The 72,089-nt window shown below is 46.1% G+C and overlaps 1 long non-coding RNA gene and 1 other non-coding gene across 2 annotated transcripts; one reads left to right on the top strand and one right to left on the bottom strand.

The window, feature by feature from the left end:
* Positions 1-30,013: 30,013 nt before the first annotated feature.
* On the bottom strand, positions 30,014-51,128 carry LOC119931341. Its single transcript, XR_005452127.1, has 3 exons — positions 51,079-51,128; positions 40,758-40,884; positions 30,014-30,089 (listed from the first exon to the last, which is right to left on the bottom strand). It is a non-coding gene; the product is annotated as an uncharacterized LOC119931341 (long non-coding RNA).
* Positions 35,766-35,903, top strand: LOC119931901. Its single transcript, XR_005452203.1, has one exon. It is a non-coding gene; the product is annotated as a small nucleolar RNA SNORA7 (small nucleolar RNA).
* Positions 51,129-72,089: the final 20,961 nt, after the last annotated feature.

The following is a 72,089-nucleotide window of genomic DNA, read 5'->3' as shown; positions in this document are numbered from 1 at the left end:
AACAGACACATTTCCTGCCCACAATGGGCTCAGAGTCTAGAGACGGAGACAGACAATAATATGAATAAATAAAATTGCAGATATGTACATAAATGCTGGGAGACTTGTGGGGGTGGACAGATGGTGGAAGATGAATAAAGGGAGAAAATCAAGGTGATGAAGAAGAGAGTGGGAAATGGATCTTCCCTGCCACCACTGAATCCAAGCCAAGTCATGGTTCCTGTTGCCGGCCCCATGTCTACTTCCTCAGTCATAAAGAGATGCAAGGAGCAGTGAAGAAGACTAATGTTAAACCCATCCAGCCAGACTCTCTGCTGTCAAGCCCCCGGGCACCCCAGGAGCTAGGAGCAGCTGAGAGTAAGTCTTTGGGTCTCTATTTGGTGCTTCCGGGCATGAGCGGCCTTGATCTGTTCAGCATCTGAACGTGGAGGTGGATTTCTGCCAGGGGATAAAAGCCTGCCACGTGCTCTGTTTGACAGCCAAGGGGGAACTTATTTTGGTTTCTTTGCAAAAATTTCCCTGATTCTGTTGCAAGTGTGATCCTTTCTGGTACATTTGTGTTAAACACTCTTGTCGAGTGCAGAGAGTTTTTGTCGGTGGGGTGTCACACGTTGGTGCAGATAAAGAATTTTCTGACAGTTTTTTTTTTTAGCACATATGTGTGAAATCTGAATAGTGTGTGGATACCACATGGTTGAAAGCAACGAGACGGTTATAGCTAAATTGCAGGAGAGTAGTTTCAAGGATTGCAAGAAGCATCCCACGAAAGGAAACTTGTCAGAAGAAAGAACATTGGGCTTTTTTTTTCCATGCACCATCCAAGTTCCTCTGCCTTAGAATGGTTTGTATTGTTGCTTATCTCCTAGGGTGGGCCTGGGAAAGTAGGGCCCACGCAGAGGTCTTAGCAAATCACTTCTTCTCCTTGGAGCTCTGTGACAATATTTACCTAGCACCTATACTGCTGGGAGTTCAACATGCAATCATTATCCCTCTTCTCCAACAAATAGTTGGAGGGAGGGGCTGTGGACCAGGGGGAGGTAAAGCGCTAAGTACAGTGCCTGGCACCTAGTAAGCGCTTAACAAATGCCATCATCAGAGGGCGGCTATGAACCCACCCTGGAGGGGGTGTGACAGGAGAGAGGAAAGAGCTCTCAGTCTCTAGTTATTTCTTGGGGCTGCTTCTGCAGAGGCACCTCTGATTCAGTGGGAATCTTCCCTGTCTGCACATGCTCTTGGCTCCTTTCCACATCAGGTGAGTGGGTCTGCCATTCCCTAGAAAATGTTAATAATAATAATAATTGTGGTATTTGTTAAGCACTTACTACATGCCAGGCACTGTACTAAGTGCTGGGGTGGATAGAAGCAAAGCAGGTTGCGCACAATGCCTGTCCCACTGCCTGCCACCGTCTCAATCCCTGTTTTACAGATGAGGTAACTGAGGCCCAGAGAAGTAAAGAGACTTACCCAAGGTCACACAGCAGACATGTGGCTGAGACAGGATTAGAACACTCATCACCGCCTGTCTCCCAGCCCATGCTCTATCCACTACGCCATACTGCTTCTCATAATTGCAGGGGAAGCCATGTCATTTAAGGACATCTTCAGTGCTGTTGGCCACCAGTTCTTCCCTGGCTGAGGCTGCTGTGGTAAATTGCCCTGGGCATGGTGACTGTGACAGGTTTTGGCACCAACCCCAATCCTGCATCACCTCCCCAGGCTCTCCTTCTTTGACCCACCTCAGTGGCAGCGAGTGACTTTCTATCTTGAGGGAGATGGAGGAAACAGAGAAGACAGTTTGAGAGATATGGAGATGGGAGTGGTGGGAGGGGCGAGAAGAGGGCGTACCAGTTATCTCTGCTCACTGCTCTCCCAGCCTTCATTCCACAAGGCCATGTGAGAAGACTTTTCTCCCAGGGAAATGAGGTGAGCAAAGGCCAGAAGTGTCTGAGTTTAGAGAGGCAGCATTGCCTAGTGGCTAGAGCTTGGGCCCGGGAATCAGAAGGACCTGATTTCAGCTCTGCCACTTGGTTGCTGTGTGATCTTGGGCAAGTCACTTCACTTCTCTGTGCCTCAGTTCCCTCATCTGTAAAATGGGGATTAAGACTGTGAGCCCCATGTGGAACATGGACTGTGTCCAGCCCAGTTTCCTTGTATCTTCCCCAGGGCTTAGAAGAGTGACTGTCACATAGTAAACACTTATCAAATACCATTATTATTATCCTAACTCCTTGCTCTGTGCTCTCCCAAGTGATTAGTATGGTTCCTGGCACCCATTAGAAGCACTCAATAAATACCGATGATGATGATGTCTGGTAATGGAGAGTGATATATTACTCTAATAAGGGATTCAAGGTTCCCCAAAATAGATTATTTGGCTTTGGAGGCTTAAAGTGTTAGAGCGACCTAGGGATTAAAGCACTTACCTACCTATCCATAATTTATTTATTTACATTAATGTATGTCTGTCTCCCTCTCTAACTGGGAGCAGGGAATGTGACTACCCACTCTGTTACTTTGTACTCTCCCAAGAGCTTAGTACAGTGCTCTGTCCACCGTAAGTGCTCAATAAATATGATTGATGGACCGATTTGAGAGATACCCTTGAGTGGTGCGTTCAGAAGATGTGATACTTCCATTGAGGGTGCCAGCAGGTGGAATTTCCTTCATTCCAGGTGACAATGGGAAGACTCCAGCATTCTTTGTCTAGGAAAGACACAGATTGAGAATGAAAGGACAGCCCAGACCATCATTTTGCAGGTTCTGAAAACTTTCCACCCATGTGTTCCAGCGCATTTGAGACCTTATTTATCTATTTATTTATTCATATTAATGTCTGTCTCCCCCTCGAGACTGTAAACTCATTGCAGGCAGGGAATGTGTTTATTGTTACATTGATGACTTGACACCTGACCGCATGTTTTGTTTTATTGTCTGTCTCCCCCTTCTAGACTGCGAGCCCGTTGTTGGGTAGGGACCATCTCTATATGTTGCCAACTTGTACTTCCCAAGTGCTTAGTACAGTGCTCTGCACACAGTAAGTGCTCAATACATACAATTGAATGAATGAATGAATTGTACTCTCCTAAGCACTTAGTACAGTGCTGTGCACCCGGTAAATGCTCAATAAATAAAATCGAATGAATGACTGAAAGACCTCATCAAATTCATTCAGTTGTATTTATTGAGCGCTTACTATGTGCAAAGCACTGTACTAAACTCTTAGCACTGTACTAATCAGCTAGCCCTCCCACCTCCTGGCCTCCCTGTTTGGTACAATCCTTTTCTCCCTGCAGCCTTAGCTTTTTACAAGGCTCATAAACTGGCCCTGGAGCCTCCCCTGAGAAGGTCTTCTGTTCACTGGAGTCTCTGTTACTCTCCACTCTGGAGCTTGGGATGCAGGCGGTGACATTTTCTGAGACCATGAATGACCACGATAAACTTGACGATGCCCAGCGTGAACATGACAGCTAATTTTTTTTTCCACTGATCTTAGGCAGGAAGAACCCAGATCAGCATAATGGAATCGTGGCCACTTAGTATTATTGCAGAGCAATGAATGAATTCCCTGGGGCTGGTGCTTTTCTGGTTTTATTCACATTTCTATATTTTAAGTAAGTCAAATGGAGGGAAACCTCCTCCCTTCCCCTGCACCATACTCCTAGAGCAAAGCTGGGGCTCTGGGTTCAGCCTAGTTACTTTCCAGGAGGGTGAGTAACCCAGGGGGTGGCGAGGAGGGCAGGGGTTTGGTCAAATCTTGGCACAAAGAGGATTCTGTAGGCTTTGGGCATTCAGCACGAAGATCCCCCCAGGAACCGGACTCTGCCCGTGTCTGTTTATTGCTGTATTGTATTCTCCCAAGCACTTAGTACAGTAGTCTTCACTCTGTGCCTCAGTTTCCTGATCTGTAAAATAGGGTTTGAGACTGTGAGCCCCACGTGGGACAGGTACTATGTCCAACCTGGTTTGCTTGTATCTGCCCCAGCGCTTAGTACAGTAATCGCTTAAGAAATACCATAATTATTATTATTAGTAATAATCGATTTGACTGACTGATTGTTCAGATGACCCAGCGCCATGGCGATCCATCCAAGTGGGCTAACGGCAGGCCTGACCCGACCGTCCTCTCGGACTCAGTGGTCCTCTCGGACTCAGTGGTGTGTCAGCTGGGGTCGGACTTTATTTCCAGACCCTTGGTCTGGGAGCTGGAAGTCAGGCTGGGCTGAGGTGGGGACGATGTGGAAGTTTAGCCAGTGGAATCCAGCCCCGGAGCCCGCCAGGCGTTTGAAGCTCCTCCACTAGGACTGCTTACTATTCATGGCCCTATTCCTAGCAATTGGTTCTGGAAGTAGAATTGAAAAGACTCTTAGTTACGTTACATTACGCGGTCTAATTTAAAGACCATATATTAGTCTATAGTAAAAAATACATCAGTACACGAGGGAGCCAAATGCAGGCATTTCCGCTCCATTAAGCGAATCCCCTGTCTGAGGCTGGAGACCCGCCAGCAGTGGGGAGAGTTTGATTACTGTGGGGGCAGGAGGGTCTCTCTGGAATTCAGAGAGGGAATGGTCCCTCCTGAGATCTCTTTCTGTCTCCTGGTGGGAGAGGACATTTTCCAAAAGAAAGGTGGGATTTTGTTGGTGAATGGTCTCAAGGTGATAAAGAAGCAAGAAGCAGAGAAGCGGCATGGCTTAGTGGGAAGATCCCGGGCTTGGGAGTCGGAGGTCATGGGTTCTAATCCTGGCTCTGCCACTTATCTGCTGTGTGTCCTTGGACAACCCACTTCACTTAACTGGTCTTCAGTTCCCTCATCTGTAAAATGGGGATTAAGACTGTGAGCCCCACATGGGACAACCTGCTTACCTTGTATCTATCCCAGGGTTTAGAACAGTATGTGGCACATAGAAAGTAGCGTGGCTTAGCGTGACTCAGTGAAAAGAGCATGGGCTTTGGAGTCAGAGGTCATGGGTTCAAATCCCAGCTCTGCCAATTGTCAGCTGTGTGACTTTGGGCAAGTCACCTCACTTCTCTGGGCCTCAGTTCCCTCATCTGTGAAATGGGGGTTAAGACTGTGAACCTCACTTGGTACAACCTGATCACTTTGTAACCTCCCCAGCACTTAGAACAGTGCTTTGCACATAGTAAGCACTTAATAAATGCCATCAATATTATTATTAAGCACTAAACAAATACCGTTATTACTGCTATTATAAATTCTTGCCTCCTGGTCTGGCTTCAGTGTCCTGAACTCTCCTCAGGAGACTCAGAGCCTGCAAACCCAGGCAAAGGCCCAGGTAGTTTCCCAAAATAAACCCAAGTTGGTGGCTTCTCCCTTTTGTGATGAGATATGCCGCAGTCTTGGCCAAGCTGGAGGCTGGAGGAGTTGGACTCGGAGGAGATTCTGGAATTGACCATCCCAGTTTGGAAGGCATTCCTTGTGGGTCCTAATGGGAAGCAGCTGTGGCTGTCATTGGCCGGCTCTGTATCCTCAGTGACCCTGGGATTGGCTCGGTAGTTTGTTGCCGGGGATTGAGATGGAAGGGATTGGCCAGACAGGCAAGTTGGACAACTGGGGAAGCCATCTCCAAGCCCCCAGCCTGCAAACCTGCGTTCTGGTGTTGGAAAGCTCCTAGGGCAGCGGGCAGATCCAGATATTCCTCTCCTCTCTCCCCCTACTAGGTAACATTAAGTGGATGATATAATGGTCTGAAAAGGCTATTGGTCTCCATCAGTTTCTTCTTTTGTCAGTTAATCGTATTTATTCAGCACTTACTTTGTGCAGAGCACTGTACTAAGTGCTCGGGAGAGTACAATGTAATAATGAACAGAGACACAGTAGTCATCGGCCTGTCAACCAATCACTGAGGTGTGCCAGAAGGCCATTCCTCCTCCCAAGCGGCCCAGCAGGATGACAGAACTGTTCCCTTGGCTGAAGAAACTCAAATGCCTAGGGCCAGCAAAAAGTCCCGGCATAAAAGCCGGTCGGTGTTTGCCAGGAATCTTGGGCCGGGCCAGACCAGGTTAAGGCATTGATTCACTGCCCACATGGCACTCAGAAGCACCCAATCAATCAGTCAATCATATTTATTGATCTCTTAAAGTGTGCAGAGCCGTATATGAAGTGATTGGGAGACTACAGTGTAACAGATTTGGTGGACATGTTCTCTGCAATTGTGGTATTCGTTAAGTACCTACTATGTACCAAGCACTATACTAAGTGCTGGGGTAGATACAAGATAATTGGGTTGGACACAGTCCCTGTCCCATGCAGGACTTATAGTCTCAGTAGGAGGGAGAACAGATATCGAATCAGCATCTTGCTAATCAGGAAGCTGAGGCACAGAAAAGTTTAGTGACTTGACCAAGGTCACCCAGCAGGCAAGCAGAGCCCCCATTAGAACCCAGATCCTCTTGTTCCCAGGACTGGACTTTTCTTACTAGACCACACTTGTTCTCACAGGGGCCCATCTGACAGGACCTTTCATATTATGCTCTTTTCCATTTGCCACACCTTGGATGTGGCTGAGGAAGGATGGAGATGGGTTGAGGATGACGCTGGGGAGGGCGGGGTTCTGAAAAGAATATGGGCTGCTCTCTTGTCTGTTCAAGTGGGGTTGGACATAATAATAATTATTATTATTATGGTATTTAAGTGCTTACTATGTGCCAAGCAATGTTCTAAGCGCTGGAGTAGTTGCAAGGTAATCAGGTTGTCCCACGTGGGGCTCACAGTCTTAATCCCCATTTTCAGATGAGCTGAGACACAGAGAAGTTAAGTGGCTTGCCCAAGGTCCCACAGCAGACAAGTGGTGGAGTCAGGATTAGAACACACATCCTCTGACTTCCAAGCCCGCGCTCTTTACACTAAGCCATCCTGCTTTCCAGCATGGGAATGGATAGCCAGGTTGAGGCACTCCATCAATAGAATCCATGGCCAAGGGCAAACTTCTGGATGGATGGGAGTCATTTGAATAGGGATGGCAGCAGAAGGCAGGGAAATGTGTATTTGAGAGACTGTGCTGATCCTTCAATTGTGTTTATTGAGCACTTATTGTGTGCAGAGCACTGTACTGAACACTTGGGAAAGCACAGCACAACAGAGTTCCCTTCCCACAATGAACCTACAGTCTACAGGGTGATACAGGCATTGATATGAAAAATGAAATTATGGATATGTACATAAGGGCTGTGGGACTGAGGGTGGGGTCAATTCAGGGTACAAATCCAAGTATGAGGGTGACGCAGAAGGAATTGGGAGAAGAAGAAATGAGGGCTTAGTTAGGGAAGGCCTCTTGGAGGGGACATGCTTTTAATAAGGCTTTGAAGGTGGGGAGAGTGATGGTCTGCCTGTCGGATATGAAGAGGGCGGGAGTTCCAAGCCGGCCTGCCAGGTGTGCGGGCAGGGTTGTCATAGGAAATGAGATAGGTAAGGTAGAAGGGGGCAAGGTGATTGAGAGATTTATAGCTTTTCCTTCATGGGCTCAGTCTGTAACTTGGAAGTGCCTTTGGTGTGGGAGGCACAGAAAAGTCAGAAGGGGGAAATGAGAGAAACAGTTGAGAGGGGGAGACAGAATGGAGAACGCTGGTAGGGCCTCATTTAAAGATGTGTTTCTCTTATCATCTGCTCCACGGTATGTGAGCAGGAGCCCCAGAGGGCTCAGTCTGCTGTGTTCACTGTCATTTTATTCCAGGTCTGCCAGACCATCTCATCTCCTTTGGATTGAATCCAAGCGAAAAAAGCATTTTTTAGCTTTGGTCATCCATTAACAAGGCATTGGAGCTGAGAAAAGAGAAGGTTTCCTCCTGCATCATTTTCCAGGGGTGATTAAGGCTGTTCCTCAAAATTCCTTTCCACCTGGGGCAGCCTGGGAGTAGCTAGAAGGACATTTATTGGCCAATCCTCCTTCGAGGGACAATTTGATTTCACAACAAGGGAAGCAGAGTGGTCTAGTGGTTGAAGCCTGGGCCTGGGAACGAGAAGACCTGGGTTCTAATCATGGCTCCACCACTTGCCTGCTGTGTGACCCTGGGCAAGTTGCTTAGCTTCCCTGTGGCCTCAGTTTCCTCGGCTGCGACGTGGAGATTCCATATCATTCTCCCTCTTACTTAGACTGGAGCCCCATGTGGGACAGGGATTGTATGTGGCCTGACTAATTTGTATCTACCCCGGCTCTTAGAACAATGACACATAGTAAGCGCTTAAGAAATACCATTAAATACAACACAAGACCAGCCCCTGCATCACTGCCCAAGACAAGGGTGGCCAGAGAGGGGCAGGATTTTGGTGATTCCACCCCACTTAACGGGGGTTTGGTGGTCTCTTCTGGGTGACGGGCTGTCCGTGAATGCTATGATAAGGCATGTGACCATCTCGGCAGCACTTGCGTTCACTCCGACCGGAGGAAGTCTTCCGTAGCTGTTTCCCATCCTCCTTCCCTCCGTCCCAGTTCATTACATGGGGATCTCCAGCCCCTTTCCGGGAGTTCCTACTTTGAGCTGTCAGTTCTACTCTCAGAATGTGCTTCAGGGGTATTGTCACTCTTTCGGTGCCTCAGTTACCTCATCTGTAAAATGGAGATTGAGACTGTGAGCCCCATATGGGACAGGGACTGTGACCAACCTGATTTAGTTGTATCCACCCCAGTGCTCAGTGCAGTGCCTGACACATAGTAAGCACTTCAACAAATACTGTAATTATTATTATTATTCCAGGCTGTCATTGCCCAGTCTCCCCGAGCACGAATCTGTGGTACTTTTCGAGTGAGCGTTCTGACTTTTCCAAACTCTTCCAAAGATAAATGGCAAATCGATGAGTGTGTGCTGTAAATTCTGTGTAGCTAATACATAAAATATTTTTTAAAGTACTGAACAAGAGGGAAGCAGGGAGGAGAAAAGACAGTAATTGATGGATTGCCTTTGATTTTCAGAGAGAGAATAATTGTGTGTGTAACTCACATGAGGCACTTAGTCAGCTGGCATTATGTTCTGAAACTTTCCCATCCATTTTGTCATGAAAATCACTGGTTTCCAGGTATCTGAGAATTGGGGCTGTAAAGCTGTATTTCTTCCTGGGAATTGGATGGGCAGGGAGTGGTCTCCATTTTGCCCAGGACATAAATCGGTCTCAGATATGCCTCTCTTGGATGGAGTTTTGAGGTGTGAAAGCCTGATGAAATGGGCCTTTGGAGAATGTTCCGCTCCAGGCTAGAGACCAGTTGGGCTCCTGAGAGCTCAGAGGTGAGTGATGGCCCTGAGGGCCCACGGTAGGGTAGAAATTCTGTCCTTCTTTGAATTCCTCATGTATTTCTTCCAGAAGTGATTGGTTGGTGCTAGCCCTGCTCCCAAGTGTAGCGCAAAATGACCCCCCAAAATGAGGGCTGGCACTGGCCAGAGGAAGAGGAGAGAGCAGGCCAGAGTGGAGGGGTCCTGCTGCTTCCTCTTCTGGAGAAACCGGAGGCTCTGAGCTACTACTACTATCGAAAAATACTTCATGGACACTGCATTGTATTCAAGCAGGTGTGTCAGAGACAAGTTTGTTTCTACTAGCACTTCTACCGGTGCTGGGGAGAGTATAGTACAACAATAAACAGACACATTCTCTGCCCACAATGATCTTACAGTCTGGAGGTTAGTTTTTTTTTAACACAAATCTTCATGGAGCAGGGACTCCCCTGGCCAACGAATAATGTCCTTGCAGTCATTACTACCCAAAAAACCCAGATGTCAACGCAATCCGTTGAACTGAAAGACTGTGTTTCACGTGCAGTTTCCTTTTCTAGTCAAGTCCAACTCAAACTCTATAGAACTTCCTAATATACCTTTGGTACTACATCCAAATGTGATCAGAGAGCACAATACATGATAAAGACTTTGACAGGCAGCAGTAGTTCTCAGCAGGCAATTTCCTGGCCCTGTTTTATTTTCCAGGTGACCAAATACTACTAATAAGTAAAGGGAGGAACAGCTTCATCCTGCCTCGAGTTGATATGCTAATCTCCCTGATAGGACAGGTAAAATGGACAAAGGGAAGAGGATATGTGAGTGCTTGCCTTGAGTGTGCTGGTATTAGAAAATCAAGCGGGCCTGAAGTAAAAATAGCTCAAAGGGGAGGTTCAGAAGCAGAAGGGGGCAAATGTAAAACCCTGTCCACTGTGCTTCCACACTACCTAACCTTTCCAAGGTGACCTTTCCAATGGCGACCTTTCCAAGGATCAGGCGAGCCCTGAGTTTCCCTTAGTCGGTAACCAGCTTGCATAGTTGGTTTCCAGGCAGATTGACTCCCTCTGGCCCATTAGGGATGAGTCAAACATTCAGTCCCTGCTCCCAGTTAAAGTCAGGCTCGAACAGTGGAGGCGGAGCCGGGGAAATGGGGGTGGGAGGAGGAGCTGCCGTGCAGGCGGGGTTAGAACAGGGGCTGAGGCAACCGCCCGTGGGTGCCACCTCAAAAGGCATGAAGGCATGGCCTTGAACTATGGCCCAAGTTTAAAAGTTGACACGGCATCAGAAGTGGTATCTTTCTGGACAGGGACCAAGGAGGAGAACTCAGTGTCCCTAAAGCTAGGTGGGGGTGGCTCCCCTCTAGGCTGTAAGCTTGTTGTGGGCAGAGAATGTGTCTGTTTATTGTTATATTGTACTTTCCCAAGCGCTTAGTACAGTGCTCTGCACAAAGTAAATGCTCAGTAAATATGATTGACTGACTGGACTGGCCTCTTCTTGGAAAATTTGGTTTGGGGGGAAGGGAATGGGGCTCAGAGGAACTTCAGTAGATTGTGACAGTGTTCCTTCTACTATCATTGACTTCTGCTCCATCCATGCACGACATAACGTAACAGTCCTGCAGAATGGGAGGTTGGAGGGCAAAATTTCCTCACCTCAGGATAGCCGGATGTCTGAAATCAGCCCTGAGGGTGATGGGAAAGCAGTTAGAGTAGCAGAACAGAGTAGTGGGACCTTGGCCCACTCCCAGGAAGGTCAGACTTTTGTTCCAATGTATACTTTCTCCTCTCCATCCTGAACATTCGGCAGCCAAGAGAGGCCCCATGCTGTTTTGGATCCCACCAGTAAGGCATTAATAGCTTATGAATGACTGTCATTTTACCAATCCATCCCACACCCCACTGAGAAGCCTGGGCATAGGTGGAAGTTTGCCATCTAATGAATATTTAAATGAAATTTAAGAATGGAGTGTCCCCCAGAGGCCCAATTTAGTGTCTAAGAGTTAAAGTGAACAAAATGCCAGATTCTCCAGCCGGGAGGGGGGTGGCTAGAGAGTTATGGCCCCCGCTGGGCCGAAGAGTTTAGCAAGGGAAGATCTGATGCTTAATTTTCTCCAACAAATGTATTTTCCCGGCCATCTCTGGGATTGAATTCTCTCTCATTACATGCTGTCTGAAATGGGCCTGCACTTGCTGAATAGGCTCCGGGGAAGGGGAAGCCATCAGTGCTTTGCTTTCTTGGCAGGCTTTCTTGGCAGGAGGTAGAGGGTGGGCCACACTGTAATTAGAATAATAATTGTGGAGTTCAAGTGCTTACTATATGCCAAACACTGTGCTGAGCACTGGGATAGATACAGTCAATCAATTTTATTTATTGAGTGCATACTGTGTGCAAAGCACTATGTTGCCGACTTGTACTTCCCAAGCACTTAGTACACTGCTCTGCACCCAGTAAGCGCTCAATAAATACGATTGATTGAATGAATGAATGAATTCAGCTGCTTGGAAGAGTACAGAATAACAATATAACAGCCCTCCCTACAACGAACTTTGCTAAGCGGTGGGATAGATAGAAGATAATAAGAATGGGTACAGGCCCTGCTCCACATGGGGTCACAGTCTGAAAGGGTTGTGGGGAGAGCAGGTATCTTATCCTCACTTTACATTAGAGGAAAGTGAGGCACAGAGAAATTAAATGACTTGCCTGAGGTTACCCAGCAGGCAGGTGGTGGAGCCAGGATTAGAACTCTTTTCCTCTGACTTCTGGGCCCGTGGCCTGATCCACTAGGCCAGGGAAGATTTGTGGCCTGGTCCGGGGGGACCTGTAGATTTGGGCCTATCCCCAGCCCCAGGTCGGACTGAGACTGACCTAACTTCCTGAGGAAGCGGGACTGGGACTCCTTCGGGTCTCCCCAGGGCACTGGCCCAAGGGCTAGTGTGTCTGCACCTGCGTATTTGTCTGTGAGGCTCTCCACGCTGGGGCCACGGGTCTCTCCCCAAAGAAGAAAAGGGCTGCTGCCCACACAGACTTGGAGCTAGACTCTCAGGAAACTGTGATCAAGGAAAGGGCAATTTGTAACCCGCTCTCTGGGCAATCCAAGGCCCCAGTTGGCTTCCCTGCCTGCTGAGCTCCCGGGTCCCTGTTTCTTCTCTCCCCTCTTCCCCAGGGTCCCTCATCACAACCCTCCTTCAAGGTCACAAAGCAATTCTCACAAAGTCAATGCCACCAGACTCTTGTCATCAGCAATTTCCTGTTTGAACAGCAGCCTCACCGCCCTTTTGGACTTAATAAAGAAGCAGTGTGGCCTAAAGGAATGAGCACGGGCTTGGGAGTCAGAGGACATGGATTCTAATCTCGGCTCTGACACTTGTCTGCTGTGTGACCTTGGGTAAGTCACTTAACTTCTCTTCGCCTCAGTTAGATCATCTGTAAGATGGGGATTAAGACTGTGAGCCCCACATGGGACAGCCTGATTACCTTGTATATATCCCAGTGTTTAGAACAGTGCTTGGCACATAGTAAGTGCTTAACAAATACCATCATAATCATTAATAATTACTACTACTACTACTACTACTAATAATGGTATTTGTTAAGCACTTACTATATGCAAAGCACTGTTCTAAGCATTGGGGAGGTTACAACCTGATGGTTGTCCCACGGGGGGTTCACAGCCTTGATCCCATTTTACAGATGAGGGAACTGAGGCACAGAGAAGTTAAGTGACTTGCCCAAAATCACACAGCTAACAGTTGGTGGAGCTGGGATTTGAACCCATGACCTCTGACTCCAAAGCCCGGGCTCTTTCCATTGAGCCATGCTGCTTCTCAATTCAAGAATCACTGTGGAATTTAGGAAGTGCTTACTATGTACCTATTATTACTAAGCACTTATTATGTGCCAAGCACTCTACTAAACGTTGGGGTAGATATTAGAGAGGGAGCATGGCCTAGTGATTAGAGCATGGGCCTAGGAGTCAGAAGTCTCACCTCCGCCATTTGTCAGCTGTGTGACCTTGGGCAAATCACTTCACGTCTCTGTTCCTCAGTTACCTCATCTATAAAATGGGGATAAAGAGTGTGAGCCCCTTGTGGGACAGGGGAAGTATCCAGCCTGATTAACTTGTATCTACCATAGTGTTTGGGAAATAGTAAGCACTTAGCAAGTACCACAATTATTATTATTATCAGTATTATGCAGGTTAGACACACTCCTTGTCCCCCCATGGGGCTCCCAGCCTAAGATCTACTTATGTGAATCTGAGTGCCCCATCACTGGATCTGATTGCTGCTTAGTTCAGCAGCCTGAATATTGTAGGGATAACAAAGGTTGGCACTTTGGTATACTGGATACAATAAGGAGGGGAAAAGAGGCCTCCTATTTGGGCAGAACCAGTTCCAGAAATACTTCAGTTAATTATGGTGTTTTATTAAGCACTTAATGCCTGCCAAACATTGGGGAAGATTCAAGGCCACTAGATCAGACACAGTCCCTGCCACACAAGGATCACAATCTTACAGGTAGGAAGAATAGGATCCATTTTACAGATGAGGAAATTGAGATGCAGATGATGTGATTTAATCAGGATCACACTGCAGGCCAATGTCAGGGCTGAGTTTAGAACCTGGGTCTCCTGATGCTTGTGTCTCAATCCTATCACCTTCTCCGAGGTTGGACGATTTGATCATGGGATCTATTTTTACAGGAGTACACAGCTGAAAACTGGTTGGATCTCCCACCACTAACTCTATATCAAACAAGCACATGCAGACAGGTCATGTCACCCCAAAGTGAAATCAAGATGTGGGTAAGTGTGAATTAAAATGGAAAATACAACCTTTACTACTAATACAGAGATTTCTTAGCCTTTCCCAACTCCCTGCTAGCTAACGTATCATTGATAAAGTGTAGAAAGAGGCCATCAAAATTTTGTGGGCCAATAAAAATTTTTATAGGGCTGATTGATTTTTTTTATTTTTTTTTGGAAACTAAACATAGTTCTAGTCTTGGTTTTCTCTTTTTTTACCTGTGGGTGTATAAAACGATTTAGTATTTGACGATAAAGGGAAAACGAAACTGGAGAACGAGTATTCTAAAAACATCTACCCCCCCAGATGGCACATCTTTTCTCTCACATCTTATTGTTCTGTCCCTTGGTATTATTACATTTAAGAAATACAGACATTTAGGGGAATGAACAGAGACAAGAGAAAGCAATTCTGTGGAAGACTGCCTCTATCCAGGGAAGACTCATTGAGGATTTCAATTTGTAGATCATATGTATTTCCTGGATTGCTGGCATATTTAGAGTAATCAACCCTCCACAATAATGAACTTGACATGTTCAAATCGAGAGATACCCTCCAAAGAGAGGCAGAGGGAAAGACCAGAAGAAATCACTTATTAGTTTCTGAATAGAGATCTGTGATTCAGGATTTCTGCTGCTTGTCATGTGGAGCTGGGCATGAGATGCCACCTGGGGTGGGTTTGGACCAAGCTGGCTAAAGCTATGGGGCACGGTCTTCTCCCAGGAGACCTGCAGCTTTTGATCCTCTGCTGGACACCAACGTCCTGTACCATATTTTGTCACTTTGGGTCCCAAAGTAAGGTAAAGAAATAGCAAAGTACTTCTAGGATAATTGCAGAACTTTTGGGGAAGAAAGCTGCAGCAGTGGACGGGGGAAGGCATGGCTCATGATTCAGTATCTGTACCTTGTTCCCAATAGAGGCATATAATTATTATCATGGCGTTTAGTACCCTGTACTAAATCCTGGAGTAGAGACAGTATAATCAGGTCAGACACAGTCCCTGTCCCTTATGGGGCTCGCAGCCTAAGGGGGAAGGGGAGACAAGGTCTTGAATCCCCATTTTAAAGATGAGGAAACTGAGTCACAGAGAAGTTAAGTGACTTGCCCAAGGTCACACAGCAGCAGGCAAATGACCAAGCACATTGCTGCCTGGCCCAGCTATAATCTTCAAACTTGAAAAGACAGACATATGGCTTCAGCAGTGGCACAGGCTGCTGCCAGCCAGGGGAGAGATGACATCTCACATTTAACTGATTGCTAAATCCTCTCTGTTCTTCCAACATGTTTCCTGGAGCTGTTTCTTCCTTCCTACCTCAATGGCTGCCACCTGGTTAACCCTGGTTCAAGCTCTCGGGGGTCATGTTTGACTACTCTTATCGACCTCCCTTCTGGTCTCCTTGCCTTCAGTTTCCATTACACGTCACTGCCCAGATCCTCATCCTAATAGGTTGCTCAAACCATGCCTCTCCTTCCTCAAAATTCTCCAGTGACTCTCCTTTTCCTCTCTGCACCAAGCAGAAACTCCTTACCATTGCCTTCAAGGCGCTCCAACAACCTTTCCATTGACACATTTATTCTCTTCAGTCCCAGATTTCAACCATCTAACTGTATCTCTCTCTCTCTTTCTCCTCTTCCTCTTCAAGCAACACCTTGCTTATGCTCCTCACTTCAAATCTGCCAGGTAGTAGCATTTAACTGCTTACTATGTGCAGAGCACTGTACTGAACACTGAGAGTACATAGGTAGGAATTAGACTTGAACTCTGACTCCCAAAGAGCTCGCAGTCCAGGGGCTTACAGGCCACAGCATTCCTGATTTCAAAGTCCTCTTAAAATCCTACCTTTTCCGATTAATTTCCCGTTGTCAGCTGCCATTAGGATTTATGCCTATCCTCATCACTTATCCCTCTACATGAAGATTCAGTGATTAAGTTAGTTCACCTTGGCATATCTACATTGCTGCCTGTTTATCCTTATATTTTCTCCTGCCCCTACTTTTTATAAATAGTACTTTTGGTCTTTGAGGGCAGGGAGAATGTCTCTTCATACTGTGGCACTCTCCCAAGCATTTACTACAGTGGCAGGTTCTCAGTAAATGCTACTGATTGCCCCTTAAAGCAACCTAGTGTCTTAAAGTTTCATGGGTCAATTGTTTGCTTTCTTCTCACAACAATGGGAAAGTCTGGGGGAATTCCCAGTCTGGAGCCCTTGCTACTGGGAAAGAGCATGGGCTTGAGAGTCAAGTGACAAGGGTTCTTATCCTAGCTTCTCCACATGCCTGCTGTGTGACCTTAGGCAAGTAACTAAGTTTCTCTATGCCTTGGATTTTTTCATCTGTAAAATGGAGATTCAAAACTCGTTCACTCAACCCTTCAGACAGTGAGCCCCATGTGGACAGGGACTGTGTCTGACTTGAATAATTTGTATCTACCCAAACCCTTAGAACAATGCTTGTCACATATCAAATCCCGGCTCTGCCAGTTGTCAGCTGTGTGATTTTGGGCAGGTCACTTAACTTCTCTGTGCCTCAGTTCCTCATCTGTAAAATGAGGACTATGACTGTGAGCCCCCTGTGGGACAACCTGATCACCTTGTAACCTCCCGAGCGCTTAGAACAGTGCTTTGCACATAGTAAGCGCTTAATAAATGCCATTATTATTATTATTATTAAGTGCTTAATGTATTGTTGTTGCTATTATTATTGTTATTGTTATCGTGGCCTGTCTTTGCCCAGACTTCTGACACGCTAAGGCTCAGTGAAGCATATAGGTTCTAGGTATTGATTGTATTGGGCTGGCATGATTAATGGAACCAAGACAGATTTGAAAAAGGCTCTGGGAAAAAAGTTGAAATTCTCTCCAGAGCTTCCCTCTCCCTCTCCGTTTTCCCCTTCCCCTGCTCTCTGACCTGATTATCTTGAATATTCCCCAGTGCTAAGTACTTAGTTCCTCCCCTCCCCTTCACCCCGACTAACTTCCTTTGCTCTACCCCCCAACCCACAGCACTTGTGTATTTATGTACATATTTATAATTCTATTTATATTAATGATGTGTATATATCTATAATTCTATTTCTATTGATGCTACTGATGCCTGTTTGTTTTGATGCCTGTCTCCCCCCTTCTAGACTGTGAGCCTTTTGTGGGCAGGGATTGTCTCTCTATACTGCTGAACTGAACTGTCCAAGCATTTAGTACAGTGCTCTGCACACAGTAAGCACTCAATAAATAAGATTGAATGAATGAATGAATAGTACAGTGCTTGGCACATAGTAAGTGCTTAGGTTCCACATACTATTATTATTGCCTCGCTGGCCGAAATGCCTCATCTCTTCCCTCCTGCCGCAGACCTCAAAACCTCTTCCCCTGAATTGCACTTTTCTGGCAGGATTGCCACTTACTGGACTCCCTCCATGTTTGCTCATTTAGCCAAGTCTTTCTAAAAAACAAAATGTTGAGAACAAAAGAAAAAATAGCTTCTGTGCTTGTTACTTCATCTGCAAAATGGGGATTCAGTTCCTCCATCACCTGTTCATCCTCCTACTTAGGCTGGAAGCCCAGAGTGGGACAGGGACATTGTCTGATCCACAAATATTGTACCTACCTCAGAGTTTAGTTTCAGTGTTGGCACACATCTCCCTCAGAACACCTCCATCTTCAATCATTCTGGTAGTGTACCCATAGAGTTTTTGTGGTAAAAATACTCAGCCCCACAGTGCTTATGTACATATCTGTAAATACTTTATTTATAATATCTTTTCCTCCTGCTAGACGCTAAGCTTGATGTGGGCAGGGAGTGTGACTACCAACTCGTTATATTTTGCTTTCCCAAACACTTAGAACAGTGCTCTGTACACAGTAAGTGCTAAATAAATACAATTGGTTGACTGATCAGGAACATCTATCAGCTATGGAGAAGCGGCAAGACAAGCCAGTGCGGACAAAGGTTGTGCTGACTTTTTTCTCTTTCTACCCCAGTCAGTGGTATTTAATGAATATTACTCTGTGCCGAGCATTGTACTGCACATTTGGGAGTTGACAATTTATTTAAAGAGGGGAAGCAACTATGTCTGAGGATATATGTGTATATGTTTGGAGATAAATATATAAGGATTATATATATATATATATATTACAAAATATATATATGCATGCACTGGGGTTGGGGTAATAACCCAAGTGCTTAGGGGTGTGGATTCAAGTGCAAAGGTGAGGCCAAAAGGGTGGGGAGATGAGCGATCAGTCAGGGAAGGCTTCTTGGAGGAGATGTGATTTTTTTTTTTTTTAGCAGGGCTTGGAAGGAGGGGTTCTATTTGATATAAATGGGGAAGGAGTTCCAGGAAGAAGGGACGGTGTGAGCAAAGTGTCTATGGTGAGAGAGACAAGATCGAGGTGCACTGAATAGGTTGGGGATAGAGAAGCCAAGTGTCCGAGCTGGGTGGGATTGGGAGGGGAGTGAGGATAGATAGTGGGGACGGAGCAGATGTAATGCCTATCTCCTTGCTTGAGATGGAGAAGTAGTGGATGGGGGAGTTTTTGTTGGGGAAGGCTCCACAGTGGGCTTGTGTGACTTCTTTCTACCCTTCTTCCCCTCCCCCCGTCACACACACTTCTCTCTCATCCATTCCTATCCTCTGCCACTGGGAACAATTTTTTGAAAATAATAATATTCTTTTCTATAGATGTATATCTGAATTGTTGTATACATAATTTAGAGGTGCAGTTACGTATTTTGATTTCAGTTTATATAAGAATGGGAGAAAAGCTGGACTTTGAAATAGGAGTTCTTTCTGTGGGGTTCAAAACTCAGCCTTTAGCATAATGATAAAAACTTTTGTCTTCAGAAGTTTCACTCCTTAACTTATTGATTTAAAAGAAATAGCGTTGAGTAGTTTATTGCAACATTGCTGTACAGAGTCCTGTCAACTGAGAAATAATAAATAATAGAATAGAAACATAACATCTCTGAGAGTTTGAAAGACTAGGAAGTATCAAATTCAGTGGCAGAAAGAATCAGTGAGAAGGGAGAGAAAGAGTGAGGCATTTGTTCTTCAAAAAATTACATCTTGACAAACAAGCTCAGAAGAGGTTGAAAGTATTTTTTTGATTATCAAAGAGAACTTTTTTTCTCCTTTGCTTGAACAGAAACAAAAAAATGTATATCATTGTTTCATGCCATGTTATACAAGATGCTAGTACACAGGTTAATGGAAAAAATGCATGAATTTGGATAGATATATAAAGGTCTCTTGGGTGTTGAGTCATAAATCTTTGTAGCTGGAAGGCAGAGCAGACATAAATAGGTCTGATATAACCAACTGCTTTACATACAAATGAGCGTTTGCCTTTTATTTAGTTGACAATATTATTATTTCAGATCGAAGAGGAATATTAAATAACCTCTGTTGGGCTGTCTATTAGAGCTGATCTTTGATCTGTGGCTTGTCACTGTGGGCCTGGCAGCGTGTTTTGTGCTTCGGGTATAGAATTGAAGATTGCTTCATTTAATATATGTGCACAAAACGCCCAGAGAGAGCTGTATCACTGTTTATGTGTATGTGTATCTGAGTTATCTATGCACTTGGATCTCTGACCTTTGGACATTTGGTATTTGCCCCACTCTCAGCACCACAGCACATATTACGCATCTGTACATTTATTTATATTAATGTCTGTCTTCCTCTAGACTGTAAACTCATTGTAGGAGGGGAACATATGATGATGATGATGATGGTATTTAAGCTATCTCCCCCGTCTAGACTGTGAGCCCACTGTTGAGTAGGGACCATCTCTATAGTTGCCAACTTGTACTTCCCAAGCGCTTAGTACGGTGCTCTGCACACAGTAAGCACTCAATAAATGCGATTGATTGATTGATTTAAGCACTTACTATGTGTCAAGCACTGCTCTAAGAGCTGGGGTAATCAGGTTGGGCACAGTCCCTGTCCCATATGGTTCACGGTCTTAATCCCCAATTTACAGATGAGGTAACTGAGGCCCAGAGAAGTTAAGTAATTTACCCAGGGTCACACAGCAGACCAATGCTGGAGCCGGGATTAGAACCCAGTTCCTTTTGGCTCCCAGACACATGCTCTATCCACTACACTACGCTGCTCTACCAACTCTGTTGTGTTGTATGACCTGTTGCATTGTGTGACCTTGGGCAAGTCACTTAACTTCTCTGTGCCTCAGTTACCTCAACTGTAAAATGAGGATGAAGACCGTGAGCCCCACGTGAGAGCCTTGAAGCCGAGAGTGAGGAGTTTTTGTTTGATTCGTAGGTTGACAGGCAGCCATTCGTAGGTTGACAGGCAGCACAGATATTAGTATAAATAAATAAATTACAGATATGGAATGAGAAAGAGCATGAGAAAGGAGTGGCTGGGGAAGAAACCGGGAATGAGGCCCAATGAGAAGGTAAACGTGGGAGGAATGGAGATTGTTGATAGGAAGAAGGAGAGACAGGTCTCTCAACTCCTACCTCATCCTCTCTCCAGAGCTGGGACTAAAACTTAGGTCTCTCATTTCCCACCCTGTTCTTTCTCCCAGAAAGGGGGAAAAGCCGATGCCTTTACTCTAGCTCAGGGTATGCCCAGTGGGAACTTCACCTAGACTCAGCACAAAGCCAAAGTGTTTGCTTCCCTCTTGTTTTGTGGTGGAGATTTTAGGTAGATCACGTCTGATGCTTTCAATTTTATCAGTAAAGAAAAGGGCCAGGTCACTGGTACAGTGGCCTCAACACTGTAAGGGCTCAATTAATACCTTGGATTAATTTTGCTCCAGTGCTGTGAGACTTAGGCAACTTTCAGATACTCACCCATAATCCCAGCATCACTCCAAGTGGTAAACTTTGCCTCCTTTTAATCAATATTTTTGCTGTTTTAAGGCCCAATAACATTATTCCTGTAGCACTTATTTTGATTCTTCCTGTTCCAGCTTTCATTATGTCTCTGATCTTTTTAAATAGGCAGTTAATTTTTGTGTGCATGCATCAATTATTTCTATCAGCTTCAGTTAAATCATTTGGTACAAAGGGATTAATTATCTTGAACAACTATTTTTTTTTTGGTCTTCTTAATCAGTTGTTGTGGTCTGTCGTTGCCTTTCACATTTCACCCTGTTCCCTTATCACTCTGCGGAGAAACAGCTATTAGCCCAATTGTTATTACTAATAGCTTTTACCCAGTCAAGAAGGCCAGAATATACCCCCGGGAATCAGGTGACGTGTCATTTTAACTTGGCATCTCATCAGATTGTAAATTTACAAGGAGCAGAACCTTCTTGTGCTATGTCTACTCTGCTCCCAAGCATCTTAAACAGTGTTCTGCAGAATGCTGGCTCATTCATTTTTTAAAAAAATGGTATTTGTTAAGCACTTACTGTGTGCTAGGCATTGTACTAAGTACTGGGGTCGATAACAAGATAATCAGGTTGGACACAGTCGAGGTCCCACATGGGGCTCACAGTCTTAATCCCCATTTTACAGATGAGATACCTGAGGTGTTGAGAATTTAAATGACACGCCCAAGAACACCCAGCAGACAACTGGTGGAACCCTTTCTCACATTCCCTCTCTCTCCACCCCTACAGTGATTTCTGAGGATTTTGTAGAAGCTCCTGACAACCCTTTTACTGCCTGTTTCCTATCACTCCACTGACCTCCTGCTCCACCCCGCCTCACCCATTCATCAGTTTGGACCCACCCTCGATCTCATCATCTCTAGTCTCAGTACAATCCCTACCCTAATCAACTCTAAAATCCCTCTATCCTACCACAGCCTCCTCATCCAACTTCTTTCTCACACATTCCTGCCCCACAAATCTGTCCTACTCCCCCACAGTGACCTCCAATCCTTGGACCCCTTCCAATTTTCTCCAGTCAACGTTCTCCATTTAGTCTCCATACCCAAACTACCTTCGCTTGACCACCAAATTCACACTGTCAACACCACCCTCTCTACTGAAGTCAACTCACTCGCTCCCCTGTCCTTGATCTCAAAACACTAACTCACAGCTCTGGGTCACCTCCACAGTCCACTTCCTTCTTTCCTGCGCATGAGCTGCAGAACAGCGCTGGCGGAAATCTAGATACCAGGCCAACCTTGTCCACTTCAAGTGTACCCTTGTGTGCTTTAACTCCACGCTGTCCTCTGCCTGGCAAAATGATTTCTCCATCCTTACTGCCTCCCATACTCATTCCCCTCACCAGTTGTTCCAGATCAATCAATCAATCAATCAATCATATTTATTGAGCGCTTACTGTGTGCAGAGCACTGCACTAAGCGCTTGGGAAGTACAAGGTGGCAACATATAGAGACAGTCCCTACCCATCAGTGGGCTCACAGTCTAGAAGGGGGAGACAGAGAACAAAACCAAACATATTAACAAAATAAAATAAATAGAATAGATATGTACAAGTAAAATAAATAGAGTAATAAATATGTACAAACATATATACATATATACAGGTGCTGTGGGGAAGGGAAGGAGGTAAGATGGGGGGGATGGAGAGGGGGACGAGGGGGAGAGGAAAGAGGGGGCTCAGTCTGGGAAGGCCTTCTGGAGGAGGTGAGCTCTCAGTAGGGCCTTGAAGGGAGGAAAAGAGCTAGCTTGGAGGATGTTGGGAGGGAGGGCATTCCAGGCCAGGGGGATGACGTGGGCCGGGGGTCGACGGCGGGACAGGCGAGATACAAACTATTATGTGCTGGAGTAGGGTGGATCTGTTAAGGGGGTCAGGGAGCAGAGACACCTGGGGAGAGGAGTGAACAGCCCACTAGCATGGAAAGGCTGAGTAGGTGCGAATGAGGTTGTCATTAATGTAACTTGGTGATAACAAGGGACTTTTTCCCGGGGTGGGGTGGGAAGAGTCAGTCAGGTCCGGACCGGGAATGAGGGGCTGGGGGGCACTTTAAGGAAGGTCGCTTATGTGGGGGCGGGGGGGAAGCAGGGGGCGTCTATGGCGGCGCTCTGAGGAGAGGATCCTAAACACTCGGAAAGTACAGTTCAGCAATAAAGTGAGAAAATCCCTGCCCACACCGGGCTGACAGTCTGGAAGGGTTGTCTCCTGCCCGCCTCCTGGCAGAGACAGAAAGAGCCAGTGCAGGTGTTGGCCTAGGGACGGGGGTGGGCAGTGGTGGAGAGACACGGGCTGTTCGCCTCAGGGTGGAGAGGGAGGCTGGATGGAGCATGGCGTAAACCTCACGAGATCACTCCCCTGCACAGCCCCACCAGTCGTGAAGGGGATGTTGGTCCAATTTTACTGAGGAGAAAACTGAGGCAGTGGCTCATTTCCAGGCCATAAACAGGGATCCCCCTCTCCATTCCCCCCCATCTTACCTCCTTCCCTTCCCCACAGCACCTGTATATATGTATATATGTTTGTACATATTTGTTACTCTATTCATTTTACTTGTACATATCTATTCTATTTATTTTATTTTGTTAGTATATTTGGTTTTGTTCTCTGTCTCCCCCTTTTAGACTGTGAGCCCACTGTTGGGTAGGGACTGTCTCTATATGTTGCCAACTTGTGTTTCCCAAGCGCTTTGTACAGTGCTCTGCACACAGTAAGCGCTCAATAAATACGATTGATGATGATGATGATGATTCAAGCTCCCAGCTCCCCCCGGCTCATCTATGCTTGACCACAGAGCTGTCCTGCTTCTTAGGAAACCTGTGGCCCAGGGGATTGAGGGTGGGGGCAACTACTCCAGGCCTAAGCCAGAGGATTTCACCATCCCCCAGGTAAGTGGCAGAGTTGCATGTGGGAGTCTCAGTTGGCCCTAGGGTCAAAGGTTTTAGGGGCTTGTGTCAGCTTCCCGCTAACTTTTCATGTGTGGCTTAGAGGGGCCCCTTTTGAGAAGTCAGAAGGGCTTCCCCTAGGGGGAATCAGGGACCCCATTGGCTAAGCTGTACATCAGTGATTAAAATATATGGGCCAATATATCAAGTACATTTAAAATACTGCAAAGCTGCCAGATTTTTATGATCTATAAAAATTTACAGCCCAGCCTAGGATTTAAATATCCCAAAATTTATTTAGCACCTACCGCAGTGTGTCATCACATATATTTTTAATTATCATCAATACAGGCCAAGCGGGTTGTGTTTCACCCAGATTTCAAAGATTGACAGGTCGACTTAAATTATGAACGTGGGAGATGGTTTATTTCAACACTGCAATTCACAAGCAGCTCCCGTGCGCCTGCCAACTTTCATCTGAGAAAGAGAGGTTGTAACTTTGGAAACTAGGGTCAGATCCATTTCATTCTTCTGGCTTGGATCTGAAGTTCCCAGAATCCCCCTCTGCTTTGAGTTTTCCGGAAAGAGGAGGTCTAGGAGTCTATGAAATGTTTCTACCCTTCTGTCTCCCCCTTGCCCCCCATGTTAGTGGAGGCTGGAGACAGAATAGAGTTGACACTAATTCCTCTTTCTTTGGAGTCATCTATGGGCGTTGGAGGAGGCCTGAGGGTGGAGATGTGTTTAAAGGAGCCCTAGAGAGAGAGGGTTGATCCGCCAGGTGAAGGAGGGATGGTGGAAGAGGGGGGAAGTAAATTATGGCAAAGGGTAGTGACTTCAGGAAGGGGTATCACAAACCCAAAGACCCTAAAAGGCATGGCTCAGTGGGAACATCATTCCATTTCCCACCAGAGCCAGTGACCAGGGGAGGCCAGAAGGCCTCTTTAAGAGGACTGATTGACCTCACTGTTGGTCCAGATTCCAAATAACCTGTATGAGTTGAGCCGGTGTGCCTTTTCCCTGTAACTTGTCCATCGCCAAAGGGATAGAGTGCTTTGACTTTGCCAGAAGTGGCTATTCAAGAAATAATTTTTTAAAAATGGTATTGTGTTTACTATGGGACAGGCACTGTACTAAGCTAATCAGGTTGGACATAGTCCATGTCCCACATGGGCCTCACAGTCTTAACATAGTCCATGTCCCACATGGGCCTCACAGTCTTATCATGAGAGCTCTAAAAGTAACTGTTGGGATTAGAAGCAGTGTGATTTAGTGGATAAAGCACAGATTGGGAGTCCGTGAAGAACCTGGCTCTGGCACGTGTCTGCTGTGTGACCTTGGGCAAGTCATTTAACTTCTCTAGGCCTCAGTTACCTCATCTATGAATTGGAGATTATGACTGTGAGCCTCATGTGAGACAGGGACTATGTCCAATCTGATTAACTTGCATCTATCCCAGAGCTTGGAACGTTGCTTTGCACATAGTAAGAGCCTGACAAGGACCATAATTATTATTATGGTTATTATCTTAATCCCCATTTTGCTGATAAGGCAACTGAGGCACAGAAAATCAATCAATTGTATTTACTGAGCTCTTAGTGTGTGCAGAGTACTGTACTAAGCACTTGGGAGAGTACGATATGACAGGATTAGCAGACCGGTTCCCTGCCCATAATGAGTTCACAGTCTAGACGGGGAGAGAAGTTAAGTGACATGCCCAAGATCACACAGCAGGCAAGTGGCAGAGCTGGGGTTAGAACCCAAGTCCTTCTGTCTCCCAGGCCCAGGCCCGTGTTCTACCCACTAAACCACGCTGCTTCTAATCCCAACAGTTGTTTTTAGAGCTCTCATGCTAAACCTCTTCAGATTCTCCATCCCTCTCAAGTGGAGCTTTGGGAATCTCACGCGATGGGTCCATTGATTGCAGGCAGGATTTCATCCTGTATTAGAGAACGCACTATGCAAGATGGATGCTTGGGCCTGAGAGAAGGGTTGCATTCCAGCACCTAGCTCAGTATCTGGCACAAAGTAAGTGCTTAACAAATACTATAATTATTACTATCTCTAGCCTCCAGTAGGAATGACCAGTTTGGAAAATTCCATATAGAAGCCTGACTTGATGCTGGGCATGGTTGCCCGGAATAATTTTTCGATCCTCTTTTTCCAGGACCATGCAACCACCTTCGGGTGTCTAATATTTAGAGATGGGAAGGGCATCTGTTCAGAAATCAATGGTAATATTGTCTCTGAAGGGAAGATGAACTAGACAGGAGAGAAAATTGATTTGGGTGCTAGTAATTACTTACACACTCATTAATGTTTTGCTTGAAACAATAAAACAGGCGGCAGGAGAGAGCTGTAGCGAAGCATTTGAGAGCAGGTGTGAGAGAAAAAGAGGGAGGGCAGGACTGTTTTGGCTATGAGCAAGAGTGAGGGTAGATATCTGGTTCATGTGAAAAGATCAGGACTCTCAAACCAAAACAGCTTTGCCTCTCCCGACATGTGAGAGAGGCAGGAGGCAGTATTGTCTAGTGGAAAGAGCATGAGAACCGATATGAGACCACTGTTCTAGTTCCATCTCTCCCACTTGCCAGTTGTGTGACCTTGGATGAGTCACTTAACTTCTCTGTGCTTCAGTTTCCTTATCAGTAAAATGGGGGCTAAATGCCTGTTTTCCCTCTCCCTTAGACTTTGAATCCCATGTGGGAAAGGAGCTCGATCTGATGATCTCGAATCTATCCCAGTGCTTAGCACAGTGCTTGACATGTGGTAAGTACTTAATAAATACCATCATGATTATTAAAACGTCAGTGGTTGATGAGAGGATGTCTGCCACTAAAGTCCTCCTTTTTATCAGTTGCTTGGGCCACGCTGTGTGCCCTTCCCCCACTTCATCTTTCTGGTTCTCTGTGCTCCACCCCTTAAGGATGCTTAAACCCCTCATTTTCAGGTTTTAAGACCTCAATCCATGCCAATATCCCCAGCCTCTTCCACCTTGCCTGGCTATTCTGACTGCCCTTTATCTCCAGAAAGGCAAACCTTCTTTCTGCTCTCTACCCAGTCCCAGTCCAAATGCCCCTTCTTAAACCACAGGACATCATGGGGGAAGTGGATCAGGGGCCAGAATAAATTCTTCCTTCTGCCCCCCATACAATCCTACCCCTCAAAGTCACCATTTTGACAGTCTGTTCGGAAATGGGTCCCAGTGGGGATTTGGGGGGGCTCTAGGAGGAGACTCCCCTTGTCTCAAGGAGGCATTTCTGAAACTGTAGAGGTTATGGGGAGGAGAGCAGGTCAGCAGGAACGGCCCACAGCTGTTATTCCCAGCAAACCCCTGAGAGATTTTTTTAATGGCATTTGTTAAACTCTTACTCTATGCCAGGCACTGTTCTAAGTGCTGGGGTAGATACAAGGTAATCAGGTTGGACACAGTCTCTGTCCCACCTGGGGCTAAAAGTCGTAATCCCCATTTTACAGTTGACGTAACTGAGGCACAGAGAAATTAAGTGATTTGTCCAAGGTCAGACAACAGACAAGTGGTGGATCTGGGACTAGAACCCAGATCCTTCTGACTGTCAGGCGTATGCTCTATCCATTAGGCCACTGTGTGTGCTGTGGGGGAGTGGCTTTCTCCAAGGAGTGTTTAAAACCCAGTCCATGGGGATGGGAGAGTGCATCCTTTCTGTCCACTGATTAGGGGTGGTCAGAGGGCTCCCTTTCCAACTTCCACTCTGGAGCATTCCTCCTTTCTCAGAGGGCTGGCAAGCCTCAGCTCTGTAGATTCCAAGGAATGGGAAAATGTCCCCAAAGCCTCAGGGCTCCTTAGTTGATCCCCCTCCATAAACAGAGCAAGAAATCGGATTGGAGTCAATCAATCAATCAGTGGTATTTACTGAGTGCTTACTATGTGCAGAACACTGAGCAAGGCAATTGGGAGAGTACAGTACAACAGAATTAGCAGACATATATCCTTAGTGGAAAGAGCATTGGCTTGGGAGACAGAGGTCGTGGGTTCTAATGCCGGCTCCACCACTGTGTGACTTTGGGCAAGTCACTTAACTTCTCTGTGCCTCAGTTACCTCATCTGTAAAATGGGGATTAAGATTTGAGCCCCACCTGGGACAACCTGATAAACTTGTATCTCCCCCAGTGCTTAGAACAGTGCTTGGCACATAGTAAATGCTGATCAAATACCATTATTATTACTATTATTATATCCTGCCCACAGTGAGCTTGCAGTCTAGAGGGGGAGACAGACATTATTAATAAATAAGCAATTTTATAATTTAAAGATATGTATGTAAGTGCTGTGGGCTTGGAGGGGGGGTGAATATCAAATATCCAAAGGTCATAGATCCAAGTGCATAGGTGACACAGGAAGGACAGAGAGCCAGGGAAAAGAGAGCTTAATCGGGGAAGGCCTCTTGGAGGAGATGTGACTTTAATAATAAAGTCAGATGTTGGCATCTGTCAACCCAGTTCCTCACTGTCTGATGCCTCTGTGAACTGAGCAGGGAGCAGGTGGCATTTGTCCCTCCTCTATGGATGGGGCTGTGTTCCTTCCATCACAAAATCTTCCATGGTCCCAAAATCTGAAAACCCAGCCCCTTACCCACCAGGATCCTTCTGGAGCCTTGGCTGGTATTGCAAAAAAATGCAGGTCTCCCGACCCCAATTATTTCTCTGCATAACGAAACCACGTCGTCATCCTCGAAATGAGGAGTAAATCTGCCCCATCCCGAGGGAAGCTCATTAAAGCGCAGATCTCAATCTCAGACGTCGCTGTTGCCAGCATCGGGGAGGACACCAGGCATGCTGGCTGGCACCTTTTGGGACACGGGGGCACTAGGGAGGAATACTGGAAGGAAGGATTCTCTCTTTAGGGGAAACAAATTTAAATTTCTCTGTGGGTAGCCAAACAACAGCCTCTATGATGCAGAAGAACAACATGAATAAAACACACGACTGCTTTCTTTCGATGGGGTGAATATGTGACTGGACTCCACTAAAGACATACTTAATAATAAAAGAGTAAGTAGCTAAAATTTCCCAGTGATGTGCTGAAGGGAAGAATTCCAAATATCCTGCCTCATTTTGCTGCTTTCTCATTGTGTCTCGGGAGACTAAGTGAATCAAAGAGAGGGAGAAAAAGAGAGAAAGAGGGAGATTTACATACATGTAACATTAAGGCAACCAGGCTGGGACTCTTGGGAAAGGGATGCCATTTCCCTTTCAAACAAACTTCAAAGCCTGTCATTCCTCTCCATTCTCTAACCAGAAAGAGGCCAACATCTTCCCACCTTCCGAAAAGGAGGAAAATCGCTCTATTGTCCTACTGCTACATTTGATTCCTCAAGGAGAGGGGGCCAAAAAGTCATTCCACCCCTACCTCTGCAGCCCCAGATGAATTGAATCTCTTCCTGCCTCTTTGGTTCCTAAGCTGAGTTTGTTCTGCCTTAAGCTTCGACAATGGCTGTAAGCACCCTGTTGTCATGCTGTAAGGCGCGGGGACATAAGAGATCCTTCTCCTCTTAGAAGAAAATGTGCTGCAATTAGTCACCATCCTTCACACTCTAAACTCCCCACAAACATCGGATTTAATGGTTTCTCTAATGTCCTTTATGGGTTTAATATGAAAGCTTGTGAGAAGGGAGAAGCAGGGGATGTTCATTCTAATCTTTATAAGAAACTGCCAAGCTCACTGCCGCTCTGCTCGCTTTAGTCCCCTGGGGTTTCCGAAGAAAATTCCATCTTTGCACTCTTCAAACCTCCGGCATTTTGCATCACTAAGCTAACAGAAAGGGTCGAGGGGGAGTGTGGTGGGTGGGGTGTCAGCTGCTGTATTTTCTCAGACCATGTGTCCAATAAGAGACTTGAGTTTTGGGATAACAACATGTGATGGATTCTTTGACTACTGTGCTTCCTATTTCCTGAAGTGTCTGACAGGAGCAAACATGTGTCCTGGAAGGGCTCACTTTTTCTGGCTTCACAGCTTTCCTTGGTCACTGTGGCCTGACTTGCTAAAGGATATTGGTTCCTGCAGCTCATTGTAGCTGTAAAGATGACATGTGGTGGTCTAGGGGCCTGATGGGAGCAATGACTGCTCAGCTGGAGTTTCTTCTGTGACTTATGTGTCCTTTCTGAGGTGCTTGTTGTGGGAAACCCTGGGGCCGGTCACTTCCCAGAAGGGAACCTGGTTAGTCTGTGGCTACTTCCAACCTCTGAGATTTTTTTCATGATTCGTTATCGATAGGGTTGACTTGGTGTAAAGCTCACTTCTCCCAAGTGTCTTTAGAGCGGTCCCTTCCGCACGAGTGAATTGCAGGGCCTGGGGAAATCCAAAATGGAGAGATCTAGGGATTATTGCTTTTCCACAAAAACATTTAGTCCAGGTTTCCTCACTCCTCAAGAACTTCCAGTGGTTGCCCCCCAACCTCTGCATCAAACAGGAACTCCTTATTATCAGCTTTAAAGCACTCAATCACCTTGCCCCCTTCTACCTCACCTCCCTGATTTCCCACTACTACCCACCCACACACTTCACTCCTTTAATGCCAACCTACTTACTGTACCTCAGTCTCGTCTATCTCGCTGCCAATCACTCACCCGTGTCCTGCCTTTGGCCTGGAACGCCCTCCCTCTTCATGTCCGACAGACACTCTCCCTACCTTCAAAGCCTTATTGAAGGCACATCTCTTCCAAAAGGCCTTCCCTGACTAAGCTTTCATTTCCTCCTCTCCCATCCACTTCTGCATCGCCCTTGCAATTGGATTTGCTCCCTTTCTTCACCGCTCCCTCAGCCCCACAGCACTTAACATACATATCGGTAATTTATTTATTTACATTAATGTCCGTCCTTTCCCTCTAGCCTGAAAGCTCATTGTGGATGGGTACTGTGTCTACTGACTGTCATATTGTACTCTCCCAAGTACACAGTATGCGCTCAATAAATACGATTGAATGAATGAATGAACAGTTCAGCACCTTCATTGAGAAAATTACCTCCTTGTATGGAGCTTGAAGAAGTGGGATTCCTGTGTAAACTCACAGATGTATCAATCTCAGAACTAGAATTTGAAGCTAGAGGATGTGAGGGCAGTGCATGTAAAAGCAGAGAGGGAAAGGCCTGGAAGGATGAGGTGAAGGCCCACGATTGATCTCTGTTTTTCCCAGTAAACATCAGTGAAGTGAACCAGAGAGGACTCTACTCTGACCCTTTAATAGTAAAGGTACTAATAATGGAATTTGTTAAGCACTTAGTATGTCCCAGGCACTGTACTATGTGCTGGGGTGGGTACAAGCAAATCGGGTTGGACACAGTGTCTGTCCCATGTGGGGCTCACAATCTCAGTCCCCATTTTCCAGATGAGGGGACTGAGGCCCAGAGAAATGAAGTGACTTGCCCAAGGTCACACGGCAGACAAGTGGCAGAGCTGGGATTAGAATCCGTGACCTTTTGACTCCCAAGCTCACCCTCTATCCACTACTCCATGCTGCTTCTTTAGAGCTGGGCAGGGGGCTACCCTGCTTTTGGGAACTCTGATGCAGGTGTCCATCCCCCTGTACTTAATTTATTTATTTACTCATATATTTATATTAATGTCTATGTCCCCCTCTAGACTTTGAGCTTGTTGTGGGTGGGAAATGTGTCTGTTGTAATATTCTACACTCCCAAATGCTAAGTACAGTGCTTTACACACAAGCGCTCAGTAAGTACGATTGAACGAATGAATGAAACCTCTAACTCCCCTATCCACTTTTCCTTCTTTTCCCTCCCCTTCCATCCTCTTCTCCTACCCCTTTCCTCTCCCTCCCCACCCTCCTACAATTTCTCCATCTGGGATCTGCCAGTGGCTGGCTTTGAGCTCCTCAAATTCTGGATGTGTCGGTAACAGGTGTGTCTGCTGAGTCCACAAGGCTTGGCCATTTCCTGGACAGAGAGAAATCTCCCCTTTTTTCCCTCCTGAAGGTAGAGCTTAAGAGTAGTTCTGTTGCCATCTTGATTTCTGGAGTAGGAATTGTAGTAATGCAGCATGGAGGTCTCGAAGACCACGAAAGCTTTTATTCCATAGATTTTTTCATCACATTTGGGTGTTTTTTCCTTTTTCAAACCCTGGGTTTTGCTAGCTTCCCTAAGCAGTTATGTGTTGGCATATGAATGAATTTCATCAGATGCATATGTATATGTTTGTGCCTGTGTGTGTACAAATCACTTAATGCTGTGCACAAAATTGAATCTTCATTTCCCCCGGACCAATTTAGAGGAGGATAAATCCTAATTATTCTCTAACAACCACAAATTTGGAAACACCTGTCCCACTCTAGCCTGAAGGATTAGCACTGATAAACAGCCTTGAGTCGAAGCAGAGGATGGCAGGGCAGTCCTATGGTATTAGGCAAATGTGAAAATTAAATTATTCAGTTACAGGAAGGGAGGGTTGGGAGAAACAGTATGCCATTTCAAAGAATCCTTAACTGTGGTTCCTCACTCCACTCTCTCTATTGTGGGAGGTCAAGCTGGAGGCCCTGAGATCAGTTGTGGTAATAATAGTAATGATAACAATAATAATAATAATAATAATGATAATTATAGCATTTGTTAAGTGCTTACTATGTGCCAGGTGCTGTACTAAGTGTTGGTTGGACACAGTCCTCTGTCCCACATGGGGCTTACAGTCTCAATCTCCATTTTACAGATGATGTCAGTGAGGTACAGAGAAGTGAAGTGATTTGCCCAAGGTCACACAGCAGACAATTTGGCAGAGTCAGAATTAGAATCTGGGTCCTCTGACTCCCAGGACTCTTTCCGCTGCTTCTCAAGTTGGGAGAATTTAGGAGAGGCCTGGCATGGGATGATAGGATGGTCAGACCTAATCTGGAAGCTCTGTAGGGGTGGGAAGGATTCAGGGCCCACTCGTGGATGAACTTGGGGATTTTGGTCTTCTTTAAGTCTTTGGGGCTCAGGCAGGCTCCCAACACCACATCTGACTCCCTGAACAGTTCCGTTGGCATGACAAGGGCTTCCCTTTCCCCCTCCTCCTCAATTTTGAATTGGGAGCATTCTGGGGGGTCCCAGGATGGATCTCTGTACCAATCCCAGTGTTTAGTTCAGTGTGCTGCACACAATAGGTGGTTAACAAGTGCAGGGGATACGGATGACAAAATGATCTGGTGGTGAGGCCCAATTATTAAATATTCAGTGGTCTCCTGTCATTGGAGTTTTGCTCAGCTCAGCATAGCTTTGCTGTGGGGAGGATGTGCAGTGGATGACACTAGGATGCCCAAAGAGCTACTGGACTTGTATTTGCAGTCTTTATTCACCCCACCTCAACCACAAAGCCCTTATGTACATGTACAGCAGTTTCTCAGGTCCTCTGGTGCTCAGGCCCATGCTCTTAGTATCTGTCTCCCCGTGTAGACTGTAAGCTCCTTTTGCGAAGGAGATGTTTCTACTGACTGTTATATTGTACTCTCTCAAGTAGTTAGTACAGTGCTCTGCAAACAGTAAGCTCTCAGTAAATACTGTTGATTGACTGCAAGTAGACTTAGAAAAGGAAGATGGAGGAAATGAAGGACTTGGAAAAGCCAAGCAAAAATGACCTCAGGCCTCCTGGCTTCTCACTTGTAACCGGGGAGAACTTGGGGGAAGCCAGACTGAAGGATGCACTGTGTGAAGCAGTCTACTCTTTCTGAGTAGAAAGAAACCTCTAGGGGATCTTGAGACAAAAAGATGAAAGTGAAACTGATGCCAGGCTCTGCAGATCATGAACTTGACAGGCCACAAATGGACAGTCTTTGGGTTTGCCCAATGTGGTCTATACTGGCCTTTTCAGCCACCAGTGCCCCTCCAGTGGTGTCATCGCTGAGTATTAATAATGATTGTGTGTGTGTGTGTGTGTGTGTGTGTGTGTGTGTGTGTGTGTGTGCGTGAATGTGCTGTGTCTTTAGGGTGGCTGAAAACAAGATCAAAAAGGAATTTATAACTGGCTGCCAGCAAGGTAGAAATTAACCATTCCTTCCAGTGAGTCATACTGGTCCCTCCCCTCAGGTCTCCTGTGGCTGTGTGGAGATCCGGTGTGTGGGTCTCCTTCCTGTATTTATCTCAGAAGGACCCTAAGGAAGATGGGGAAAAGTGCACTTTCAGAAACCAATTGAAAACCCTAATTAGTCTCTGGGAGGTATTGACCTTTTAAGGCTGGGTGCTGAGGTACAGAACCATTTTGACCTCATTTCCTCTGCACCCAAGGCTGGGGGAACAGGGCAGTCAGCTGTCATGTAGGGGCCAAACTCGACACTAAGAGACAAGATGGGATCAGGCACAACAAAATCTTGGAGCCCAGTCGGCACCCAATGGTTGGATGCCATGACGCCTGCAGCCCGGATTCTGTTTTTCCTTTCTCTAGACCCAGACAGAGGCTGATGCATGAGCTGAAACAGTGTGGGGGGTGGGCTGAAGGCACAGGGACTGTCTCTTTCTTGAGAGAAAGCTCTAAGGATGAAGTAGAGCACCTTCCGAAGGTAGGGTCTTCCAGGGAAACTGGAGACCTCTCCAGGAGGAAGGACAGCACAGAGTGGTTCTCTTGGCCTCTTTGTTTCCTAATCCTCCCAGAGTTTTGTCCCAAGGGCAAGAACAGCTCCAGGTGCTGCATCTACTAACCTGGACTTGTTCAGCCACGCTTGCCCCTAATGCAAAAATGAACCACACATTCTCACCCCTTCACATCATGTACCCTTAAGTAAATTCCCCATCAGTGGTGCTATCTCTGAGTAGGAAAGATGATCGTGTGTGTGTGTGTGTCTGTGTCTGTGTAGTGTGGCTGACAAAAAGAACAAAAATGGATTTATAATTAATGCCAAGAAGGTACAAATTTGCTGCTCCTTTCCAGTGAGGAAGACTCCTCTCCACAATTGGGTTGTTTCACGTATTTACATAATAATAAGAAGAAGGAGAAGAAGAATAGTATTTCTTAATTGCTTATTATGTGCCAGGCACTGTACTAAGCATTTGGGTGGGTATGAGCAAATTGGATTGGACACAGTCCTGATCTCACATGGTGCTCACAGTCTCAATTCCTAATTTACAGATGAGGTAACTGAGGCCCAGAGAAGTAAAGTTACTCAAGGTTACATAGCAGACAAGTGGCGGAGCCAGAATTGGAACCAATGGCCTTCTGAATCCCAGGCCCATGCTCTATCCATTATACCATACTGCTGCTTCTCTACATATATGATCTATTTTGTACATGTACATACACATGTATGTATCTACCTTGTCCCATTAATCAATTGTATTTATTGAGGGCTAAGAGCTTGGGAGAGTACAATATAGCAGAGTAGGTAGACATGTTCCCTGCCCACGAGGCATTTGCAATCTAGTGAGGGAGACAGACAATAATATAAATGAATAAATTGTTGATTTGTACATAAGAGCTGTGGGGCTGAGGTGGGATGAATAAAGGATGTAAATCCAAGTACAGGGGCTATGCAGGAGGGAGTGAGAGAAGAGGAAATGAGCACCTAGCCGAGGAAAGCTTCTTGGAGGAGATGTGATTTCTGAAAGTGGGGAGAGTGAATGTCCATCAGATATTAACAGAGAGGGAGTTCCAGGCCAGAGAACAGGCTGTGGGCAAGGGGATGATGGTGAGATAAATGAGATTGAGGTACAGTGAGAAAGGTTGTCATTAGAGGAGTGAAGTGTGCAGGCTGGATTGTAGTAGGAAATCAGAGAGGAGGCAAGCTGATTGAATGCTTTAAAGCCGATGGTAAAGAGTTTCTGTTTGGTGCCGAGGAGGATGGGCAATCACTGAACTACATGACTGGCTTCTGCTTCTTAAGAAATTTACAGCCTAATGTGGGGAACGCTAGTGGATACAAAATATGAAATGAATGCAGAACGTACTGATTGGTGAACCAGGGCTGGGGAGACGATAGGGGATAGTGGCCAAGGGTAGCAGATAAACTTGAGAAGGTGGAAGCATCTTCTGAGTACGACTATGAAAGAGGAGCCCTCTCAGGATCGCACCTGGAGAGTTTCCGGTAGTCTACCTGTCTCGACTATGGAAGGGAGAGTCAAGCAGAGGCCTACACATTCCATTCCTGTCTTGGGCAGTGGCTAGTGAGTGGAAGCCAATCTGCTACAAGTCAAAACTCACCTGTGCTGGGCAGCAGCAGTATGGGAGAGAGTCGAGGGGGGAGACTCAAGTTTAGTGCATGGAAGGAGGCAATGATAAACTATGTCCTTATTTTCTTACCAAAAAAACCTCTAGGGATACACTACCAGAACTATTGCAGATGGAGGTGGGGCATTCTGGGGGAGATGTGTCCATGGCGTCACTGTGGGTCAGAGATGGCTCGGTAGCATAAGACAAGACAAAAGAAGGAGGAAAGAGATGTGGAGTGAGTAGCACATTCCCGGAAGGGAAGATGGGCTGATGAGCTGATGGACAGCTGGAAGGCGGGCATGCTGAGAGTAGGGGATGCTGAGAAGGTGAGCCGGGGCAGAACAGTAGGTGCAAGTTCGGGAGTAACTAGGGAAGAGGCCCAGCAGATCTGGGGAATCAGCTGGTTGGTGGAGGGGGCTTGAACCAAGTGATAATAATAATAATAATGGTACTTGTTGTTAAGTTCTTACTATGTTCCAAGCACTTTTCTGAGAACCGAGGGTAGATACAAAGTAATTAGGTTGGAAACAGTCCCTGTTCCACATGGGACTCACACTCTTAATCCCCATTTTACAGATGAGGTAACTGAGGCCCAGAGAAGTGAAGCGACTTGCCCAAGGTCAGACTGCCAACATGTGGAGGAGCCAGAATTAGAACCCAGGTCCTTATGACTCCCAAGCCCACACTGCTTCTCAAGAACTCGAGTCTTCAAGAACTTAAGGTGGAGGCAGAAATTGATTTGGAGGAATGGTGATAATAACTGTGGTATTTGTTACGTGTTTACTATATTCCAAGCACTTTACTAAGCTCTGGATCAGTTACAAGATAACCAGGTCTCACATGGGGCTTACAGTGTAATTAGGAGAGAGAGCAGGTTTGAATCCTCATTTGCAGAAGAGGGAACTGAGGCACAGAGAAGTTGTGATTTGCCTAAGGTCACACAGCAGGCAAGTGTCAGAGCTGGGATTAGAGCCCAGGTCCTGTGACCCCCAGGCCTGTACTCTTTCCACTAAGTCCTACTGCTTCCCTAGGTATTGTAGGTATTTGAGGAGGGGAGAGCTGGGAGAGAGGATGAGTCTGGAAGAATGACTCATTGTGTCCAGATTATCTTGCATCTATCCCAGTGTTTAGTACAGTGCCTGGCACATAGTGCGAGTTTAGCAAATACCAATCAATTAATCAGTCACTTGTACTGAATGTAAGGAGGGCAGGAGAGAGAGTCAGGAGGCAGGGATTCAATCAAAGAGGCTGGGGAAGAGGTCAATTGGGTTTCTGACTGCCCAGATCATATATTCTTGTACTTGCAATAGCTTTATCATACATAGAGTCTCCATGATGAAAGAGCTATACTTCTCCGACCCCATGTCTTCCACTCCATCTCATCACAGTCCAATCAAAAGTTTCTAGCACCTTGATTTCTCCCCTTCCAGCATCGCAATTTGTTAACATGAAATGAATTATGGAGTTTGCCGCATGAGAGTATTTAGAAGGCAGAAGGAAAGGAGGGGGAATGATTTTTTTCCTCCTGCTTCTTCATGCACCATGTCATCTCTTTGCAAATATTTGCAAGTAAAAAAAGTGCTGTAGTGAGTTCTAGATAGGATCTCCAATTAGATTAAGACCCACAGTTATGGAATAATAAATTATCTCACCACAGTTGTACAGACTCACAACCTTTTTAAGATTGATTTTAGCCTTAGGCCCTGGGAAAAATGACTTGAACAAAACTTAAACACATTATTTCTGATTATGCAGCCCAAACCATTCCTAAGCTCCTTTCCAGATACACGAGTGACTGTAAAAAGCATTCCTTTCCCATCAAGATTGGCGACAGCAGTCTCAAACTAGAGCTACAAGATGAGTTGACAATTGCATTTTTCATATGGAAGGGAGAGTGCTCTTCTTACTTTTTCTAAAAAAGCATTCAGTCCACATCTCCCCACTCCTCAAGAACCTCCAGTGGTTGCCCATTCACCTCTTCATCAAATAGAAACTCCTTTCCATCAGCGTAAAAGCACTCAATCAGTTTGTCCCTCCTATTTTACCTCCCTGATTTCCTACTATAATCCAGTCTGCCCACTTCACTCATCCAAAGCCAACTCACTGTACCTTGATCTCAACTATCTCACCACTGACTCCTTGCCCATGTCCTCCCTTTGACCTGGAACTCCCTACCCCTCCATATGAGACAGACCACCACTCTCCCCACCTTCAAAACCTTGGTAAAATCATATCACCAAGAGGTCTTCCCCAATTAAGCCCTCTTTTCCCCTACTCCCTCTCCTTTCTGCTATTGGAGCTGTACGCCTTTAGCACTTGATGTATTTTTCCATAATTTATTTCTTTATACTAATCAATCAATCAATCAATCATATTTATTGAGTGCTTACTGTGTGCAGAGCACTGTACTAAGCGCTTGGGAAGTACAAATTGGCAACATATGTATTAATATCTGTCTCCCTTGCTACACTGTAAGGGAACCTGTCTACTAACTCTGTTGTACTCTCCCAAGCACTTAGTACAGTGCTCTGCACTCAGTAAGCACCCAACAAATACCATTAATTGAGGGATTATTACATTTTTCTTGTGGGGGGCATTTCTGAGTGGTTGGAATTTAAGAATGAAGTATTTTAATGCATTTTACATTTTTGCAACTCCTTTCCTGCAAATACTGGTGCCATATGACCATTTTGAGCTTTTGGGGACTAAGAGTAACTGCGCTTAGTACAGTATCTGGCACAGAATAGGGATTTAACAAGTACCATGAAAACAACAGCAATGCCGTTGCTATCAGGAACAATAAGAAGGCCCTCTCCCAAAGACTTGAGACCCCAAAGTCCAAGGCCAAACTCCCAAGGCAAAGCAGGGCAGTGTCAACCTCTGGAAATGGAGAAAAGATGGACAGGGAGAGTGGAATCCCACCTCTCTCTCTCTCCATGGCCCAAGACTTAAGAAGATCTGGGAAAGCCCTTTTATTGGCAATGACCAGTAGGAGACCAGAACAGGACCGTCCCTGAGAGTCTTTCTAGGGAGCCAACCTGATTACCTTGTACCTACCCCAGTGCTTTGAATAGTGCTTGGCAGAAAGACTGTGAGCCTGTTGTTGGGTAGGGACTGTCTCTATATGTTGTCGATTTGTACTTCCCAAGCACTTAGTACAGTGCTGTGCACACAGTAAGCGCTCAATAAATACGATTGAATGAATAGACAGTGCTTAACAAATACCATAATAATAATTATTATTCCTATTTGGGAGATTCAGGCCCCATCTCTGTATTCTCTTTCTGTAATCCCTACTGCGTGGAGATGCGTGTTGTTTCCCAGAAGACTGGTGATACTGGATGAATAAACTTTGTTTTACGAAGGGCGATGATGATGCTATTCATCTGGCATATTGCGAGCCGAAGCCTTTGAGGTTTGATCATCGGTAATTGTTGCTCCGTGGCTAAGGACTAGAGAAGCAGTTCTAGAGAAGCATCATGGCTTAGTGGATAGAACACAAGTCTGGGAGTCAGAAGAACCTGGGTTCTAATCTCGGCTCCGCCACTTTCATTCACAGATTCAAGGAGGGAGGGTGTTTCAGGCCAGGAGGACGTGGGCTAGGGTTTGTCGGTTAGAGAGGCAAGATCGAGGCATAGTGAGAAGGTTAGCATTAGAGGAGCTAAGTATGTGGGCCGAGTTGTAGAAGGAGAGTAGTGAGGTGAGGTAGGAGGGGACAAGGTGATGGGGTTCTTTAAAGTCAATAGTGAGGAGTTTTTGTTCGATGTGGAGGTGGATGGGCAACCACTGGAGTTTTTTGAGGAGCAAGATGACATGTCCTGAACATATTTATAGAAAAATAACTGACTCCCAAGACCGTGCTCTTTCCACTAAGCCACACTAAGTGTATCCACCCTGTAGAAAGTGCTTAACATAGAAAGTGGCACATAGAAAGTGCTTAACAAATATTATTATTATTATCATCATTAAGGACCAGTTACCAGGAAAGCTGGGATGACTGGTGACTGGGAGCAGTGAATGTGGCTTACGCCAAAGTCTGACTTCAATTGTCTGGATGAGTGACTGAATCAAGACCGGATTTTAGAGATTGGCAGTCAAGATGGTGTTCTTTCCAGGAATGGTGGTGTCCTGTCTGATTTTTCTTGCAAGGAAGTGGGCCCCAGAGGAATACACACACTCACTTCTGAAGATTTCTCAAGGCCCCCTGTAAGCAGGGAGAGGTGTTTCCATTTAGGAAGTGGAATGGCCAATTAGCCCCCGGGGGGGGCGGGGGGGGGGGGTGGTCAGAGGAGCAGAATCTGGGTTCTTTGTCCTCTGCTCTTCTGCCAGGTTTCTCAGACACCCCCTAAAGCCTGACTTTCTGAGGGAGCCTCCCAAATCAAACTTTTGGTGGCAGACTGTTCTCAGGAGTTATCTAGCTCTGCTCTGGCTGGGGGCCTCCCAGGGCATGTAGGGGAGCACCTGGTTGGCCCTGCTGCTCTGGAGAGGCTGGGTTGGTGGAGGAAGGGTTTGTGGCATCTGCAGGGCATAGCTGAGGTTGCCCTCCCTCCCCGTCTCTACCAGTCAGTCCTTAGGCAGTCCAGGCCCAACCCATGCACAATGGCCACCCTGGTGTGGCCGACTCTACATTCATCTGGAGAAACCTGAGGCATTATAGTGCCAGTCAGCTCTAGGGTCCATGGTGCCAACTCCCTGGAAGGCCAAGGAACTGCTGTTCTAGGGTGGAAACTACCAGACCAGAAGCTAGTGGGCTAGCCCTCCCACTATGAGGCCTGCATCTGTCCCCTGCTGTCTTTCTGAGAAAAGAGAAGCTCGAAGTTATGACAGGCTATTACCAGGCAAGATGAGAGGCTCATTCCAAAGTGGGACTTGTGCCCGCTGTTCTTCAGAGGACTTCGGTCTGTGGCTATGGTAGCCATCTGAGAGGGCCGGCAGATCCCTGGTGCTCTCAGTCAACAGCATCTGGATAATAATAATAATTATTATTAATAATAATAATATATAATACATTATTATCATTATTATGGTATCTGTTAGGTGCTTTCAGTGTGCCAGGCACTGTACAAAGCATTGGGGTGGATACAAGCAGCGTGGCTCATGGAAAGAGCAGGGGCTTGGGAGTCAGAGGTCATGGGTTCTAATCTGGGGTCTGTCACTTGTCAGAAATGTGATTTTGGGCAAGTCACTTAACTTCTCTGTGCCTCCGTTACATCATCTGTAAAATGGGGTTTAATATTATGGGCCCCATATGGGGCAACCTGATCACCTTGTATCCTCCCCAGCGCTTAGAACAGCACTTGCACAGAAGTAAGCACTTAACAAATGCCATTTTTACTCTCCCAAGCACTTAGTACAATCTCCACACACAGTAAGCACTTAATAAATACCATTGATTGAGAGCATTTGTGGCCACTGATGACTCTTTCAGAAGATGAACGACTGATCTACGGGACCTAGCTAACTCTTCCTCCCTCTGTCTCTCGACACAGTGTGACTTATCTCTCGGACAGATTGAATCCAGAAGAGGTAGCAAGATTTATGCTTCCAGCCAAGGGGATCCTTCTGCTGGGAGCTCAGTGTTTATGAATTCAGTTCATTCAACAATGCCATCTCCAGCAAACTCCCACAGCCCAGCAGATATGCAGTGGGCTGGAATTGGTGCTCTCCTTGCTGGTGTTTTCACTCTCCGTGCTTCTCTCCCAATCCCTGTCTCCTTCTTTCCCTCCCTCTTTCTCTCCCTTTCTTTCTCTCTCATTCTCTTTCCCTTTCTGCCTATCATTTGGTCTGTCTCTGCAACTGTGTTGCAGGAACCGTTCATTCATTCAATCGTATTTATTGAGCACTTACTGTGTGCAGAGCACTGTACTAAGCGCTTGGGAAGTACAAGTTGGCAACATATAGAGACAGTCTCTACCCAACAGCGGGCTCACAGTCTAGAACCAGTCATCTCCATCTCCCTCTCTCTCTCTCTCTAGCTTTCTCCTTCCATCTAATTTTCTCTCTCTCACTCTCTTCATTCTCTCCATTCTTGGGCCTCAGTGGATGAGATCTTTGCTGCATATTTTATATTGACCTTCCTGTAATCAGGCACATTATTTAAGAATTTTTTTAAACAAAAGAGGGATTTTATTGAACTCTACCTCTTTAAATTTTGCAGTTGACACTTTTTCAAGGCCTCAGAGAAGCAGCGGGGGGAAGAATGCATTCAGGATAGTTTTGGCTCATTGATAATTTATTATCCAATAATCTCTTGGCTTCCTTTCTATTCCCAGTTTTCTCATTACTCGTACACAGCTTAATGCCCCGTCGCTAGCAGCAGGGTTGCTATGTTATTGCAGCTTTGCTTCTGCTCTGTGGAGTTGGTTTTTAGGATGAAGTGAGGGAAAGGGGTGGAAATGGGGGGTATTAACATACTTTCCGTAGGATTCAGAGGTAAAACCCAAATTGCTGGTAGTTTGGGGGCTGAGTTGCCCCAGTGTGTCTCCTGGAACTTCGTATAAAAACAGCAAAGGCACGGATTATTACGGTAGAAAAACCAGACAATGTAACTGTGGAATACTTCAGCAATGATTCCCCTTAAGAGACCCCCAGAGCAGGATGAGAATCGAGGTGACTCAGCTTCTTCAGAAGGGGCCGAGCAGGTGGCTTGCCTTTTGGGTGAATCTGGGGAGATGGTTATGAGAGGCAGAGCTGTTTTGTCCACAGGACATTTGTCAGTGGCCCTTGTCCTTATATCCCTTCACTCATATCTCTAGCACTCTCTCCATTCCCCAACCTGAGTCGTCCTTCTTCAATGTTGCTGGTTCCTTCCAAAATAGCTCCTGCCTCTCTAGGGCAGGAAAGGCCATATGGAGGTGCGTGTGGCAGTGGTGGGGAATAGTCTTATTCTAAAAGAAACCCAAGAAGGGGTGCAGTTTGGTCTAAGGTCATCTCTCCCCACACCCTGCCCCACCCATTGGCCCCTAGCACTACCCAATTCAAGGGTATGAGGCAGTTCTTTTTGGCTGCCCGTCATCTCCAGTAGACCACCACTCTCCCCACCTTCCAAGGTTTATTAAAGTCACAGCTCCTCCAAGAGATCTTCCCCGACTAAGACCTCGTTTCCCCATCTCCCCCTCCCCTCTGCGTCACCTATGCTCTTGAACCTGTAACCTTTGAACACTTGATATTCACTCCATCCCCAGCCCCACAGCAAGTATTTACAAATCTGTAATTTATTTTAATACCTGTCTTCCCCTCTAGACCATAAGTTCTTCTGGGCAGGGAATGTTTCTACCAACTCTGTTGTATTGTACTCTCCCAAGGGCTCAGTATAGGGTAAGCATTCGATAAATACCATGGATTGAATTGGTCTCTGAGGGTATATTGTATGTCCTCCTTGACAGAAGGGGCGAGGGAGTATCCAGATGGAAAGTATCGATTCCTTTCCAGGCTCACGTATGCAATAGAACCTGCAGGCTGGATTTCTCTCCTGAAACTGGTCTCCCTAAGGCTCCGTCTCCATTCAATGGCTCAGTCTCTGTTAGTGTAAGATAAGTGCCGGAATTAAATCTGCAATTAATCAGAGAGGCGAAAACTCATGCTTTGGAATGGAGCAATATACTTGTCTGTCACCAGAACCTTCTTCTTCCATCTTTCACTTAGGGCTGTATGTGAAAATTTCTTTCCTTTACCCTCTAAATTAATAAGTGAATATGAGAGACAGCTACCCACACCAAAGTAATTCTCTTGTAGATAAATTCATAGGGTAAGGCATTTATGGATCAGAGGGTTATTAATGGAGAGAGAACATGGGTCAGCTAGCTGATGACTGCTATAATTTGCAATTATTTAGTGAATTTCAGATAGCACATTAAATTCTCAGTCAAGGTTTGGGGTGGATGGTTTGCTGGATTTGATTTGATTGAAGTAATATAGACAGTGACCGAAATTAAAAAAAAAAAGACTGGCATATTAAATGGAAATAACTTTGGATAGAAACCAAGTGTAAAGTATTTACTTTCATTTTTCTATCCCATATGCCTCAATTATTTTTTCATTTGGTCCTGAAGCTCCACTGAAACAAGTGATTGTACCTCCGTGGCCTCAGAGGAATTCAGATGAATGCAGTGATTATTATTAAAGGTGTGTTTTAAGTATTTTTTTGTGTAGAAATCCTTTTATGACCCATCTGTCCAAGACCAATCAATTATGCCCAATGTGTGAAGGGGAAGTAGTACTATCAGTAATGCTATTTATTGAACACCCACTGCAGGCAAAGTCTGGTAGAAAGACTCCTGGGGAAGCAGTGTTGTCTAGTGGGAACAGCACAGGCCTGGGAGTCATTGGATCTGGGTTCTAATCCCAACTCCACCACTTGTCTGCTTTGTGACCTTGGGCAAACTCACTTAACAACTCTGTGCCTTAGTGGACTCATTTCATAGGGATTAAGACCGTGAGCGCCATGTGGGATATGGACTGTGTCCATTCTGGTTAGCTTGTATCTGCCCCAGTATTTAAACAAATGCCATCATTATTATTATCATCTGAGGAACCTGAATCTGAGACAAGTTCAGCGACTTGCTCAAGGTCACACAGCGGGCAAGTAATAATAACAATAGTAATAATAATGATGGTATTGATTAAGCAGTTACTATGTGCCAAACACTGTTTAAGCACTGGGGTGGGTATAAGGTAATCAGGTTGTCCCACGTGGGACTCACAGTCTTAATCCCCATTCTACAGATGAGGTAAATGAGGAACAGAAAAGTGAGGTGACTTACCCAAGGTCACACAGCAGACAAGTGGAGGAGCCAGGATTAGAACCCATGTCCTCTGACTCCCAAGCCTGTGCTCTTGTCATTAGGAGTTGGTATTAGAATCCAGGTCTCCTGACACTCGGCCAGCTGCTTTTTCAGTTTTGGTTTTCATAGATGCCCCCTTTAACTTTGCCAGTGGATATAAAATAAACACCACTGTTCCGGAAGTTCATATAAAAGTAGCGAAGGTACAAGGTGGTGGATTAGTATGATAAAATACCTGACAATGAAACTGTGGAATAGTCCAGCAGTGATCCCCCTTAAGAGGGCTCTCTAAGCAGGATGAGAATTGGGGTGACCAAGTTTCTCTGGGAGAGGTCGAGTATGTGGCTTGCCTTTTGGGTGAATATGGGAGACTGTAGTGAGGAGAAGAGCTGTTTTGTCCACTGGACATTTGTCCATGGCCCTTGGCCTCTTCTGACCTGGTGAAATTCCACAGACAGCCCTCTACTATTTGTGAAAGCTCAGCTTCCCCTTGTCATGCCAAGCAGGAATTCGAAAACTGAGGTAAAGAGAGGTCGGGGGGAGTAGAGGACCCAGTATAGGCCCAGTAGAACCGAGCAGAACTTGTTCTTCAGGAAATTGGTAATCGCTGGGGCCTAGAAGAGGAGGAAACAGCAGGGTCTGCTCTCTGCTCTGCCCCTGCTTTACACAAATGGGTTAATTCTTCAACACCTGTTTGCTCAAACTGTAAAATGAAAGCAAGGTATTGATCTGCTCCGTGGTGAATGTACAGGGCTTGATTAATTTAAGTGAGTAAAGCATTTTGAGACTTTGGACGAAAGATGCTGAAGGAGGATGAATTTTTATCAGCGACAGCCTGAGTGAGCACAATATTTACTCTCAGCTTTAGCCAAAGGGCACACGCGAATAATAATAATTGTGTTATTTGTTAAGTGTTTACTGTGTTCCAGTACGAAGTTCTGGGGTGGATACAAGCAAATTACAGAAGCAGCGTGGCTCAGTGGAAAGAGCTTGGGCTTGGGAGTCAGAGGTCATGGGTTCTAATCCCGGCTCTACCACTTGTCAGCTGTGTGACTTTGGGCAAGTCACTTCACTCCTCTGTGCCTCAGTGACCTCAACTGTAAAATGGGGATTAAGACTGTGAGCCCCATGTGGGACAACCTGATCACCTTGTATCCCCCCAGCGCTTAGAACAGTGCTTTGCACATAGTAAGCACTTAACAAATGCCATCATTATTATTAAATTACACACCTGTGCTAAAATTCCATCTCAGTCTACCAACGGCATTTCTTGAGTGTTTACTCTCCTCCCTGTTTCTTTCCCTACCGTATCACCCACTGTGCACTTGAATCCAAATGCTCTAAGCACTAAGTACTAGTAATAATAATAATAATGGCATTTATTAAGCATTTACTATGTGCAAAGCACTGTTCTAAGTGCTGGAAAGGATACAAGGTGAATCAGGTTGTCCCACATGGGGGACACAGTCTTAATCCCCATTTTACAGATGAGGGAATTGAGGCACAGAGAAGTGAAGTGATTTGCCCAAAGTCACACAGCTGACAATTGGTGGAAGCGGGATTTGAACCCATGACCTCTGACTCCAAAGCCCGTGCTCTTTCCACTGAGCCATGCTGCTTCTCATAGGAATGATGATATTTGTCAAGTGCTTACTCAGTGTCAAGTACTGTTCTAAGCGCTGAGGTAGATACAAGCTAATCAGGTTGGACACAGTCCCTGTCCCATATGGTGCTCACAGTTTATCTCACCACTGACCTCTCACTTGCATCCTGTCTCTGGCCTGGAGCACCGTCCCTTCTCATACCAGATGGATAATTGCTCTCCCCCACTTCAAAGCCTTATTAAAGGCACATCTCCCCCAAGAAGCCCTCCTCTCCTCTTCTCCCACTTCCTTCTGCATTGCCCTGACTTGCTCCCTTCATTTGTCCTTCCTCCCATTACCTCAATGCATATATATCTGTATTTTATTCATTTATTCATTTATATTAATGTCTGTCTCTCCCAGAGCACTGTATTCCCAGAGTTCCTCAAGCGGTTTACAGTCCAGCGGGGGAGACGGACATTAAAATAAATTACAGGTGGGGGGGGCAATCACATATAAGAATACGGACATCAGTCTTGTAGGGGTATGACCTTGGGCAAGTCACTTTATTTCTCTGGGCCTCGTTTACCTAATCTGTAAAATGGGGATTAAGACTGTTCATTCATTCAGTCAGTTGCATTTATTGAGCACTTACTGTGTGGAGAACACTGTGCTAAGCACGTGGGAGAGTATAATACAACAACTAACAGATATATTCCCTCCCCATAACGAGCTTGCAGTCTAGAGGAGGAGATAGACATTAATATAAATAAGTAACATTACAGATATGACCGTAAGTGCTGTGGGGCTGGGACGGGGGATGAATAAAGGGAGCAAGTCAAGGTGCCACAGAAGGGAGTGGGAGAAGAGGAAAGGAAGGCTTAGTCAGGAAAGGCCTCTTGGAGGAGATGAGCCTTCAGTAAGGCTTTGAACAGGGGTGGGAGAGTAATTGTCTGTCAGATATGAGGAGGGTGAGAGTTTCAGGCCAGAGGCAGGATGTGGGCGAGAAGTTGGTGGCGAGAGAGAAGTGATTGACTGATTAATTGATCCATCTTTGTGCGGATGACTTTTCAATCAATCAGCGGTATTTACTGAGAATTTACTATATTCAGACCACCATACTAAGTACTCGAGAGAGTACAATGCAACAATATGATACAACCAAAAAAAAAATACAAATAATGCAACAATACAACAATTAGCAGGCATGTTCCCTGCTCATAATGAGCTTAGAGTTTAGAGGGGGAGACCTACATTAATACGAATGAATAAGCTCATGGGGCCAGATGCTTGACCCTCCATAAACCTCTGTCTCTGATCCCAGAGGGAAGTCCATTTTGCAGTTATCAGGACATGTAACAAAGCACAAAGTTCAAGGCAAAGCAAAATCTACCGCGTTATATGCCCAGCCTTGCTGAAGAGGACACTCTCTAATTTACATTGCCCATCAAATCCCAGCATGCTCGACACCCTGGCGAAACTGCTGCCATCCCCTTCTGCTGGCTCCTTGGGAGCTGAAATAAAAACAGTGTGACTGCGTTGTCCAGCCCGGCATTTGGGCAAAAAGCATTTTTCTCATAGGCTTCTCCCCGCCCGCCCCTCGTCCCCTGTTGCCGAAAGATTACATCTGATGTGATAAACCAGCAATGTTCCCAGCTGGTACCACTGCCAGTAATTTACCCTTCCTGAAAAGCCTCTTGCTATTGCAGTGTGTTTTCTGGAACCATTAAGGCAAAATTATTTCTTTCAGAGAAGGGAAAATAATGAGAATTTTGTTGTCTTTACTGTCTAATCATTCAAAGCCCTCTGAGAAAAATGAGGTCGAGAACTGGGAGCAAGAGGAGGCAAACACCCTTTATGGAGCCTGACTGGAAAAGAACCAAGGAAGAAGGTTAGTTCTCCTCAGATAGGTAGTGCTCAATACATACTATTGATTGATTGGGATCCATCCAGAAGGAGGGGAAAAATTCGAGTCGACTGGGACCCTCAGGAAAACCAAGTTGGATGGGAGAAAGATCAGAGAGAGAGAGCCCTCTTAATGATGCTGTTCCCATTCTCTCAGGGTAGAACAGGATGATTGCTGAAATTCCCAGCAGAAGGTGAAGGGAGTCAGGAAATAGTTCCTGACAGGGCTGTGACTGAGGATGATTCTGTTCGTTCCTTTGAGGCTGATGGTTATGTCTCAGTTTCCTCTAGATCATAAGCTCCTTGTGGGCAGGGAACATGTCTACCAACTCTCTTATATTGTACTCTCCCAAGTGCTTAGTACAATGTTATGTGTATGGTACATGCTCAACAAATACGATTGACTGATTAACTGGGGGCATTCTTCTGCACACAGAACATTCCAGGCTCATTCCCTGTGACTGGGAATGCATGTTGCTAGTGGAGCAGGCTAATTTTGCCTCGGAGTTATTGTAGGTAGCCCATCCTCACAGAGGGAGGTGTTGGGGTGGCTGGAGTGGTGGCCCAGTGGAGGTGTTACGGGGGGGGGGGGGGGGAGGGGGCTGGTATAGTGGCCCAGCTGAGGTGTTAGGGAGGCTGGTGTTGGTGGCTGGAGATGTTGGGGTGGCTGGAATGGTGGTCTAGTGGAGGTGTCATTGTGGCTGGTATGGTAGCCCAGCTGAGGTGTCAGGGTGTCTGGTGTTTGTGGACCTAGAGGAGGCATCGGGGCAGCCTGTATAGTAGCCTGGCGGTGGTGTTGGGTTGGATGGAATGGTGGTACAGGGGAGGTGTCAGCGTGACTGGTATAGTGGCCTGCTTGAGGTTTCAGAGCAGCTGGTGTGCGTGGCCCAGCAGAGGTGTCGGGGTGACTGGAATGGTGGCCCATTGGAGGTGTTAGGGAAGCTAGAATGGTGGCTCCCTTGAGGTGTCAAAGTAGCTGGTGTTCGTGGCCCGGCAGAGGTGATAATAATAATAATAATAACGATGGCATTTGTTAAGTGCTTACTATGTGCAGAGCACTGTTCTAAGCACTGGGGGGGATACAAGGTGATCAAGTTGTCCCACGTGGGGTTCACAGTCTTAATCCCCATTTTACAGATGAGGTAACTGAGACTCAGAGAAGTTAAGTGACTTGCCCAAGGTCACACAGCAGACATGTGGTGGAGCAGGGATTCGAACCCATGACCTCTGACTCCAAAGCCCGGGCTCTTTCCACTGAGCCGTGCTGCTTAGGTGATGGGGTGGCTGGTGCTTTTTTAAAAATAGCATTTATTAAGTGCTTACTGTGTGCAAAGCACTGTTCTAAGTGCTGGGGAGGTTACAAGGTGATCAGGTTGTCCCATGGGCGGGGGGGCTCACAGTCTTAATCCCCATTTTACAGATGAGGTAACTGAGGCCCAGAGAAGTGACTTGCCCAAAGTCACACAGCTGACAATTGGTGGAGCCGGGATTTGAACCCATGACCTCTGACTCCAAAGTCCTTGCTCTTTCCACTGAGCCTCACTGCTTCTCTTTTCTTCTGGTGTTGGTGGCCAGTGTCAGGGCAACTGGAATGGTGGCCCTGATGAGGTGTCAGGGTGGCTGGTGTTCATGGCCCAACTGAGGTGTCGGGGTACCTGAAATGGTGGCCCAGAGGAGGGGTTGGGGTGGCTGGTATGGTGGCCTGGTGGGGATGGCAGGGCAGCTGGTACTGATGGCCCAGCGGAGGTGTTGAGGCATCTGGTATGGTGGCTCAGGAGAGGTGTCAGGGAGGTTGGAACAGTGGCCTAGCAGGGAGGTTGGGGCTGGTTTGGTGGGCAAGCTGAGGTGTCAGGCCAGCTGGTGTTAGTGGCTTAACTGAGGAGTCAGGACAACTGGTGTTGGCAGACCAGAGGAGGTAACAGGGTGGTTGGAATGGTGGCACAGCGGAGGTGTTGGGTCGGTTGGTATGTTGGCCTGGCTGAGGTGTCAGGGCAGGTGATGTTCGTGGCCCGGTGGAGATGTCGGGGCAGCTGGAATGGGGTCCCAGTGGAGGTGTTGGGGTGACTGATGGGTTGGTCCAGTTGAGGAGTTAGGGCAGCTGGGGTCGGTGGCTGGGGTGGCTGGTATGGCGGCCAGTCTGAGGTGTCAGAGTGGCTGCTGGTGGTAGGCCAGCGGAAGTTTTGGGTGCGGGTGGCGCCGTTGGCTCAGCAGAGGTATCAGGATATGTGGCAGTGGTGACTGTGCCGGTGGCCAGGAGGAAGCTTCGGGAAGGGTAGAGAAGCAGTGTGGCTCAGTGGAAAGAGCCCGGGCTTTGGAGTCAGAGTTCATGGGTTCAAATCCCGACTCCGCCACTTGTCAGCTGGGTGACTTTGGGCAAGTCACTTCACTTCTCTGTGCCTCAGTTCCCTCATCTGTAAAATGGGGGTGAAGACTGTGAGCCCCCTGTGGGACAACCTGATCACCTTGTAACCACCCCAGTGCTTAGAACAGTGCTTTGCACATAGTAAGCACTTAATAAATGCCATTATAAAAAAAGGGTAGCAATGTGACTGTGCCGGTGGCCCAGAAGAGGTGTTGGGGAGAGTGGCACAATGACTTTGCTGGCTGCCCGGAGGATTGGTCAGATAGGGTGGCACAGTGACAGTGTCGGTGGGCTGGTGTTGGTGTCAGTCTGGGCAGGGCATTCTCTTCCTGACAGCCCACTGTGAGGATCGGTGGGCAGTGCTGTCACCAGATCCAGGGGAAAGCTCTCCTTCCTACCCTGCTGTGGTCCAGTGAGATGCATCAGAGAAGGGTCGGCCATATCTGTGTGGGGCAGCGTGGCTCTGGGTGCCGGTGACATGGGAGCCATCGTTGCCATGGGCCACTGCTCCCACTGCCCTTACCTGACAGTGGGCAGGACCCTCTCCTCACTGGAACCAGATCTGGTATCACCTGTGGCGGGGAGCTTGAGGCCTAGCAGAGGAAACAGAAGCAGATGCCCACCCCTTGGTCAGCTCAGCACTGAACCAACTGAATGCCCCGATCTACCCCGAACCCTACAACTGGACCGGCTGCTCATAAGAGAGGGGGTTGTGAGTGTGTATGTGTGGGCATATATTTGTACCTTCAAAGCCCCCCCGTTGAACTTGAGCTGAGCAGTGAGTGAGGGCGCAGGGCTGGTTGGAAATGTGTGGCAGAGCCCCGCAGCCAACTCTTGGACTCCTCAGGGATGGGGACATTTCCTGCTTCACCAGGTGGTAAGGGACCCACCGGAGTGCCACTTTCTGTCAGAAAAATATTACCAGGCAGGTGTGAGGCAGCTACCTAGAGAAACAAATTCCAATATCCTCTAGAGCCTTACCTGCCAGATGGGTACCGTTGGAACAGGAAGATTCCTTCAGTACAAATCTAAATGGATAACTTACCATGTTGACCTCTCTCCCAGATTTCTGGCAGAGAAATGAGCAGTAGCTCTTAGAGTTGCTCGTTTTATAGGGTTGGAGGGTTTGTGAGGTTGTCAGGGTTCCATGAGGTAACAGGATGGAATTGAGGTCATGGGGGCAGACGAGGGTCAGGGACCTGGGCTTACGGGTTCAAGTGACAATGGGAGAGGAACCCAACACACGATGGCTGACCTCCACTACTACGAGTAGCAGAGGAGCAGTGTAGCCTAGGGATGGAATGTGGGATTGGGAATCAGAAGGTCATGGGTTCCAATCCTGACTCCGTCACTTGTCTGCTGCATGACCTTGGGAAAGTAACTTCACTTGTCTGCGCCTCAGTTCCCTCATCTGTAAAATGGGGATTAGGACTGTGAGCCCTATGTAGGACAAAGGACTATGTCCATTCTGATTATCTTGTATCTACCCCAGCACTTAGAACAGTGCTTGGGACAGAGTAAGTGCTTCACAAATGCCATAATTATTACTATTATTATTACTACTAATCACTCAATCAGTCATATTTAAGGAGCGCTTACTGCATGTAAAACACCTTACTAAGAGTTTGGGATAGCACAACATAAGAGTTGGTAGTTACATTCCTGACGAATGAAGGATCATGATAAACATTGGTTTTGCAGGAGAGGCCAGTCACTGGGGCAATCTTTAGATATCCTATTAGTTTTGTTGCAAATGTGATCTCAGATCTCACGCCTCAGGTCTTTTAACCCACAGTGAGTGCTCAATAAATATGACTGAATGAGTGAACCTGAATGCTATATAAATATTAAGCATATTTTTGTGGCATTTGTTAAGTGCTTACTATGTGCCAGGCACTATTCTGAGTACTGGGGTAGATACGAGATAATCAGTCAGTTATATTTATTGAGCACTTACTGTGTGCAGAGGACTGTACTAGGCCCTTGGGAGAGTACAATGCAACAATAAACAAACACATTCCCTGCCCACAATCAGCTTACAGTCTAGAGTGGGAGATAGACATTAATATGAATAAAAGAAGAAATGAAAGATCTGTACACAAGTGCTGTGGTCCTGGGAGGGAGAATAAGTAAAGGGAGCAAGTCAGGGAGATCCAGAAGGGAGTGGGTGAAGAGGAAAGGATGTCATAGTCAGGGAAGGCCTCTCGGAGGAGGTGTGCTTTCAAAAAAGCTTTGAAGAAGGGGGGCAGAGAAATTGTCTGTCGGATATGAAGAGGGAGGTCATTCCAGGCCAGAGGCAGGACGTGGGCGAGAGGTCAGCAGTGAGATAGACAAGATTGAGGTATATTGAGAAGGGTAGCATTAGAGGAGCAAAGTGTGAGGTCTGGATTGTAGTAGCAGGGTAGCGAGGTGAGATAGGAGGGGGCAAGGAGATTGTCTGCAAGGTGAAGATTTTCTGTTTGATTCAGAGGTGGATGGGCAGCCCCTGGAGGTTCTTGAGGAGTGAGGAAACATGACCCAAACTTTTCTGTAGAAAAATAATCTTGGCAGCAGAGTGAAGTATGGACTGGAGTGGGGAGAGAGAGGAGACTGGGAGGTCAGTAAGTAGGCTGATACAGTAATCAAGGCGGTATAGGATAAGTGATTGGATTATCATGGTAGCAGGGAATATACGTGAGGTGAGCCAGTAAGCTAACCTAACAGCTGAGGGGGTGTCTGGCCCTCTTCTTCCTCTACATCTCAGCTCATGTGGAGCTGCACAGGTGGGAATGATCTGGAAGTCTTTTTCTCTTCACCTACTGGACAGACTCCATAGTCCAGAACTCCACGGAAGTGAAAGCTGACGCTTCACGTTGGACTCCCATCTGTTTGAACCCAGAAAGAGGTCACTGAGGCTTTCCAGGCTTTCTGATGGCCATGACTAATCCTTCTGCCAGTCTCCTTGAGGGACTTACCCAGGGTTAGTGGGGGATTTTCTCCCAAATTGCCCAGTATCCCAATGGAGAGAGCAAAACACCACTCTCCACACTGGCACCCAGGGGCCTAACTGGATAAACTCGGGAAACGATCGCTCTCACTCTTGCTTAGTCTCTCAGAGCACGAACTGGCCTGATAATAACAGACAGATCCTCAAATCACAATTGAAAGTGTTGTGAGAGAGCGGCCTCACTCTACTAACTTTCAATAATTGGTGAAGCGTTGGCAATAGAGTTTGTGCACTGCAGCGGAAGAGATCTATTAAGAGTACTTTCCAAATCTCTGCTGCTGGGGAGAACAGTTAATTGAAACTACAGTGCTGATTTTAATTGTGTCTTTTCGTAAGCTTTTGCTCGATTTCCTGTGTGAAACTGGCTTCACCACATTGCCGGTTCTGCTGTTGAATGCCATGACTGGTACAGGAGCTGCGAATATTTCTAAATCATTCTGAATATGCATCATTTTTCTCCCCAGTATCGTTTGGTCAGAGTGGAGCGATGGTCCGTTCAATCTCACTGTCCCCTCTGTCCTACAAGTGTTCTAGTGTTTCACGGACATGACTGTGGGCATGGGTTCCTACGCTCAAGAAATCAGGCAGTCAGAGTATTAAAATGTAAAAGCACTCTGCTGCTTACCTCTTGGAAGTATCTTTGGTTGCTCTTGGTGGGAATCTGAGTTTGCAAAGGAAGTGTGCAAACCTTAAGGCTCTCACTCAGCTCTCTTTCCCCTATATATCCTTACTCCCCTCCCACTACAACCCAACCTGCACACTTTGCTCTTCTAGTGTCAACTTACTCATTGTGCCTTGCTCTCGCGTCTACCATCCTCACTCTCTTCCTCCCACCCTTTCTCCTGCCTCCCCTTCATATCTGACAACCATCACTCTCCCCTTCTTCAAAATTCTACTAAAATCAAATCACATCTCCAGGCAGCCTCCCCTGGCAAACCTCTCCTCTCCCCACCCTGATTCCCCTACTACTGCATCACCTGTGCATATGAGACTGTATCCCCTTAAGGTATAGATACCCTTCACTCCCACCAGCACTTCGTGTACATATTTTAAAACTCCGCTACTTCCCCTTCCTTGTCATTTATTTCAATGTCTGTCTCCTCCACTAGATTGTAAGCTCTGAGGACAGAGGTCATCTCTCCCAAGCACTTAATAGTACTTTTCACAGAGTAAGGGCTCAGTCAATGTTACTGATGGATTGATTAAATGTAAGGGACTATGTTGGTTGGAGGCAGGCACTGACGTTCCCTTTGTCTAATAAGATGGGGAGTTGGAAGAAAAGTGTGAGGAGAGGGGGTGGTTTTGGTAACAGGGTCAGTGTAGACTTAGTTGGATGTTAACAAACATGTACCATCCTCCAATACACTGGAAATTTTTTGTTTTAACCCTAACAGGAATGCAGTACTGGCTCAGTGCCCGGCTGTGGAGAGGACACATCCATTACTCAGGCCGGTCATAGTGATCAACTGATCCATCAATGGTATTTATTGCTATATAATAATAATTATGGTATTTGTTAAATGCTTACTAGGTGCCAAGCACTGTACTAAGTGCTGGGGTGGACACAAATCAGGTTGGACACAGTCCCTGTCCCATATGAGGCTCACAAGTCTCAATCCTCATTTTACAGAGAAGGCCCAGAGAAGTGAAGTGACTTGCCCAAGGTCACACAGCAGACAAGTGGTGGAGCCTGGATTAGAACCCATGACTTTGTAACTCCCAGGCCCGAGCTCTATCCACTATGCCCTATATAGTCAGTATGTAGGAAGTACTCAATAAATAACACTGATGGATTGATTGAGCATTTTCTGTGTGAAGAGCACTGTACTAAGTGCTTAGCAGAGTACAATTTCACAACAATTACTCTCCCTTCCTTCAAAGCTTTATTAAAGGCACATCTCTTCCAAGAGGCCTTCCCTGACTAAGCCCTCTTTTCCTATTCTCCCACTCCCACTCCCTTCTACATTGCCCTTCCTTCCTTCCTTCCTTCCTTCCTTCCTTCCTTCCTTCCTTCCTTCCTTCCTTCCTTCCTTCCTTCCTTCCTTCCTTCCTTCCTTCCTTCCTTCCTTCCCTCCCTTCCTCCCTCTCTTCCTTCCTCCCTCCCTCCCTCTCTTCCTTCCTCCCTCCCTCCCTCTCTTCCTTCCTTCCTCCCTCCCTCCCTTCCTTCCTCCCTCCCTCCCTTCCTTCCTCCCTCCCTCTCTTCCTCTCTTCCTTCCTCCCTCCCTCCCTCCTTCGTTCGTATCAATTTATTGAGTGCTTACTGTGTCCAGAGCACTGTACTACACTGGGAGAGTAGAACATTAAACAGACACATTCCCTACACACAATGAACTTACAGTCCACAGGGGGAGACAGATATGAACATAAAGAAATAAATGACAAATCTGGACATAAGTACTGTGGGGCTGAGAGCTGGGATGAGTAAAGGAAGAAAGTCAGGGCAATGCAGAAGAGAGTGGGAGAACGGGAAAGAGGGATTTGGTTAGGGAAGGCCTCTTGGAGGACATGTGCCTTCAATAAGACTTTGGGGGAGAGTAATTGTCTGTTGTATTTGAAGAGGGAGGCTGTTCCAGTCTGGGGGGGATGTGGGTGAGCAATCGGCAGTGAGATAGATGAGATCAAGGTACAGTGAGAAGGGTAGCATTAGAGGAATGAAGTATGCAGGCTGGCTTGTAGAAGGAAAGAAGCGAGGTGATGGAGGGGACATGGTGACGGACTGCTTTAAAGCCAATGGTGAGGAGTTTTTGTTTGATGTGGAGGTGGATGAGCAGCCACTGGAGTTCCTTGAGGAGTGGGGAAACTTGTCCTGAATGTTTTCTTAGAAAAAGTTATGGATTGGAGTTGGGAAACAGGAGGCTGGGAGGTCAGCAAGGAGGCTGACACAGTAATCAAGGCAGGAGAGAATAAATGACTGTATTAATATGGTAGCAGTTTGATGGAAAGGAAAACGTGGATTTTAGTGGTGTTGTGAAGGTGAGACCAATAAGATTTAGTGATGGATTGAATATGTGGGTTGAATGAGAGAGAGAAGTCAAGGATAAAAAGCAGAGTCCTTCAAGCCGGAATCAAACCAGTGACCTAAGGATGTTTAAGAATTCATCAGTACAGTCCTCTTCTCTACCAGCTGAGCTATCAAAGGCACCCTGACTTGTTCCCCTTACTCATTCCCCTTTCCCAACCCCACAGCATTTATGTGCGTATCTGATATTTATTTATTTATTTCTATTAATGTCTGGCTCCCCCTCTAGACTACAAGCCTGTTGTGAGGAGGGAATGTGCCTTTTTATTGTCATATTGCACACAGTAAAAGCTCCATAAATATGACTGAATGAACGAAGGAGTGAATGAATGGAGTTGATAGGCACGTTCCCTGACCAATAGGAGCTTACAGTCTAGAGACTGCCTCTGCACCATGAAACAAGGAAAGAAAGGATCATACCACTCTTCGCCAGCCCATTCGCCCTCTCCTACCCTGAAAAAAGGTGTCACCTATCAGTGGATGAATTAAAAAAACATTCCAGTTTGCCATTCAAATTCAAAGCCCCAGCGTCATTAGGAAAATTAGCAGCAGCACAGCATCATTTCATATTCTGTATCACTTTAGGCTTAGATTCTTTTAGAAACAACATTCACAACACATCACTTCCTTCTCCAAAGCCTCCAGTAGCTACACAATCATTTTCACTTAAACTAAAAACCCCTAACCATTGGCTTTTCCCACTCACTTCTCTGCTTCCTTCTCCTGCTACACCTCAGCTCACGCTTTGCTTTTCTCAGCCCCAACCTTCCACCTGTAATAATCACAATAATAATCATTGTGTTCACAATGTGCCAAGCACTGTGCTAAGCGCTGGGGTTGATACATGATGATCAGGTTAGACACATTCGTTAATTCATTCAATCATATTCATTGAGGGCTTACTGTGTGCAGAGCACTGTACTAAGTGCTTGGGAGAGTAAAATACAACAAGAAACAGACACATTCACTGCCCACAAAAAAATGGCATTTATTAAGTGCTTACTATGGGCAAAGCACTGTTCTAAGTTCTGGGGAGGTTACAAGGTGATCAGGTTATCCCTCAGGGGGCTCACAGTCTTAATCCCCATTTTACAGATGAGGTAACTGAGGCACAGAGAAGTTAAGTGACTTGCCCCAAGTCACACAGCTGACAATTGGTGGAGCCAGGATTTGAACCTATGACCTCTGACTCCAAAACCCATGCTCTTTCCACTGAGCCATGCTGCTTCTACATGGGCAAGGCTCGCAAAGAGCTTACAATCTAGAAGGGGGAGACAGGCGTTAATGTAAATAAATGAATAAATAGCTTAGAGACATGCACATAAGTGCTGTGGGGCTGGGAGGGGGGATGAACAAAGAGGGCAAGTCAGGGTGCCACAGAAAGAAGTGGGAGAAGAGGAAAGGGGGCACTAATTTAGGGAAGGCCTCTTGGAGGAAATATGTCTTCTATAAGGCTTTGTAAGAGGGGAGAGCAATTGTCTAATGGATTTGAGGAGGGAGGGTGTTCCAGACCAGAGGCCAGATGAAGGTGAGGGGTCGGCGGCAAGATGGACAAGATCGAGGCATAGTGAGAAGGTTAGCATTGGGGGAGTAACTTGTGCGGGCTGGGTTGTAATAGGAGAGTAGTGAGGTGAAGTGAAGTAGCTGAAGGGCAAGGTGACTGAGTGCTTTAAAGCCAATCGTGACAAGTTTTTGTTTGATACTGAAGTGGATGGTCAACCACTGGAGTTTTTTGAGGAGGGGGAGGTGACATGTCCTGAATGTTTTTGTAGAAAAATGACCCGGGCAGCAGAGTGAAGTATGGACTTGAGAGGCTGGGAGGTCAGCAAGGTGGCTGATGCAGTAATCCAGATGGGATAGGATGAGTGATTGTATTAACATGGTAGCAGTTTAGATGGAGAGGAAAGGACAGATTTTAGTGATTTTATGAAGGTGGGACCGACAGGATTTGGTGACAGATTGAATATGTATGTTGAATGAGAGAGAGGAGTCAAGGATAACGCCAAGCTTATGGGCTTGTGAGACAGGAAGGATGGTGGTGCCATCTACAGTGGTGGAAAAGTGGGAAGGACAGAGCTTGGGTGGGAAGATAAGGAGCTTTGTTTTGGACATGTTAAGTTTTAGGTGATGGGAGGACATCCAAGTAGAGCTGTCGTGAAGGCAGGAGGAGATACAAGACTGCAGAGAGGGAGAGGGAGAGATCAGGGCTGGAGATGTAGATTTGGGTATCGTCGGCATAGAGGTAGTAGTTATGGGAGCGAATGAGTTCTCCAAGGGAGTGGGCGTAATGGAGAATAGAAGTAGAAGGGGACCCAAATTTAACCTTGAGGGACCCCCACAGTTAGGGGGTGGGAGGCAGAGGAAGACACAAAGGCGGAGGTAGGAGGATACCAACTGTTATATTGCCAACTTGTACTTCCCAAGCGCTTAGTACAGTGCTCTGCACACAGTAAGCGCTTAGTAAATATGATTGAATGAGTAAATGATACGGAGTTGGGAGGCAGAGGAGATGCAGTGAGCCCATAAATGGCACAGGTATTGAATCCCTGTTTTACAGATGAGGAAACAGAGGCACAGAGAAGTTAAATGACTCGCTCAAGGTCATTTGGTTTGGAACCTGGGTCCTCTGATTCCTAAGCTTTTACTAAGTCAACTAGGTCAAACCTCTCCTTTCATCTCCCTCACAACGCTCCTGTTTTTGACCTATTACTTTCACAGAACCGCCTCCTCACATAAATCCATCCAACCTGATCCTTCACCATTTTCCCTGTTGTTATCATCAGGGAGTGCCTACCATGTGTGGAAAGCTGCTCTAGGAGCTTGGGAATGTCTGTTAGACATAAGAGACATGGGGGAAGGCGGGAAGGGAAGATGGCCCTTTGACCCCCACCCCTGTGAATGGATGGAATGGATCTGAGATGCCCTGAGTGAACACTCCAGATGGGCCTTTCCATGTCTGGGGCCCGGTAGGTGACTGTTCTCCGGGACCTGGATACAGTTGGGAAGTCGAAGCTGGAGAACTAACTGCCCCATCAGTTCTTCCACAGGGCTTCCTGGTTCCTTCAATTCAATTGTATTTATTGAGTGCTTACTGTATTCAGAGCACTGTACTAAGCATTGGGAGAGTACAATATAACAGTATAATAGAAGCAGCGTGGCTCAGTGTAAAGAGCACGCACTTTGGAGTCAGAAGTCATGGGTTCGAATCCCAGCTCGGCCACATGTCTGCTGTGTGACCTTGGGCAAGTCACTTAACTTCTCTGAGCCTCAGTTACCTCATATGTAAAATGGGGATTATGACTCAGCCCCACGTGGGACAACCTGATCGCCTTGTATCCCCCTCCAGCGCTTAGAACAGTGCTTTGCACATAGTAAGTGCTTAACAAATGCCACCATTATTATTATTATTATAACAATAAACAGACACATTCCCTGCCCACAACGAGTTTACAGTCTAGAGGACTGTAGCACCTGTACCTAGGGTTTCTCTGGTTGTTCTTTGGGTGGCTCTCAGGTTCTGTTCAGGGAAGGAGCTTGGAGCAGTCATCTCCCAACTCTTGGAATAAATGCCTCTTTTCCCTCCTACTTAGGTCATGTGCTCCATGTGGGACCGGGACTGGATCTGACCTGATTATCTTGTGTCTACCCCAGTGCTTTAAACAGTGCTTCATATCTAGTAAGGGCTTAACAAATGCCTCAATTTTTAGTATTAAAGTGGCAGACAGGTCGTACTCTGAATGGCAGGATTCTCATCTGCGGAGGGAATTCAAGAGGTTTGGTCTCCATCCCAAGTCCACCCCAGGTCCGTCCCAGCTCCATCCCAGATCAGTCCCAAGGCATTGTCTTTCTAACCCAAGGGTCAACATTATCAGGACTATTTGTTTTATTGAGCTGATTGTAGTGTTTACATTTTAGTAGTTCATCATTGTCAGGACTATTTGTTTTATTGAGCTGATTATAGTGTTTCCATTTTAGTTGTAGTAATGGTGTTTATTAAATGCTTTCTGTGTGCACGACATTGTACCTAGCTCTAGGAGAGTACACAGGTGAGAATTAGACACGGTCTCTGTTCCTGGAGGTGTTCGCAATCTGTAAATGGGGGAGAGGGGACTGAAGACAAACACAGGAGTGATGAAACCATAAAACACTAAAACAGTATAAAAGACAAATACATACTATGCACAAAATAAAAAAGTAGGACTTTGGCTAGAGGAGCAGAATTTCTGGCTACTGAAGCCCCTAGCCTTCCTGAGGTTTCGTGGGGGCTTCTCGCTGTGGTTGCTTTTCTTTTTCCTGCCTAGGTGTTGGAAGGGATGGAGACAAAGAGGAGAGCCGGTAGTTTCAGCATCGGTCTCTGGGGAGGCAATGTGGCAGTCTGCCAGTGGTTGCAGGGTGGGAGGGGCGGTTGAGAGAGTGCGGCAACAGCTTCGATCCCTGGCCTGGCACAAACAGAGCTTGCTGGGAGCAGGGGCCCTGGGGGACTGGGAGGGAAGACAGTTGGCTAGCCCGCGGTGGAGGGGGTGTGGAGAACTCACAGGGAGGCGAGGCTGCAATTACCCGAAAGATCACTGCATAATTTTTAAACCAGCTGGGCATGTCTGGGCCCGGCTGGCCCTAGGATGGTAGTCTACCCGGGAGGAAATCTTGCCAGAGGCTCTGCGCTTGGTGATTTCTCAGACCCCCCCTCCCCACTTTACTACTCAATCTGTTTGCCTATAAGTGGGGGTTGCAGTCTTAAAGCATCAGGCACATACACCTCTATTCCAGACATGTGCTGCTGGAAGAATGGTCCCCAGTTCCTAAGTAATAATAATAATAATAATAATGATAATAATAGTTATTATGATGATATTTCTGAGTGCTTACTTTGAGCCAAGCACTGTACTAAGCGCTGTGATAGATACAACAAATTAGATTGGACACAATTCCTGTCCTACAAGAACTCACGGTCTAAGGGGGAGGGAGAATAGAGGAATGCCTGCAAAGGTTATTTCTTCAGTAGTGGTGGTAATCAGACCGATGAACCACTCAGGGCATTAGGTAAAGTACTCAAGTCCAGCAAGAATCTTGAAAAATAGCTGGGTGGTAGCATCACAGTGGTTACCAAGGTAACCACCTGCTGGGTTATGATGCTATGACACCTCATGGCATCTCTCCCCAGCTTCAAAGTCCTTCTGAAACCCCTTTCCAGATTGATTGCTCATCTCCTCTCCCTCTGCCACTTCAGCATTCCTGATCCCCTAGGCACGTGGGTCCCCCTCTTTCACCTCCTCCCCAGACAAGACTTAGGTACACGTCTTTAAACTCATTGCTTCCCCCTATTTGTAAATTATTTTAGTGTCCATCTCTCTTTCTAGATTGTAAGCTCCTTGAGGGTGGGTATTGTGTCAATTAACCCTGTTGTCCTCTCCTCAGAGTGCAGTGCTCTGCTCAATAAACACCCGTGATGGATTGATCCATTGACTCTGCTGTGGTTGCTCTGGCCATAAATTGGTCCTGCAAAGGAAAAAACAATTTTGTGGGTGTTTTGCAATGGGCTGGACCCCTGCTAATAATGATGATGATACTAATAACATTGATAATAATAATAGTCATTATTGCTATTTTTAAGTGCTTACTATGCTCTAGATACAAATTAGGTTGGATACAATCCCTGTCCCACATGGAGCTCACAGTTTAAGTAGGAGGGTATTAAATCCCTGTTTTACAAATGAGATAACTGAGGAACAAAGAAGTTAAATGATTTGCCCAAGGTCACACAGCAGGCAAGTGGCAGAGCTGGAATTTGAACCCAATTTCTTTTAACTCCCAGACCTGTGTACTTCCCACTAGGCAAAACTGCTTCTCATTTGCTTACTGCACTCTACACCCAGGAAGTTCAAGACTGGGGTGAGAAAGTGCAGTATCCCCAAATCAATTTCCTTTTGCAGACCCTCAGGCCTGAAATCTGAGGAACGAGGTACATTAGGTGCTCAAATTCTGTTGATTTCTTGATTGAGGCCCATCTGTCATTTCTGGGTACAAAAGCACCATGCTAAACTGCTGGGACCCGTTGTTGGGTAGGGACTGTCTCTATATTTTGCCAACTTGTACTTCCCAAGTGCTTAGTACAGTGCTCTGCACACAGTAAGCACTCAATAAATACGATTGAATGAATGAATGAATGACTGGGAAGGATTTATTGTATCTAGTCCCTGCTCCACCTAGGATGCCCAGTATAATCAATCAATCAATCAATGGTATTTATTGAGCATTTACTATGAGCAAAACAATATTTTAAGCACTTGGGAAAGTACACTACCAGAGAATAAGGTGAAATGTTCCCTTCCCATAGAGCAAGTACCAGACCCCCTCTTTACAGATGAGGAAACTGAGGCACAGGGAGATTGTGATTTGTTCAGGGATATTTAGCTCGGACTAGAATCTGGGCCTCTTGATTCCTGGATCTTTTTCCACCAGGCCGTGATGCTCACCCACACACCCACACACCAAATCACTTCCTTCATGTTCAAAGGTGATGCAGCACAAGTATGTCACAACAACGGTGACAGCAATCTGTGTGTGAGAAGGTGACCAGAATGACCCATGTGTACTGACAACCTAGTCCTCATTATGAACTTGGAAATGTAGCTCCTTGTTGGAGTATTGCATTTGCCCCATTGTGGAGACCGTTTTTTGGAATCTGATTTTCCTGAAGTCTCAGTGCAGGGGAGAAGCAGTGTGGCCTAGTGGAAACTCAGAGGACTTGGGTTCTCATACCAGCTCCGCCACGTGTACACTGTGTGACCTTGATTAAGTCACTTCTCTAGACCTCAGTTTCCTCAATTGTAAAATGGAGAGTCAATGTCTTTTTTCCCACCTACTTAAACTGTGGGCCCCATGTGGGACAGGGACTGTGTCCAACCTAACTTATATCTACCCAAGCACTTAGAACGGTTCTTGACACATAGTAAGCACTAAAACAAATACCATAATAATAATAATAATTATTATTATTATTAGGTGAACATGCACATCACCTCTTTGCTGTAGGCCTGGCTGCCCATCTGTTGTCATTATCTCATGGGGATGATGCCCTACTCCACCCCATCATTTGGGACTGGGCTTCCATCTGCCTTTTAAAATGTTTGTCTCACTCCACTGGCTATTGCTCTCTTTCAGCTCACCCCTCAGCGCCTGCTTGGGAAACATACTTTATCTTTTATTTTCTTGTTCTTCTCCCAGTGAAGCTGATAAGACCATGCTGGCTTTCTCGATTGGGTTTTCAGCTCTGCATGATTGGATAAGGCTCTACCTAGGTAGCAAAATTTGGAGGGGGCACTAGGTTCTGGATTGCAAGTGAAAATCTCATCACGTTCAAGGCTGACAAGTAACCTCGGTTTTCCTTGGGCTTGCTGTCAGTGCTGAGCTGACTCATAGCAGCGATTCTTAATCATATGTGTACTTTGGGGGGGGCTTCAACCAAATCCTTAAGCAGCCCTGCAAATAGCCACTCTCTGACTTACTCAGAATGACTTTGTGCCAGGCGAGTGACCAAAAACACTGAACTCATTCATTACTTTCCATGAGTCCCTTTTGAGAAGGGAGGGGACGGTGAGCTGAGTAATTTTGGTGGGTTGGTGATTTTTTTGAAAACCAATTTTTAGAAAACTTGGTGAATTCAAATGGTTAACTTAAATTTACACCCTAGCAGAAGCAAAGAGAGATTCTTGCATTCTGCCTTCTAGTACTGGATTTTGTGGTCATTTTTGTTCCAAGGACAGCATTCACCATTCATATCAATCAGTAGTGTTTATCGAGCACTTAAAGTGCTCTGCACATAGTACTAAGTGCTTGGGAGAGTACAATGCAACAGAATTAAATACAATACAACAGAATTAGTACAATTCAACAGAACTAAATATGCCATCATTCTTTTGGCTCATGTGGCCATCCTGCACCGGATCTGATTATCTTACACTTACCCCAGGGCTTATTACAGTCCTTGGGACATAGCAAGCACTTGATAAATACCATAACCACCAATCAGCTCCATGAAGGGCAGTGCTGACTGCTGAAATCTTTCACACTCTGTGTGGTATTCACTCTTCTTACTCTTCTTCCTCAGAGCAGAGAAGCCCTTAGGAATGCAGATTTTTCCAGAAAGAATTGTTTTTAATTTGCTCATTTTAAAAAAGTCAATAATTTTAGGCTGCAAACTCAGAGAGACAGGGAAGCCATCCTACATGTTATACTGCACTTCTGATTTTCAGAATCAGGATTTTCCCTCCAAATATGTGAATGGCTGCAAAATCCATGTTAACTGGACAATTAGAAGATGTTGAAAGTTATTATCTTCCTCTACATGTCAAAGTTGAGTCTGCTGGGTTGGAAAGGGAGCTTCAGCTAATTCTCTGTAAAAAATAACATTGTATTTTGCACCAAGAATCTTGACAGCCTGTAATTGATATGGATCTGTTTGAAATAAAATGGAGCGAAACACAAAGATGAAGAAAAACAATGCTTTCGAGAGTGGAATGGGGATTTTGATTTGAGTAAAGTGGAAAGTGCTGGGTAAGAGGGGGTGATGGGCGTGGGGTCTGGGGCCTGGAATAGATTAGCCTAGAAGTTACGGTATTGGAAGGCTCAGGGTATTATACAATTACCTGCTTTTACAGATTGTACATACAAAATTGATTGGAACTACAGTGTGCTGGAAGGCAGAAGTTCTATTTAAAATCTCACTGATACCTTAATTTTTGTAAAGCGTTTTTTCCCCAAAACAATTTTGTATTGCGTATCTCATTTCTGCCCTCTCAGCAACCCTAGAAGGTAGGTAGAAATACAGGCATTATTATCCTCTTTTTCTAGGTGAGGAAACTGAAATGCAGAGAGGTTAAGTGACTTGCCCAAGGTCACACAGCAGGCTGGTGAGATAGCTTAGATGCGAACCAGGATATGCCGGCTTCCAGACCAGTGCTCTTCCATGACACCATGCTGCCTCCTTCGGGCTCAGTCCCCTGCAGTGTTCTGGATAATTTTATTTTGCCACATGGTACGACAGAATCTACTTGCCTCCATAGCCCATCGCCTAACTGTGGTGGCTGAGGAGTGAAAATGAAAGTGAAAGGAGGCATCCATTGGGGAGAAAGGGGACTTCTGAATAAAGAGGGTCTCAGAAGAGTGGGATTTACTTCTGCTTAAAGACAGCCTCCCTTCCCAAAATGATGAGAGGGCGAGGCATTAAAGGAGCTTGAATACAATGGGTTCAGAGCCCCCAGAGGGCAAGGATCATGCCTAATACCTCTATTGCACTCTCCAAACCGCTCAGTTCAGTGCTGTGCACTCAGTAAGTGTTCAGTAAATACTAGTAAATTTGCCGACTCCAGGAGCCGTTTTCATAGGAGATGCCTTACCCTCTACTAGGCACCATCTACTGGGACTCCTGTCAGTTTGTGGAGGGATGCCCCTCGCAATCTCGGCTCTGCCACTTGTCTGCTGTATGACCCTGGGCAAGTCACTTCACTTCTCTTGTGAAATGGGATTGAGACTGTGAACCCCATGTAGGACACCAGATTTGCTTGTATCCACTCCAGTGCTTAGGACAGTGCCTGGAACAGAGTAAGTCCTTAACAAATGCAATTATTATTATTAGAGTGTATGGAGACTGCAGGATCTCCCCATGGGAAGGTGTGAGGGGCTCTGTTAGATGCTCCAGAGGAAGCAAACGATCAGTCAATCAATCAATCAATTGTATTTATTGAGCAGAGCACTGTACTAAGCACTTATAGTAAGAGGCAGTGCCTGCAGGGCTCAGGTCTCCCCCATAGAGTGACTGGGATGGCAGTCTTTCTCTCCACCTTGTCCTGGCACGAGTTTAGACTGGGGGACAATAATAAAGGGGAAGGCAGGAGGTCTATCTTCTCTCCCCACTCAGGGGAGGCAGGCTCCGAACCCAAGGGGGGAATGAATGAATATATCAGTGGAATTTATTGAGTGCTTACTGTGTGCAGAGCTCTGTACTGGGTGCTTGCAAGAGTTCAGTACAATAAAGGTGGTAGACACAATTCCTGCCCACTAGAACCTTTCAGTCTACAGGGGAAGACAGACTTTAATTGAAATTACAGAGAGGAGAAATGGCAGAGTATAAGTATATGGGCATAAGTGCTTTGAGGCTGAGGAGGGATAAGTATTAAAGTGTTTAAGGGTTACAGACCCAAGTGCACAGGTGACACGGAAGGGAAATTGAGGGCTTAGCCAGGGAAGACCTCTGGGAAGAGATGTGATTTTAAGAGGGCTTTGAAGGGAGAAGATAATGGTGTTCTGTTAGATATGAAACTGGAGGGAGTGCTAAGATAGAGGGAAGACACAGGGAAGGGTTCAGAGCGATAAAGGCAAGAGTGAGATACAGATGAGTAGCTTGGTGTTGGAAGATGAAAGTGTGTGGATTGGGGTTGTTGTGGGAAATCAGAGAGGTAGGAGAGGAGGGAGAGAGCTGATCGAGTGCTTTAAAGCCAGTGCTAAGGAGTTTCTGTTTGACTCAGAGGATGGACAACTACTGGATGTTTTGGGGGAGACGTGGACTGAATGTTTCTCAAAAAAATGATCCCGGCAGCAGAGTGAAGTACAGATTGGAGTAGGGAGAAGACAGGAAGCGGGTAAGTGAGCAAAGAGGCTGATGCAGTAGTCGAGGCAGGATATGATAAGTGGTTGGACTAGTGTGGTAGCATTTTGGATGGAGAAGAAAGCAGTGGATTCAGGAGATGCTGAGGAGTAGAACCAACAGGGTTTTCTGGCAGACCATGCTTGGGTTGAGTGAGGAAAATGAATTGAGGATAATGCAAAGGTTATGGGCTTGTGAGACAGGGAGAATGATGGCTCTGTCTACAGTGATGTGAAGTCAGGAAGAAGACAAGAGTTCAGATGGGAAGATGAGGTGTTCTGTTTTGGACATGTTAAGTTTGAAATGTTGGTGGGACATCCACATGGAGGTGTCCTGAAGCCAGGAGGAAATACAGTCCTGCAGAGAAGGAGGGGTCAGGGCTGCGGATGTAGATTTAGGAATAATCCACATGGAATGGTGATTGAAGCTCAGTAGTTCCCAGAATGAACTATAAAATCATGTTCAGAATAAAGGTAAGAGTTTGGCTTCCTTGGTTGATCCTGTTCTACCTCTGTACCTCAGAAAATGGAGCCCAACAACTTCCACCCAGGCCATAATCGCACTGATACTGGTGCCCAACTCTGGTTGGGGAAGAGCAACAGAACTGCAAATGCCACCCTCCCATGGCTCCAAATTAAAGCAAAATGAAGGAAATGGTTAAGGAGCCAAATGCGGTGTTTTTGTAGCTTTGTGCTGGACCACAACTGATCAGTTAATCAGTTGTGTTTATTATGTGCTTACTGTGTGCAGGGCACTGTACTAAGTGCTTGGGAGAGTACAATATAACAGAGTTGGTAAACACATTCCTTGTCCATAACAAAGTTACAGTCTAGAGGGAAAGACAGATATTAATATAAATAAATTATGATTATGTACATAAGTGCTGTGGGGCTTAGGAAGGGGTGAATTAAAAGGTGTAAATCCAAGTACGGGGGCAAATGCCAGAGGAAGTGGGAGAAGAGGAAATGAGGGATTAGTTGGGGAAGGCCTCTTGGGGGAGGTGTGCTTTTAATAAAGCTTTGAAGATGGCGAGAGTAATTGTCTGTTGGATATGAAGAGGGAGGGAGTTCCAGGCCAGAGGCAGGAAGGATGTGGGTGAGGGGTTGGCAGCGAGACAACTTGATGACTTGACACCTGACCACATGTTTTGTTTTGTTGTCTGCCTCCTCCTTCTAGACTGTGAGCCCACTGTTGGGTAGGGACCGTCTCTATATGTTGCCAACTTGTACTTCCCAAGCGCTTAGTACAGCGCTCAGCACACAGTAAGCGCTCAATAAATATGATTGAATGAATGAATGAATGAGTTGGACAAGACTGAGGTGCAGTGAGTAGGTTGGTGTTAGAGGAGTGAAGTGTGAGAGCTAGGTTGTACTAGGAGAGCAGTTGAGATGGGGTAGGATTCTCCCTGGGCTTACGCTTTGCTGAAACCTAACCAATACAGATTGGCTCCCCCGATACAGCAGGGGTCTTAGGAACTGGACATCAAAAGGGTCAGCTATTCCTTCCCTGGATGTTAGCAGGGATGTCGGGGAAGGCAACCATTTCATTCAGTTTTTCAAGCACCTTGCTGTCCTTGTTGGAGACAGAATACGTCAGAGCAGAGAAGCAGTGTGGTCTAGTGGAAAGAGCATGGTTCTGGGAGTCAGAAGACCTGGGTTTGAATCCCACTCTGCCACCTACCTGCTGTGTGACCTTGGGAAAGTCACTTAATTGCTCTGTGCCTCAGTCACCTCATCTGTAAAATGAGGATTTAAATACCTGCTCTCCCTTTCGCTATCACCGTGAGCTAGATACAGGACAGGGACTGTTTCCAAACAGATTATCTTGTATCTTCCCCAGCAATTAGTTTAGTGCTTAGCACTGAACGAAGACCACTGTTGTTATTATTAGCACTAGGACATAATCAAGCTCTTTTAGGATGCCCTGGGCCACAGTCACATATGGAGAGGGAGGGTGTCTTTCTCACGGGTCAAGGTGAATCGGATTCAAGTTCTTGGGGAAAGACCGTAGACTGAAAAACTAGGGAAGACTCTTTTCTGTAAGCTCCTTGTGGGCAGGGAATGGGACTATCAACTCTGTTGGATTTTGCTCTCCCAAGTACTAGTGCAGTTCTCTGCACACAGTAAGTGCTCAATATATATGATTATTTGATTGTAAGATGGTCGTCAAAAAATATCCAAGAGAGGAAATTAAAATTAAGCACATCCAAGGAAAGTAGTAGAAGGCAGAGGATGACACTTGCCTCTTAATAATCATGAAGAATAATTTTGTAGTTGAAATTCCATTAATGCTGACAAAACTTTTGCATAAAAATAGTAATAATAATAATTGTGGTATTTGTTAAGCATTTACTCTGTACCAAGGACTGTGCTAAAAACTAGGGCAATAATAATGATGGAATTTATTAAGTGCTTACTATGTGCAAAGCACTGTTCTAAGTGCTGGGGAGGTTACAAGGAGATCAGGTTATCCCACAGGGGGTTCACAGTCTTAATCCCCATTTTACAGATGAAGGAACTTGCCCAAAGTCACACAGCTGACAACTGGCAGAGCTGGGATTCGAACCCATGACCCCTGACTCCAAAGCCCATGCTCCTTCCACTGAGCCACGCTGCTTCTCACCTAATCCTTCTTGACCTCTCAGTAGCCTATGACACTGTGGGCCCATCCTTTCTCCTGGAAACATTATCCAGCCTTCGCTTCACTGACAGTGAACAGTGAATCAAACATTACATAACAAATCGTTGAGCCTGGTGGCCAGATTCCCTCAGCCCAATCTGACATCCATAAGTGGCCAAAAGACAATCACGGAATTATGACCAAGTGCACGAGAAAAATCTCTTCGTGTATAATAACACTATTGTGATTGGGGCTGGAGGGGGGGGGGGGTAGGGGGGGCAGCCGGTTTCTCCTCAGGAAAGTTGCCATATCACACCTATGGAGGTGAACTCTGGCAGGTCGGGGAGACATGTATTGACTATTTGGGGCTAGATTCTTCGGTCTCTTTACCAGAGGAGCAGTGAAAGGATTCAGTTTGGAACTGCCCTTTTGAAGGCAGAATTCCAGGCAAACAGGAAAGTTTAGAAACAAAGGCTTCTTCACTGGGCAGGCAGCCCTGGCCGAAATACCAGAAGTTTGGACTCTTTGTCACAGGCTATGCGTCTTAATCCCAGGTTAACTGATGGGAGACCTTGGACAAATCACTGGACATCTCCGGGTGTGAGTTTCCTAATGCACAAAGTGGGGTTCCACTATGGAACTGAACCTCAGTTTAGGAGCTGTCTCTTAAGTGGGGATGCGGAAAGCCCAGAGTGGCTATCTCACTATAGCTCCTAACGAGTGGGTAAAGAGAAAGAGAAAAAGTCTTTTTTCCCCTGCGATCTGTTTAAGAATCAGATCTTTGACACAGAGCGAAAGAAGCCAAGGAAAGTAATTAGTGGATGTGCTGTAAAGATGGATGGCAGTTTCATTGTGAAAAATGGAAACTGTCTTTCACGCAACCATAAACCATTGAATCTGAATAAACAAAACTACTTCCCTTCTCAGGGATGGAGCCTCTGTGGGTTTGTGGGGGCTGATGTTTCTGGATTGACTGTGATTGCAGGAACACAGAAACTGGGGACCTTCAAAAAAAAGGACAAGGATATCCATGGTTCCATGGTCCACAAAAGTGATAGTGCCAATTGTTGATTATGGCCCTGGGGAACAGGTAAATTATAACTTAATGATAACTGTGCTCCTATGTTATCTTTCTTCCAAGCTTTGTGGAATTTTTTACCTTCATTGGCATTAATAATAATAATAATAGTAATCATTAAGTGTTCTTTTTAAGTGTAGGCTCATTTTGGGCAAGGAATGTGTCTACCAACTCAATCAGTCAGTCAATCAAACAATGATATTTATTGAGCCCTTACTGTGAGCAGAGTACTTTGCTAAACATTTGGGAGAGCACAATAGAGTTTGGTAGACATGTCCCCTGCTCACAAGGAACTTTAAAGTCTACAGGGGGAGACAGACATCAAAATAAATCATAAATAATCACGGATAGATGAGCAAAATAAATCACTGATACGTGCAGAGAGTGCTGCGGAACTGATGCTGGGGTGAATATCAAGTGCTTAAAGAGAAGCAGCATGGCCTAGTGGCTAGAACATAGGCCTGGAATTCAGAGGGCCCGGGTTCTAATCCCAGCCCTGCCACTTGTCTGCTGGGTCACTTAACATCTCTGTGCCTTCGTTACTTCATCTATAAAATGGGGATTAACACTGTGAGCCTCACGTGGGACATGGGCTGTATCCAACCTGATTCATTTGTATCTATCCCAGTGCCTAGTGCATAGTAAGCACTTAACAAATACCATGAAAAAAAAGAAAATAAAAAAATTAAAGGGTACAGATCCTAGTGCATAGGTGATGCAGAAGGGAGAGGGAGTAAGAGAAATGAGGGTTTAAATGGTGAAGGCCTCTTGCAGATGTGGTTTTCAGAGGGTTCATTCATTCATTCAATCGTATTTATTGAGCGCTTACTGTGTGCAGAGCACTGTACTAAGCGCTTGGAAATTGCAATACAGTAATAGAGACAATCCCTGCACTCAACAGGTTTATAGTCTAGAGAGGGTTTTGACGGAAGGCAGAGTGGAGTGGTCTGTTAAATAAGAAGGGGGAGGGAGTTCCAGGCCTGAGGGAGGAGGACTCGAGAGAGGTTTATTTTCATCTGCTTTAGCCAGATCTCACAATGGGCTCAGAAAAGAACATCTCAGCAAAGCTTGAAGAAGCTGTTATTCTAGATGTGTCATCATTAGCTCTCCAGGCCAATTTGGGTCTGGGTTTAGGCCTGAGGAGGCTGCTCATCTTAGGCCGCCATATTGGTCGGTAGCTGCCTTGGCTT

The sequence above is a fragment of the Tachyglossus aculeatus genome, chromosome 8 (genome assembly GCF_015852505.1).
Source record: "Tachyglossus aculeatus isolate mTacAcu1 chromosome 8, mTacAcu1.pri, whole genome shotgun sequence".
NCBI lineage: Eukaryota > Metazoa > Chordata > Mammalia > Monotremata > Tachyglossidae > Tachyglossus > Tachyglossus aculeatus.
Note: the sequence above shows the minus strand (reverse complement) of the source record. Positions and strands in the feature narration are given on the sequence as shown.